Genomic DNA, 72,089 nt, shown 5'->3' on the forward strand with positions numbered 1-72,089 from the left:
TTGCCCAAGTGTAGTACTTTACATTTCTCCTTGTTAAAATTCATCTTGTTTGCTTTGGCCCAGTTGTCTAATCTGTTAAGGTCATTCTGAAGTGTGATCCTGTCCTCTGGGGTGTTAGCCACCCCTCCCAATTTGGTGTCATCTGCAAACTTGCTCAGGATTCCCTCAAGCCCATCATCCAAGTCATTGATAAAGATGTTGAACAAGACTGGGCCCAAGACAGAACCCTGTGGCACCCCACTAGTCACTACTCTCCAGGATGAGGAGGAGCCATTGATGAGCACCCTTTGGGTTCGGTCAGTAAGCCAGCTACAAATCCACTGAATGGTAGCATTGTCTAGCCCACATTTTACCAGCTTCTTTACAAGAATATCATGGGGCACCTTGTCAAAGGCCTTGCTGAAATCAAGATAGGCTACATCCACAGCATTCCCTTCATCTACCAGGCTTGTAATTCTGTCAAAAAATGAGATCAGATTAGTCTGACATGACTTATTTTTCAGGAACCCATGCTGACTTTTAGTGATCACAGAGTTTCTTTCTAGGTGCTCACAGACTGTTTGCTTAATGATCTGCTCTAGAATCTTTCCTGGTATTGATGTCAGGCTGACTGGGCAGTAATTGTTTGGGTCCTCTCTTTTCCCCTTTTTGAAAATAGGGACAACATTTGCCCTCCTCCAGTCTGCTGGAACTTCGCCTGTTCTCCAGGAATTTTCAAAGATTATTGCCAGTGGTTCTGAAATCACCTCTGCCAGTTCTTTTAATACTCTTGGATGTAGTTCATCTGGCCCTGGAGACTTGAATACATCTAAACTAGCCAAGTATTCTTGTACTACCTCCTTACTTATCCTGGGCTGTGTTTCCCCTGCTGAATCATCTGCTCCATATTCTTCAGGTCGGGCTTTTTTTTCTTTCTTGGAGAAGACTGAGGCAAAGAAGGCATTGAGGAGTTCTGCCCTTTCTCTGTCCCCTGTTTGCATTTCACCATCTTCTCCTCTGAGTGACCCCACTGTTTCCTTGTTTTTCCTTTTGCTACGGACATACTTGACAGCCATCTGCCAGGAATGCTTTGATGGTGTTTCCTGCTTGGCAGGGGGTTGGACTGGACGGCCCTTGTGGTCTCTTCCAACTCTATGATTCTATGATTTCAGTCTGGAAAAGTCTAGCAACCTCTTTAAAATGCAATGTGCAATGGGAGGCCCACTCTGCCCTTATCCTACTTTTCCTGATTCATTTCCTTAAGAAACATGGTGTCCTAAAGAAGGCTAGTGTTACATTCCTATGAAAATCTCATGCAACATTTCTCAGTGTCAAGCTTCAACAAATTTCAGGTCAAGCTCCACTATTTAACATCTCCCAATTAAAATGTGCTAGTTGTGTGCACCATGTATTTAAAGAACAACAAAATCTCCCAGCATTTTCTGAGGAAGAATACAGGCACTGTCATGTAGCCAATGGGATGAGTTCACAGAGATTTCCCTGACTTTTTAGAAGCTGTACGTTATTGTGACAGGCAGGCATGCCAGAGCTAATCTGTTAGACAAATGCAAAACAGTCCTCTGTAAGAAAGATAGGGTAGGGCCCATTGTATTAAAAAAGTGGGTCTGTTTCATAGTCCACTTCTTTTTCATCCTTAACTCTTAAGACACTATTTCACAACTTTTTGAAGGGCAAACATGTAGGCTCTGATTCCCTAGCAGATTGCCACATGTGGTGCTTGGCACTATCTTGGGACCCAATTAGCAATAGTTTGAAATTCAAAAGCTGGTGACAGCAGTGGCCGTGAGGATGCTAGAGATAGCAGTGTTGCTTGGTAGGGATCAGCTGTTTCATAGAAAAAGAGAACAGAACTCAATACTGATGGCCTTCACTATAGCTTTGGGGCATCATGCGGTGTAGAAGTGCACAAAACAAGGCCAAGTAATAGAAGTCATTCGGTGATCCACATCACAGTATGACAGATCAGGTCAAAAATGATTTGACTGCCTCATGTTCTGTCCCTAATATAAGTAAATTGTTCTCTGTTTCTTTCCTTTGTACTTTTAAAGAAAAAGGACCATTTCTGCTTTTGTTTCCTTTGGCTTAATTCTCCAAAGACGCCAATATTATGCTGATCTAATTTCTAAGTAAAAACATTGTTTCCCTCTGTTATTTGTGCAGATTCGGACAACCGCTACAATTTCAGTAATTAATATACAGTCTAGTTAACCAGGTCATTCAGTCTAAGGCAGGCATCCCCAAACTTCGGCCCTCCAGATGTTTTGGACTACAATTCCCATCTTCCCCAACCACTAGTCCTGTTAGCTAGGGATCCTGGGAGTTGTAAGCCAAAACACCTGCAGGGCCGCAGTTTGGGGATGCCTGGTCTAAGGTTTTGATTTGCATCTTGCAGCCCAGTGGCTTCAGAGGGGAAAGCACAACCAGTGTCAAGAGCCACAAGATCTGTACTGGAGAAGCTGGTTTCAACAGCAAATCCTTGAACTTGGCTTGGTACTTAATGCAAGATCATGCAGAAACAAATAACATAAGCAAATTAAATTAAATAAGTATAATATGAGAAACAGCGCCTTTGTAGTAGTCTATTAAAAAGCTCATGGAAGTAAAGAAAGCTTGACAATACAAGTAACATTTTTTATTACCAAAGTATTACTTCCTTGTGGTTTTGGTCTCACACCACTTTGGATGCAATTTTGCCTTACTCCAAATTATTTGCCTCGCTGTTGCGAAATTATGTAATGTATGTAATTACTTTATTGACCCCATTCATTTCAGTGCAAAGGGGGAAATGCAATGAATTCCAGATCATTTGTGGACTGAAAGGGGGGGGGCACAGCAAATACCAATCCTATCTGCAGGGTTGATTTCTGTTCTGGAATAAATGGACATTGGTAATTTTTGCTCCTGTTTCGATTTTCATCAAAATCCTCCAACATCCATAGACACTACTCCAGGGACGGTTTTAGAGAGAAGCCAAATGTGGTCAGGCAAATAACAGTGTTTTCTAACACCCAAGGAGGTTCAACACTGATATCAGAAGGGTCTAGGAAAATCAGCTGACCAATATCAGGGCCGGCCCACCTGTGAGGCAGCAGTCTTCGGCACCCTCCCTGCCCCACCACTGCCAGAGAAGCAGTGCCAGTAAGATCACACCAAAATCTTGCTGAAATCTCACGAGATTCTGCAGAGCACCTGAGATCTTGCGGAATTTCCGCGAGGTCTTGCCAGAAGCCAGTTCCCCCGCATAACCCAGGAAGGGGGGAGCAGATGGAGATGCAGAAGGGCAGCAATGGTACTGAGCAGCATGGCGACACATTCCCATTTTGCCTCAGGAAGTGAAACAGGATGTGCTTCCCCCAACCGCTTGGTTTCTTATTAGACACTCTGCTACAATTGCATAAAAGTGAAGCATAGAGAAATGACTCTTACGTGGCTCTAGTAATATATGGCTCATTCCTTCGGGTAAATTAATGCAATAATTTATGGGAGGAACAAGTCTGTATGAAATTGCTTCATATTCTTCCACAGTGGAATTTTCTTGTAGAAAGGATCAAGCCTATTACATTATCAAAAAGTATTTGAAGTTAACCATTTTTCTCCCCAGGGCATGGCTGAATATACTTTTTATTCCAGCTTGCACTCTTCAGATAACATTGTATTCACCCAGGTAAGTTATGCTTTGAACTGTACCGTGTCCGATAGCTCTACTACAGGTACCTTCCGCATGTTAAACTAAATGAGCCAATCAAACATATGCAAGTATTTGGAGTATAGAAAGGGTATTAGCTTTTAGAGATAATGTTCTCTGATGCCTGTATTTCACACACACACACACACACACACACACACACACACACACACACACACACTATATTGTTTGCCTCTGCTATGAAGTCTTTTGTTTTTGTGTAATAGTTAATATTCTTCCAAACAAACATTGTGACCGATTGTTAGTTTCAAATTACTTTTCAATATTCTCATTGTCCATTGCCTCAGAATTGCTTCAATTGATTGCACAGAGTTACTCCTTAAACATCTTCAGTGCATTAAATAAATACTAATAGGTATACTGTCCATGGCATCCACACTGCTTGAGAAGATCCCACTGAGTTATTCAGTAAACATTTCCAATGTTTTAGGTAAATGCTACTCAATTCCACCATATAGTGACTATTAATACATTTCAGAAAGTTGCAGTGAATATTCAGTATTTGAACGAACCTGCATCCCATTCATTTTATAAATTAAATCCTTGACCAACAAGTAATGTTGCTAAATAAGGATACTTTTTGCTGCCTGCTGAAGATATTCTTGTTTAGACAAGTCTACCCAGATATTTAGAAAGTTTTAACCTCCTGCATGTTTAAAATTATGGTTGTATTTTTTTATTGGTAATTTTGCTATTTTGTTATTTTTGAGGGTTTTCTTTCTACAATCAAGCAGTATATTTTTTTATGAAAGAAAGAAAGAAAGAAAGAATACGTGCAGTTATGACTGGTAACATTTTGACTTGATATGGATGCAATTGTTAATTTCACTGTCTTCATCACAATGAGTTGGAATGACAAGTGCCAGATTGCATGGAAACACTGTTTACCTTCCTGCCACAGCGGTACCTATTTATCTACTTGCACTGGAATGCTTTTGAACTGCTAGGTTGGCAGAAGTTGGGACTGAGTAACGGGAGTTCACCTCATCATGTGGAGGCTCAGTGGTTTAGACCACAGCACCACCCGTGTCCCACAGGTCTCATAACAACAGGTAGAGTAAAAGCTTTCCTACCATGGCTGATTTTCTGGCTCCCCCTATATGTCACAGGTTTTTCCTGCTAAGAGACACATGGGATAGCTATATTGTATTGGCTGAGGTGTGCAGAGAGCTGACTAGCCAGAGAACACGGGATTGACACAAATGTTTCTGTAAATTCAAGGAAGTATAAAATGTGTGTTGGATAGGGAAGAATATGTGGCTTTGAGATTTTGAAGAAGAATATTTTTTTTAAAAAATGCTTGACATTTTCCGTAGGAGGGCTGTGCCCCAGTGGACCAGCCTCCATTGAATACATGTCAGAATATAAAGGACTGGGCTTGCTTTTTCACATTTAATTATAATGTTAAGATTCTCAAAGGCTTCAGATGTTGAGCTAAGGAAACAGGAACCAACTCTTTGCTCAGTAAGTATGTATATCAAAAGCTTTGGTTACTGCTGAGTCGTTACTAAATTTGGTAGAGCAAAATAAATTTAAAATCTGGAAATGGTAAACAGGCTACTTAATATTCATTTTCCAGTCACTCCTATCAGCTGTCATACTATACCAGATCTATTGTTTTTGTGTTTCTCAGACTTCTTACTGGCTGTTCACCAGGTCTGTTAGGCTTTTAGGTTTAGTGATTTTCTGGTAACACTTTTATCATATAAACATATAAGAGCAATAAAGTTGTGTAGGCATAGGGAAACATATTTCATGGCTGTCGATGTTTCTCTAGCTGTTTTAAGTATTAAACCTCTGTATTATATACTTTGGTTCAGAATGTTTGCCATAAGTAAGAAATTACCTATTGGATAAGCATTAAAGAGCAAATGTAAAGGCGACTACGTTTAAAAGGTTTTTTCTGTTTAAAAGTTTGCTTGGGCTTTTTAGTGGCTTTTAACTGTAACTATAGGATTTCTGGGGCAGAATATAGAAGTACAAATAAAAAGGTGGTGAGTATACATTTTGTAGTTGAAAGCAGGTGCAAAGAGTAAGTGAGAGAACATTCTGCGGTTAAGAAGAAAACACCACAGCTTTGGGGACTGTAATAATAGAAAACAGGATGTAGTTCTAAAGCTCTTGAGGATCATTTGTCAGCTGAGGGATTAGATAGAATGGAGATGTTATTAGCAAATTAATTTGCTAGGTTTAGCATAGAAATTAATAATTATAAGATAAGAAATTAATAGTTGTAGGAGGCAAGATGAGTAAGTATAAAAGCAGAAGTCAATTTTTATTTGGCACCATTTCCTGAACAGTGGTGGCAAACCTGTGTTGCTGTAATTTGGACATGGCATGGTCCTTCATAGATGAAGATCTCTGCTTTTCTACTTTGCTTTTGAGTTTGTAAGGCTGTACACCTTTGCTATGGAAGGGTGTGAGTGGTAACCTGTTTATTTTCTGCAGTTAAGTGAAAGATTTTTGTTGGATCATCTGTGTCCGTGTGTGTCAGCGCTTATCCGATTGAGACATTTGCCAAAGTCCAAAAGCCTACATATTGAGAGAGGTTGCTGGCAACAGAGGAACTGTGGCCCTCTCAAAGATTTCCAGTAAACTTGTTACAATACTAGCTCCCAGGGCAGGTTAGTATATATAACAAGATTGTAAGGATGTCATCACACTGTGGGTGCACAGGATGGAAAAATTCAACACGGGGTGGGCTTTAAAAGCCATCTCATGCTCCCCCTGTTGCCACTGCTACTGGGGGGGGGAACCAAAGGGAGAAAGTCTCCCTTTCAATCCACCCCCTCTGCTCCCACCGCTGTGGCTGCTGTGGGAAAGAGAGAAAGAGAAATGTGTTTTAGTGACACACCACGAATGTGAAGCTCCATGGATCCAATACAGGTTAGGGTTCATTTCAAAGGATGAATATAAAAGGCAAACTTCATACTATTGTGCAGTATAAAGTTGCAGACAAAAGGGCAGAATTATAGACTGTACCACTTTAGATTGTGGATAGGGTAGAATCATATTTTTGAATGCTCCTCCATATTAAACCCCCACTCCTTTAGTAAAGTAGCACATTGGATAAAACATTTAGCAATCTGAAAGTCTTTACTACTTTTACTCGGAAATAATATTGAAACATATAGCATTTACTCCCTTTGGTGTAAAGTGGTAGAATCCAAAGTTCCATCACTCCATTTGGCAGAATATTTAGAAAGGCTGTAAGAAATGGCCTTTGAACACCTTCATGTCCTTCAGAGCACTTAAATGTCACATATCACCACATCACCAAATTTGCATGTTCTTTTTGAATCAGCCAAGGTGAAAATCAGTTTTCTACTACACACTGGAAATAAATTATTCAACTTTCCAGTTTCTACAGAAACCTTTATTTTTATTTATTGCCACTTAGTGGGTTTTGTACCTCAAGATTTCACGAAAAGCTTTCCAAAAAGCTAGTGTTCTTGCAGCACAATGCTAAGCATGCTTTCTCTGAAGGGCATCCTATCGAATTCAGTGAGATTTACTTGCAGGCAGTGGAGGTTGGTGCATTAGGTCTGCTAGGGCACAACCATGCCCAGGAGAACTGCAAGCAAAAAAATATTTATTTTTCCAAAATTGAAAAGTCATGCTCTCTCCTATCCCCAGATACTCAAATATCATTTCATCTGAAGTTGAATACTCCTGAAGACATTTCTGTCAATCTCTTATTCTCTGGCCAATGAGCTCTCAGAACCACTCGGCCCATCCTAATCCAAAAGTAAAGGTATCTCCATGCACAAAATATCGGTGGGTGGCTAAGTTCAAATATTATCAATACGTGGACCAGCTCATTCCATATGAAAATTAATAACAATTAAATGTTGTAAGCATCTCTGTCCAAAATGAGATAAATTTGTTTTCCGCCCAATAAAAGCACATTCAGCAGCAAACAAAATTCCCCCCAGAAAACTTCTCAGATGTTTATTAATTAATTTCTTTGGCATAAATGGTGGTAGAAAATGAACAATTAACCATCTGTCCTGAGGCACTTATACATTCCTTTAATGAAAATTCCAAAAGGCATACGCTAGCTTAGCGTCTTGAAATTGTAAGCAGACAAAGACTTTTTTGTTCTCTAATAGCAGGATTGGTTTGCCCTATAATGAGCATAAGGGGTTGCGCCCAAGCCTTCTGGGCCTCATAAAAAGAAGTATAAGTGAATCTGCATTTGGTATTTTCATTCAGAAGATTTGGATTTTGTGAGGATTATATGCTAATCTTCATACCAAAAAAATCACTTACACTTAAAGGGGGCATTCTAAAGCATTTACTGAAAGTATTTTTTATGAATGGTTTAAATTTGTATAAACTCAAAGTATGTGGCAGAAGTTCCTATCATTAAAGCAGTTTCGTTTTATGAAAAATAAATGTGACAGCCAGGACATTAGTCTAATTGCATTGTCATTTTGACAAAAACTGCACTGAGATTTTCTTTTGTTCTAAAAGATTATTCAGTCCACAGACAAAAATCTGTTTTTCTACAAGATAATCAAAACCAGCGTATTCTGAACCTTAAACAGTGACCCACAAATAAAGGTAGTCAGTAATCAAAGTGTATTTATTCATGCATTCCTTTCTATCCCTCCATTTTAAATATAATCATAACTTTATTGCCATCACAAGAATAAAAGCATGTGCTGAAGTTCATTAGGGAGCAATGAATCTTAAGAAAGCTGTTAGTGACATACATGAGCAATGAGACATTTCAGAGAAGAGTAATATTTTATTGTTTTGTTTAATGCATTTATATCCTCCCCTTCTTCCAAGACATTCAGAGTTGCATACACAATTTGTCTTCCTTCTTCCAACCCATTTTTAAACCACAACTCCGAGATGTAACTATGAGATGGTGATTGGCCCAAGCTCACCCAGTGACCTTCAAAGGAACGTGAGGTTTTGGAGCCTGAATCTCACTGATCCTAGTGCGAAGCTGTGTGCACATTACTTCCATCAAAAAATAGTGATGGACACATTTGTCCATTTCAGTTCCCTGCATTTCTCATTTTTCCCAATCTTAAATTCAGCTCCCCACATTTTGTCAGTAATTTACAAATTCTTTTTTTAAATCCTGAAATCAGCATGTTAATGCTGATTTTTCAAATGCAGTTTTGACTAATACGCACATTTCTGCAAGCAATTTCCTCAGTATAATGTTGTTTGGTGTGTTATATTTACACACATATATGTACATTATTTACGCTAGTAACCTAGTATATACAAATATACAATTTTTTTTTTAAAAAAAAGATTTTTATTAATTTTCAAACAAGAAATACACAAACAAAACATATAATATAACACTGTCCCTTCATTTTCCCTCCACACACCGGTCCACTTCTGCCACCAGTAGGACCCGTGTGCTTTAGGAAACAAAGGGGTCCATTTGTGAATTGAGTTCTGCTTCCCCCCTCCCTCCTCCCTCCATATCCCCCCCCCTGCCACTGAGAGAACAGGGAGGAAGGGGTTATGGGGATCTGCATCCCCCAACTCTTTCATAATCATATTAATTAACCTAAAAAAAAAAGAAAAAGAAAAAAAGAAGGAAAAGAGAGAAAAAACAAAAGGAAAATTGGGAAGAGTTCAAACTTCCCAGTTCTTATTATTTTAACATCTTAATTGCGACTCCCTCGATAGTCTTCCTCATGGTTTTCCTGACAAATTCTGATTACTTGTGGCGAATTTTCCAACTCAGTTTCAAATCTTAATCTTAAAATATTAACTCAATCCTCCTCCTTTTTCATGCTGCCCTCCCACAGGTCCCCTCCTGCCACAAGAGGTGCCTGCAGGGCACAGCACTTCCAAGGTTCCATTTCCTCCTCACCCCTCTGGGCACCCCCTGCCACTGAGTGCCTCAGAGTAAGGAGAGGGGGGCAGGCAGCTTTCTGCCTAAACACCTCACTTAACCTGCAATAATTTACAGTAACTTAAAAATTCTTTCCCAACCATTCTTATACTCCCTTAAGGAAACATAACTTTTTTTTTCCCTTTCTTTCTTACATTCCATCTCCTCTCCCTAAGTCTTTTTCCCCCAATTGGTTCAGCATTTCCATTGTCATGCCAAGATTTCGAAGACCGTCTTTCAGAAACCAAAACAATACCTTTTAACTAAAGTTTTTACCCCACACCCATTCTTTCCCAAATCCATCTCCAGGCCTTTGCCCCCCCCTGCCCCTGTCCTTCCCATCCCTCAAAAACCCCACTCCACATTTTAACCCCTCCAGGATCTTCAAATCCATTAGACTTTAAGTCCCTTTGTCTCTCATCTTCTTGTTCTGGTTGTTTTTCTTCCTTTTGGAGGTCATATTTTGCTTCATCCCAAACAGATTTGTCATAGTCCAAGTCCTCTTCCAGTTGTTTCTCCTCACACACAGTCTCAGAATCAGCAGTCTCCAAATTTAAATTATCCTCTAAGTCCTGGACTTGGACTTCAGTCTCAACTGGTGGTAAGTTGGGATGTTGCCGTTCCTTGTAAAAATCTTCCCATGACAGCAAGTAGTTCAGCACAGTCTCCTGGAAGGCTCGAGACAGCTTTGTTTTCATACCTCTCATAACCGCAGATAAACGGGGTAGGGAACAATGGGTACTGGAAAATTCCTTTCTCAGACGATCGACTCCATTTTGGCTGTTCTTTTTCTTAATTCTTAACTCAGTCCCAAATCCATTCTTACTTCCAATTTAAATAGTTCTTTCACATTTTCAAACAATTTTTCCTGTTCACAGCAGTGCAATCAATCCACCCGGTCTTTTGACAGTTTGACAGCTTTTGACAGCTGTCAAAACACTCTTCCCCTTAATGCCGCTGTACCTCAAGGGGTGCCGGACTCAGGGGCTGAGATGGTTCCAAAAAGTCTTTTTTCCCTCTCGGGTCCACAATTTCAAATTCTTTCGTTAAACGGCTTAGGATTTTTTTTCCAAACGCCTCCCAGTTTCCCATTAGGAAGAGACCGGCTTCCGTTTCTTTAAGTCTCTCCTATTTTCCAATCAGCAAATTTAGGATCCAGATCAAAGTTCCACTTACTTCTTTAGGAATCTTTAGTTTCAAATCGGAAGAATCCGCCGCTTGCCGGGTCAGACTCGGAGCTTCGCTTCCCGGAGGTAAGATGTGGCCCAAAATGGCTCCCGCGGTTCAACCCCACCGGCTCACGATCGCTCTATTGAGCTCTCGGGCGGCGGGGGATCCGCCAAACGGAGCAGCCGCTGGACGCCTCTCGATCCGATGCTTTTACGGGGAGTCCGCTCGCTCTGCGGACTTCCCCCCCTCCGAGAAGCCAGGGACTTCGGCATGCAAAGTCCCTGCGTCCTTCTCACCGCCGCGACGAACCGGAAGTGACAAATATACAATTTTCTGCATGTTTCTTGGCTGGCGAACTGAATTGCAAAATTCAGGTAATGCAAATATTGAAGGATGGTTGTATTTAGTTTCATATCTAGTGTGAATTGAGCAATCACACCTTTAAATGCTAACTGAATCAAATTTCTCCTCCATCCCTACCAAAGAATCCTGGAAACTGTAGTTTATCCCTCATAGAGCTACAATTCCCTGCACACTTATCAAACCACAGTTCTCTGATTCTTTGAGGGAAGTCATACACCTTAAACATGCTTTTAAAAGTATGGTGTGTATGTAGCCTTATTCTAACTAACATTCCCTGACTCAGAGTGAAATCCAAGGTTCAGTTTCTTTGCTAGACATCATTTTCTTTCCAAACTAATTCATAATCCATTTGTTGTCAAAATTAAGTAATGGGAAATGCTTTTAATTTGTCCAATTTACAAAGACTTTTTATAGATGGATGGGGAAGGTAACTGAAGAAGAAATTATATTGTGGGCACTATATATTTGGGGGGGGCCGTGTTGCCATCCATCCACCTCAAGAGACAATGGAGTGCGCCTCCAGGGGTGAAGTCAAACCACTGTGTTTGCAGCACTGAAGTGACCTCTTTGGAGAGCAAGACTGGACAGTATGTATGGAGGTCTTGGGCTGCTCAGATGAGAAAACTCCCCTCTTTGCTAGAGGAAAGCAGAGCAATATGGTTTGGCACCAGCTTGACTGCAGGAGTTGCCAGAAGCAGGCATTCAAGGCACCACCCAACCATTTTAGGGACTCAACTTCAGATATGTGTATGGTTTATTCCTTAGGCTTTTATTATCCCAAAGAAATCCCACAAGGCAGCAGAAGTTTAGGATCCTTCTCCCAGATGGGCTACCTTTCCAGGTTGATGAGCTCCATCTACCCGTCATTTCCCTCTACAATACATGTAGAAAACCGCCTTCTTGACTGTGGACCCACTATCACTCTCGTTTGCTCAATCTGCCAGAGACTGTCTTCGTATGCAGTGAAAGTTCTAACTTCCAGAGGATTTGGAAGTCAGCTACAGTCAGCTACATCAGCTACAGTCACCTGGTTTAGCTGGCCAATCAAAGTTGTTTCCTGTTGAAAGCTTCTAGGAGCCACAGGTGAGAGCTGAGTGAAGGGGAGGAACAAAGACAGAGCATGATGTGTCCCCCACCAGAGGTACTACCCAGGTGGCGCTGTGGTCTAAACCACAGAGCCTAGGGCTTGCCGATCAGAAGGTCAGCGGTTCGAATCCCTGCAATGGGGCGAGCTCCCGTTGCTCGGTCCCAGCTCCTGCCAACCTAGCAGTTTGAAAGCACATCAAGTGCAAGTAGATAAATAGGTACCGCTCCGGTGGGAAGGTAAACAGCATTTCCATATGCTGCTCTGGTTCGCCAGAAGCGACTTAGTCATGCTGGCCACATAACCCGGAAGCTGTACGCCGGCTCCCTTGGCCATTAAAGCGAGATGAGCGCCACAACCCCAGAGTTGTTCGTGACTGGACCTAATGGTCAGGGGTTCCTTTACCTTTTATAAACACATAAGAGAGGGTAAAGCAATGCAGAAGTATGTGTTAGTTAAGTTATTCCTCTCATAATCTTATACGTTTCCCATGATGTTTCAGCAAAGGAAGGAAAAAGGCAAATCCCTCCCCTACAAGGCGCTGACATAGCCAAACTGCATTCAACCCATAAAATAAGAAGCCAGTCACTCTGGATTTAAACACACTGAACAGGAGGAGTCCTTGTAGGATGATGGAAACTGCCGCCGGACCCAGAAATTCTCTTTAGTTAAAATAACAAGCTGTGTAGCATCTGCTGAACCTCAGGCACCACCAAGAGGAGAAGCCTCAAAATCAATGTGTTGCTCAGCTGTCAGCAGCTGAGAGGAATTGGGGGGGGGGGAGAGTTAAGTGAAGGCTTGATCTGATTTAATGCCTTCATTGCCGCGCTTCACACTAACTGGAACCTATGAAGCAGTACATTAGTAGAGAATAGAGAAAGGAGCCAGTATTAGAAGTGACAATTCAGCTTGGTGATTGTTTGGAAAATGAGGGTGGGAATCCTGTTTGAGATACCGTCCATGGCACTCCAGCAGCAAAAAAAAATAAGCAGCCTATATGTAGTCCTGGACAGAAGGCACAAAGTTGCTTTCCACCTGGTCAAAAAATCCACAGAGAGGGAAGCAGGGCCCAGCGCACTGTCAGACATGCATTCCTTGGGCAGAAGGTCTGGCTCGAGAACCAGTGTGTGTCTGAATGTGCAAACACTTTCCTATGTGCCTGGGAAACCTGATTGCACAGGTGGGAAAGCTTAGCATGCATTCGGTTGAATGCCCATAGGTTCTCCTTTCAGATCTTCTGCCCAAGGGACAAAGGTTTGAGGGTGGAACTAGTGAGGCTAGGGATCCTGAGGATGAGCCACAATGTGCAACCCCCACCCACACGTTTTTGGACTATGTAGAGCAGGAGTCGTCATTGGCAACCCTGAGCAGGGGCACCAGACTCTGGCTTTTCATTTTTTTCAAAAAGTAAGGTCACATCCATAGCATAACATTTAAAGCACATGGCTTCCCTCCAAAAGAAAACCTGGGGAACTGTACTTTACCCCTCACAGGGTTACAATCCCCAGCATGGACAAATTGCAGTTCCTGGAATTCTTTGGGAGAAGTTGTGTGCTTTAAATGTGAATTGAATGTGCTTGGTGTGGATGTGACCTGAATCTCTAGCCCTCCGAGAAAGTTATAAAGCAAAATGTGCAGGTTCCTTTCTAAACAATTTCTATGAAATAAGGCAGTCTGGCTGCTCTTGCCTATCAGTGGTTGCAGCCAATGAGTGAAATCAGCACTATGGTTTATAAGTGAGTTGTTTGGATACCTAACAAAAGGAATCCCTGGAGTCCTAAAGAGCTGCTATTTTCCCTTCCCCTTTAGTGCACTTTTCCTGCTTCTGATTTACTTTCTAATGTCCTTGGAAGCTCCATATAGTTTACTCCTCATTTTCCCCTAGCAAACAAATACAGGTTTCCTTTTGTGGGTTCACCTGAGATCAGGTAGCCTCTAGAATTTATTCTCTGGAAATGCTACTACTCAATAGTGTGGGTGAAGCTTAATGAACTCCCTCTCCCCCAAAAGGCAAACATGAAAACTTTGCAGAGAGGTTAAGCATGTTCCCTCCCGCAGTTTCTAGCAACTGGTACAAGTGATACCTCGGGTTACAGATGCTTCATGTTACAGACCCTGCTAACCTGGAAGTAGTACCTCAGGTTTAAGAACTTTACCTCAGGATGAGAACAGAAATCGTGCGGCGGCGGTGGCGCGGCAGCGGGAGACCCCATTAGCTAAAGTGGTACCTCAGGTTAGGAACGGACCTCTGGAACGAATTAAGTTCTTAACCCGAGGTACTACTGTATTCAGAAGCATACTATCTTCAACAGCAGAGGCAGAACATGCAGTTTCAGTTAGTAGCCATCCTCTTTTAAAGCCATCCAAGTTGGTGGCCATCACTGGCTCCTGCGAATTAAATGAGCAGGTGGAGAATCATGGACACCACCCTGTGCTTGGATATAAATGCAAAAAAAAAAAATGAAATGAAATGAAATAATCATGTGCCATTATATTATTATATGGGCACTCCATTCCCAGTTGCTTTTCACTTGAAGCTGAAGCTATGCAACACTTTTTAAAATACATACCGGTACATCTCCAACATATATTTTAACATTCAACATATATACACACATTCAAGCAAGAGCCTTAGTGTTAGCTTTTAAAAATTATAATAATGAAGTATACAGTTGCACAGGGATTGAAAACTGGAACTAAATGTTAGTGTATTGCGATGTAAAAAATTATATTTGGAAAAGAAAGTGACATTTTCATTCCTTAACACAGTCACCGTTTGTCTTGCTGTTTTAAACTCATTTACATCTAAAAAGCAGCATTAATCATTTGGGCTTAGTATGTTTCATCTCTGAATCTGAAAGTGCCTTATAACGTTTCCCAATTACTACTTTGTACTTCAAGGAGAGTTGTTGCTGGAAATGAAGAGACAGAAAGACACAGGGAGCAGTGCATTAAAGGCCTGTTTTCAGAACTGGTGGCTTCTTTGAAACAAAGACAGAAAAACAATCGGGGGGGGGGGGGCAGACAGCCAACAAGTGCAGAAGGTGAAATTAGATTAACTGATTGCACTTATTAAAACCAGAGCTTTAAACAACTCTTGAGATAAAGGATATTCGTTTTAGACAAAGCCTTCAAGCTATCGTAATAGAGCCAGCTTTTAAAAACAAATCAAGTCCTTTTACATCTGAAAAATGTGTAGCAGCCTTAGAGACACCCAAACCCATCTTGATGCATGAAAAAATCAGCTTTGACACCGATGGTGTTGTGGTATTATTCTACCCTTCACCTTTGCCAAAATGGTGGCCTCCAGATGTTTTGAACTATAAATCATTGACTTGCTAGGGATGATGAGAGTTGTAGCCCAAAACATCTAGTGAGAACCAGGTTGGCAAAGGTTGGTTTAACCCTTGGTCATTTTGTCTCATGTATCAGATGTACAACTCCATTTGTGCCCCTTCCACATTTTTCAAGCAGCCCTTGGACAACAGTTTATAATCTGCAGTGGGCTCTAAAATTCATAGGCTTGCTGGTGGCCTGATCTTTTGCTTATACATCCCACTTAGCCATGTGGTTTTTTTGTTTTTGGCCAGTTTCAGACTTTCCATCAGGCATAATCCATGAAGAAGCCACTCAGGAGTCCAGCAATGGTGCCCCAGTCCACACAAAGATGCAGACAACACTGTCCTGGATGCCTTGACAATAGAGCCTTAGAACTAGCTAAGGAAGAGAACAAGATAGTACATAGATATACAGTCATACCTCGGATTAAGTACGCTTCAGGTTGAGTACTTTCAGGTTAAGTACTCCATGGACCCAGAAGTGTTTCTGCCATGCACGCATGCGCAGAAACGATCTGCGTGCTTCACGCATGCGAAGAAGTGCTCTATCGGCACATCGTGCACGCACGCTATCACCGCTCGGGTTAAGTACTTTTCGGGGTGCAAATGGCACCCCGGAACCAATTAAGTACTTAACCCAAAGTACCACTGTAAATGTTAAAAAAAAATCATCTATAATACTGTCTTATTTATTTTATAGTACAGTACATTGATCATTGCCTTCATTTTATGGGTCAATGGTCTCGTTAGACAGTAAAATTCGTGTTAAATTGCTGTTTTAGGGGGTGTTTTTCATTGTCTGGAACAGATTAATCCACTTTCCATTACTTTTAATGGGAAAGTTTGCTTCAGGTTAAGTACGCCTCAGGTTAAGTACAGACTTCTGGAACCAATTAAGTACTTAACCTGAGGTACCACTGTATCTCTGTTGCCAGGCTTCCTCTCCTGCTATGTACTTTGGATCTGCTGGAGGAGAGATCAATGGCCTGCAAAGGAGGATCAACTGCAGAGCTCTTTGTTGACAAAGAGCTGGAGACAGAAGAAAGTTCAGTGTGGAGGAAGACACTGTGTGCTTTAACCATCACATTTTCTGCCATATGAGGCCCACACTCAAGTGGCAAGGGCTCAAGGCAGGTGTGAAACCCCATCATCACCACAAAACCAAATCCAGGAATAACTGCAGCTGTGGAGCTCTGACAATGCAGATTTGTTTCTTTTAAAACTGCAGCCGTGCAGTAACATTTGAATTTGCTCTTGCTCCCATAGTCAGGCATAGTCATGGCAGGGAAAACCTTTTGGGCCCAGAGTATGTCCTGGAGGTATATGATGTAATTCTGGAAGTGCATCTGGTGTACAAGCTAGTTGAATAGGAGACCACTTACATATGTAAGATGTCCAGAGTTGTCAAATGAAGAGTTGAATATAACTAATAACATGAGAATCCATCAAAACAAATAATCATCCCAGTTAGCTTCCACGACGCCATTCAATTGTTGAAGGGGGAAGTGGTTGGATTTCACTCTGCTTCCCACAGAAGTAAATGAATACTGTGCATTTTGAAAACACCAAGTACAGTTGTAAGTACAGTAGTCTCCATCCACTGACCAGAATGACACTCACAACCCTGGGACCTGGATATCAGAATTCATCTTTAGGAACCAGATGAATTATATCTTTGTTTATGCGTTCATCAGATGGTTTGTGAGATCCTTCCCGGACCCAGAAGCTTTCAAGGCAAAGTCTGGCTTTCTTGAAACACCTTTAGCAAAGAATCTTTTGCAGCTGCCTGAACCACTTTTAGCCTATGGAAAAAGTGAGTCATAAGTAAACTTCAGTTGGAACTATTCCCAAACTCTGGTATGGTTGGCCTAACATAAAACATGATATGGACCTCTATAGGCTACACCCCTTTCCTTTCTGCTTTAAGCCCTAGGAAGAAAATGACCTCCACTTTTTCCCAGTGATATTGTATCATAATCAGCAGATTAAAAAAAAGAGCAAAGGTCTTTCCTAGACAATCTATTTTGGAATTACAGAGAGCAGTCACTGTGCAAAACGCATACAGTCCAAATCATGAAGTATGCACTTGCTTCTTCAAATGATTCTCACCTACGATTAAATGTAGCCAGCAATTTCTGAAACAATTGCAATCTATTGTCTAACAGTTTTAAATTCCTTAGCCAATTGTGAAAAGCATCACCTATTTCTATTGTGTCATCTCTGTCTATGGCACTTTACAGAGAACAAGTTTGATTAGTACCTTATCCAAAAGGCTTACAGTCTGAAAAACAGAGGAAGGGAAAATGAGGAAGAGGTAAACTAGGAAAGACTATGCTGCTCTTTCAAAAGCCTATACCGTACTCCAGCTAACTTAGGGTGTTGGGTCTAGGGGAATGCTGCAAGGCTTTCCATAAAAGGTGGATTTTGAAGAGGGATCTGAAGGAAGAAATGGATGTATTTGGGGAGACTCAGTCTAAGGGAGTAACAAGCAGGGAAATGCAAAGTGATTTCAGAGAACAAAAAAAGATCGGGTAGGTATAGGTGGCGGAGCCAGATGAATGAGCAGTCCAATAAGGGGAAAACAGCTATTCAGGATTTGAAAGTGTTGCACTGGATGCAGAATCAACATATACAAGAATTTAATGTGATTCAAAAACTGTATTCCTTCCCTGGGGATGGATGAATATATCAGTTTTGGTTTCTCATTTTTCCAAACTTCAATTCACTCCTTTTCCACATCAATTTGAACATTTTTCTTTTTGAAAAGTCTGCACAAAAATTCATGTGTGTTTTCATACGAATTTCCCCTGTGTTGTGCCATTTTGCGCTCAGTTTTGTCAAATGCATGCTCTTTTGAAAGCAATCTCACCTAACGCAATGTAGTTTTGTATATCGTTTTCATTTGCATATGCATTTTTGTATGCAAAACATAGGAGAACTTTATCACAACCTTCAGAGAAGTGTGAATTTCAAAGGATCGCTGTGTTTCTCTTCACTTGGGAAATGCGAATTCGGTAGGTTTGCATTAAAATGTGAACCAAACTTAACTTCTCTCCCTTTCTTACACCCATCCCTACATATATTAGAATAGGCAACAGCCTTTAATTAATACCCATGATCTTGAGAATAAAAAGCTACTAATGGGTTCAGATACCTGGGAGCTGGGGGAGTGGCTTTTCTTTCCTGATTTGTGAGTTCAGGTTCAGGTAGCATGTAATTGCTGGTCATTGTTGGGTGGTGGCTTGGGCCCAACATTGGGGGGGGCTCGGTGTCATGTCGGACCTGTTGACGTCACATGTACAATGTGCGATGTCAGGGAGAAGCCCAGCACACCAAGCCTGGTGGAGGACTGGGTGAGCCTGCTGCTGTCCAGGCTTTGACATGGCTGAAGCTGGTGCAGTCGGGGTGGGAACCGCCACAGCAGCCGCGTTCGGTGGCAGTGGCAGCGGAAACAGTGGTGGCAAAGGAGCACCGCAGCCGGGCTCCGCAGCCATGGGAGGGTTGGCTGCTTGGGGACCTGCCTGAGCTGCGATTGCCGCAGCTGCTACTGCCGAGAGCCCTGTGGCAGTGGAAGGAGGAGGACGAGGCAGGGGTAGCAGGGGCAGGGGTGGTCCTGGTTCAGCCCGCGTCATAGGGAAGAAGGCGCAGCTCTGCTCCACACCCTCCGCACATCGGTTGGAGAAACTGGGCCTAGCCTTGACCTCCTCTGCCATCTCAATGGGGGGGCTGAGCCCCCGGCTAAACAACATCGAAGGGGCTGAAGACACCTCAGCCCTAGGAGGCTGGCACCGATTTGCTCATCTTTCATGCAGAAACCTGTTTATATCTTATAGCCGTGTTTATCTTCCTTGAAATAAGAGAAAAGAGCTCATTCTGCAACGGAATCGTCCTAGCGTGAACGTGATAGAGCTCAAGATATCCTTTCCTGGCTTTATTTCCTGACCCAGCAAAAGTCATTTTTAATGGTAATAGGGCATCCAAAACTAGACAGCATTGTGCAAGAACAAAAGGCAACCTTGTCACTTTTGTGCTGTTAACATTTTCTTTGGGGGGCAATTCTGTTCTCTGTGATATCAGTTTAGATCAATCTCTTCATGCGCTGCACACATCCATGGAAAATATGTAGTCACTGGACTTAGCGTCAGGATGACGTGAGAGCAGAGAAGGCACATTTATTCCCATTAGTAATACTTTCTGATTTAAAACATCATTTTGCAGTTTCTGTGCACCATTTTCTCTAACTAGCACAGAATAGTGCAGGTAGATGAGTTCACTGAGGGAGTACTATTGGGGAGGAGAGTTTCCTCATATCCAAGTCCAAAGCTGCAATACAGGCAACTACACCTTTCTCCACTTCCTCCCCTGTTCTCCATCACCTGCACTCAGCCCACCTGCCTTTTGTTGTTGACTACTGATGTTTCATGCAGCGCTGCAGACGTGCGATTTTATGGACTTAATGGTTGCATGAGTTCTCCCTTCTGTAGAGGCTAGTGATTTGTTACACGCCACCTCAGTTTCCAAGTGGTGAGACTTTCCCTGGGTCCCTAGAACATTTCTCACCATTTGGTTTCCTTAGAATGAAGGTTAACGGAAACTGTGGTGTCTTTAAGCACGTGAATATATTTACACATATACACAACTTGAGTGTATAGTAGAATGGCTCACAACATTTGCACCTCAAAAGAACTTGCTTCTCCATTAAGTCACAGCTTAGGATCAAGAACATACCAAGACATGTCTCTGTCTCCAGATTGCAGCTCTCACACAACAACTCTGATATTGTTCTCTCAGACAAGCTCTCACACAACAACTTTGATATGTAGCAGCTAGGTAAGGTGAGTGGGGAAGAGGCCTACCCATTTGTTCTATACCACAGAGAAACTTCTTTGGTTATGCTAAATTATGGTACTTACTGTAACTAGCCAGCCAAATCCTTAACAAGGGAACTGCTTTGGCAATCTTGCTGTTATACCTTCTACCTCCATAGATACTAGATTCAAGAACTGGAAAGGACCTAGCGTACCATCCAGACTAATACCCTCCCTCCAAATAACCCATATTTCTTCTCTTACTTCAAAAGGTGGAAAGACAACCTTGATGCATTTGAGAACCCTCCTGCTCAATTATGTTGAGTGAGGTTCTGGGCTTCCACCCCAAAGTCCTGCCTTACAGCACAACTTTTAATCTATTTGCATCTTTGTATCTCTGTTTCTTATATACAGTGGTACTTCTGGATGTGGACGGGATCAGTTTTGGAGCTCCGGTCGGATCCCGAGGTTTCCGCAACCGGAGAGACCGCTTCTGTGGCATGCATGCGGTGCGGTAGAGTGCTTCTGCTCATGCTTGCGGGGCGAAACATTTCTGGGTTTGCCGCTTTCGCAACCCGAGGTTAACGTAAGCTGAGGTGCTACTGTATAGAGTTCCCCTTCAGTGCAAGGCTTCCAAGATTAAAATTATTAAATTCATAACCATGTTCCCACTAAACATCATAAAAATCCAGAGGCAATAAAACTATAAGAAGCTGGCTTTGTAAAACTGTGAGCTCAAACCAATTATTGAAAGCATGCTGATATGTCTGGGATTTTTTTTAAAAAAATGAAATCTTTTAATGGAATGCTATTCTGAAATAAAGAGGAAAATACAGGCAGCAACAAAGAAAAATCCTGATTAAAATGCAACAGGATCACTCATTCACACCAAACACTTAGAACACTCTTATACTGATTTCACAGGCATGGATTTCCTCCTAAAAATCCTGGGGACAGTAGTCTGTTAAGGGTGCTGAGAGTTGATAGGAGACCCCACAGGGAACTGCAATTCCCAACAAATTAACAAACTGCATCTCATAGTCTTGCTCTGCCCATCTCTCTATCTTACACACTAAGGAGTCTTTAAGAGAAGGGTCAACATTGAGGTAATGAACGATCAAGCCAGCTGCACCTGTAATCAAACTCTGGTGAGGGAGAAGCCAGCACATTTATGTGCAACTTTCTCTTAGTTAAATACTGTCAGTTTTTAATTCAGCCCCAAGTTTCCAAATAACTTAACACGACAGTCAAAAACTTCTTTCCATCCTTAGATATGAGTATTAAATTTTCTGGTTTACTTGATTGAATCCAAGCAGTTGAGCCATTCAACCATGTATGTTCCTCAGGTCTCTTTACTCTGGGGAAACACAGCCTGTGAAATTCTTATGGCAGAGATCCAAGGCATGATGAACTGAAGCAATTTCACTTTTGTTGACCATTGCTCCGGGTCATTGTAATTTAATGAGTAGTAATCTTATTTAAAATACGTTGCAGGCAACCAGGTGTCTGCTGGGAGAAAACCGGTACACATGGACAGATCAATATGCATTGTGTGCAATCGACCATTCAATAATCAATTCACCCTTCTTATGAGAATATAAATGCTAAAAGTCCTAAAAGTTAATTTCTATGGAAAGCTTTTTTACAGGGCTTTGAAATTATTAAAAGTTTTCATGGCTTCTGCTTTTATTTCCTTTTTTGAAAATGTGATGGGTGTGCAACTTCCTTGGGTGAAAAATTGTAGCTCCTGAATTAGATTCCAGACCCTGGGAAGAAAAATAAGGACAAACTGCCTTTTGAAATGGAGTTGTTGTTGGGAGTAGGCAGGCTAGTCTGTTTCAAGTCTGTGTCAGTCTTCCATGTGTTCATATTCACAAGCCTGTTCTGTTCCAGTTTTGGATCAATCTGTGACTTTTTTACTTACACACACACACACACACACCTTTTTGTAACCTAATATACACATTTTCTTGTATAACCCTAAAATATGTATTTAGAGTTTAACCCTAAATATATATATATATTTTAGTAGATGTTTGAGGCAAAAACTGTATTTTAACATTCAGATAAATGCAAAAATCGAAAGGTACAGTAGCTGTGGTCTGATCTGCATCTTAGTCTGGGAAGTGTGTATCGAGTTGGTTTGTTTAAAAATGCAGATGGAACAAAATCCTCAGTAATCTCTACTTGATATAGATCAGGCACCCCCAAACTGCGGCCCTCCAGATGTTTTGGCCTACAACTCCCATGATCCCTAGCTAACAGGACCAGTGGTCGAGGAAGATGGGAATTGTAGTCCAAAACATCTGGGGGGCCAAGGTTTAGGGATGCCTGATATATAGATAGTTGCTACCCATTTTTTTGGAGAGCCAAGCAATATCTTAAAGGGTTGGATCCAGACACACCAGTCCTGTATCCCCCCTGCACACTTTTCCCCTCAAAAGCTGCTATTTTTATTATTTTTATTTATTCAATTTGTATACCACCCTTTATCTGAAGATCACAGCATGGTGCACAACATAAAAATACAAAATGAAAACACAGAATACATAATAAAACAAAAACCCTGCTGCAACAAACATATTTAAAAGGCCATAGAATATTAATCAGCCAAAGGCAGGGTTTAAAAGGAATGTTTTCGCCTGGTGCCTAAAGAGGTATGGTGAAGATGCCAGATGAACCACCCTCAGGTGAGCATTCCACAAATGGGGAGCAGCTGCCGAAAAGGTGCAATCACGTGTTTTCACCCTCTAGATCTCTTGTGGAGCAGGAAGAGTCTCAGATGATGCTTGCAGAGCCCGGGTTGGTCTATATGGGAATAGGTGGTCCTTGAGTTATAGGAGTCCTGAGCCCCCAGTTCCATCTCCCACACTGCTCCAGAGGGTCACCCAACCTTCCAGATTTTCACAAGGCACAGATAGAGTTCCTTCCTACAGCAGAAATGTTCCATGACTGAAGTTCCATTCATGGGAACTCTTGATCCAACCCACAGATTGGACAGATGCAGTATGCAGTAACACCTCCTAGACTCCCACTGTTAATGACCTAAGAGAATCTGCTCAGGAAAGTTCAAGATCAAAGGGTGACAGTCAACTTAGTTTTACTCAGAGTAAACTGAGTAAATTAATGGGCCTGAGTCATGTTTATTAATCTCAATGGGTGTGTTCTGAGTACAACATTGTTGAATACAACCCAAAGAATTTCATAGATCCATCATTCAAGATTGAATTCCAGAAATACCTCTCTGAAAAGTGGGATAACACAACTACAGTACGAACAAGGAGGGGCAGCTTAGCCTTCTCAGTCTGAATTGGTTTTGATGCTCACAAGCTACCCACTGGTGTCACAAAGATTGCTCTAAAGAAGAGCATATTCTTGACCCAGATATATTCTTAGACTAAGGGGGGCAATCCAACTCTTATTTGGCGGTATATTACAATTCTGAACCCTAGAGCAGAATATCTTAAGAAATTCAATATACCATGTTCCAATAACCATGTATACATTTGCTGCAGTCACATAAAAGCTTTCCATACAACACAGACTCTTGCGTCAAAATTACAACTATGAAGTTGGCATTGCAGTGCACTCTTGCCTAGCTTCTCCACTGCTGGTGCTAATAGTGTTTTTATTGCTGTATTATAAAGACATATTTCATTTGCTGAGCCATAAACACTACTCGAACAGGCTTTCACAAGGGTATCTCATCTGTGCTTCCTGCAATCTGAAAATGAAGCTCTTCCTGTCTCTCATTGCTGGTCAGAGATTTGCTGCTCTCCATTCATCATGCGGCTGCAATCTGTTCTGGGAAGCAAAATTAAACCACTGAAGTGCAAGCAGCAGAGTGGCTAGAACACAAGAAATATGCCAGCCCTTTGATTTAAATGTTTTGGAGGGGGGGGGGAATCCACACCTGATTCTCGGAAACATAACAGCATCCTGAGGCTGTGTTCAAAAATATCCACACCCTAACTAGCATTCTTGTAACCGCACAATAGTAGTGAGTGATATTGTCATGTCCTACATGCTAATGAATGTTGAAACATTTGATGACTAATTGTCTCCTTGATCATTTATTTTAAAGCTGTGTTTGCAGTATTTTAATTTGCAGTGTTGGCCAACCCATTGCAGACCCTCCAAATGTCCCTATTTTCCAGGGACAGTCCCAGATTTACAGAGTCCATCCCAGTTTCTGATTTGATTCCAGAATGTCCCACTTTTCCTTAGGACGTCCCTGTTTTCATCGGAGAAATATTGGAGGTCATGGTAGGACATCCCTATTTTAACCAGAGAAATGTTGGAGGGTATAGAGTTATGCAACCCCTGAGCCAAGGAGATAAGCAACTATACAACCTTTAGAAGACATCTGAAGGCAGCCCTGTATAGGGAATTTTTAATTGTTTAATATATGTTTTTATATATCTTGGAAGCCACCTAGAGTGGTTGGGGCAACCCAGTCAGATGGGTGGGGTAATAATGATAATAATAATAATAATAATAATAATAATAATAATAATAATATAGCTTTATTATGGAATAGGATATACGTACCTATTTTCATTGGAGAAATATTGGAGGGTGTGCCATTGTGGAAATGATTCACTTCCTTTGAAGTACAAGGCACCTTCACTACACACTCACACATTTGTGTACACACACATATACACATGCTAGTTCTCTCTCTCTCTCTCTCTCTCACACACACACACACACACACACCAGACATGCCCATTTCCCTGGAAAATGAGCTCCTCTTTTTAATACTGTTATCTATGGAATTCTCTTAAGATCTCCAAGATCAGTTGCTTGAAGGGAAACACTCCCCCCATGGTAGAGTGAGACTGAGTTTAATAACAGGGAATAAAGGAAGTGGAAAGATATCAGGACGGCGATCACAGTTGTGGTGATCACAACTCTAGTCGTATCCAGATCAGTTTATAAAGTTTTGCAGAAACGAAGACTGATACTGCACAGTTTCTCCAGCCAACCATCTGAAAAAAAAGTGGGTTGCATCTTCACACCCTGTACAGAAGGAGTTTCATTCACAGAAAGAGGTGCATTAATGGAATAGATCCTCCCACAAATGGAAAGACCTTCTATTCATGGAGCAGAAAAGTTGTAGCCCACTGGTCATATCCAAATTTATTTTCAAACCTTCCGAGTAAATCAAATCAAATTCATTGCAGCTTTACGCTCATTAAAATACACACTTGCTTCTGTATCTGCACTGATTCTAAGTTAATTTTAAACATGGGTGTGCAACAAAATTGAACAGCCCTTTTTCTTATGCTTCATCATCTGAACAAAAGTGACTTCACTGAAGTCTAAAAGAATTACTACCCCAGAATTCTGGATCGGTCAGATTTGATATACATTCAAAGTCAGGTTTCCTTCTGTAGTAGCCCCTAAAAAGGAGACACAAGCAGTCAAAAAAGCTATTTGTCATAATTATCCATGTTGGTTCCGTAATCATAGCTGCCAAGTTTTCCCTTTTCTCGCGAGGAAGCCTATTCAGCATAATGGAAAATCCCTTTTAAAAAAAGGGATAACTTGGCAGCTATGTCCGTAATCTTACAAGAAAATCACATAAAACATAAATAATGATAGACCGGGGAGGGGTGGGGACCTTATCTAGGTTTCTCAAATGTTCCAAAAAGTGTTCATAAAAATATTAGTTTAATATAAAACATATTTAAAAGCATGAATATGAGCTTTGGGTCTTGAGTTTGTGCCACTTGTCAACCTTCTATAAATGACTTGTGGTTGTGTGGAGCTGACTGTTCTTTACTTTTATGTAATATCTTGTGGGTTTCAAAAATAAAAGTCAACACAGCATAATTCATCAGAATTCATGGTTCATGGTAGGCCATTTCTTGTAATAAAATATGTATTCATGACTATAACTCTACTGTCCAATGTAAAATCAATAGAGCTCTGCTTCAACATTAATTTTATAACCTATTTGCTTTGCTCCTCCATTTTTAAAATTCTAATTAAATTCTAATTAAAAGGTTACATGATTGTAGAGAGTATAAAAGCACAAACATTATCTTGGAACTTATCATACATTATATGTGCTAACTAATGTATTTTGAAACACATTTGGTTGTAAAGAAGAATAATTCTTCAAAAATTTAAATTATAGATGATAATTCCAATTCTTTTCAGATGGTATTACGATGGCACATCAGGTTCCTTCCCGTAATAAGAAAAACGTTTTCCCATGATTTGAGTAATTTGTTTATGAATTCAGTATAGCAATGTTGCAAAAGTTCTTGTTTCATAGCTCAGAAATGCAGTGATGGCTGTCAACTTGGATGGCTTTAAAAGAGGATTAGACAAATTCATGGAAGATGAGGCTACCAAAGTTCCATCACCATTGTCAGAGGCAGTATTCACAGGTGCTGGGAATCACAAGAGCTGTTGAAGTCAGGTTCTGCTTGCAAGCTTTCCATATATTTCTGGTTTGCCACTGTGAGAAGCTGGACAAGAGAGGACTTTGTTCTGATTGAGCAGGACTTTTCTAACATTCATATGTTCAGGAGTAAAGGTAAATGGACCCCTGACCATTAGGTCCAGTTGCGGATGACTCTGGGGTTGCGGCGCTCACCTCGCTTTACTGGCCGAGGGAGCCGGCGTACAGCTTCCGGGTCATGTGGCCAGCATGACTAAGCCACTTCTGGCGAACCAGAGCAGTGCATGGAAACACCGTTTACCTTCCCACTGTATCGGTACCTATTTATCTACTTGCACTTTGTGCTTTCAAACTGCTAGGTTGGCAGGAGCTGGGACCGAGCAACAGGAGCTCACCCCGTCACGGGGATTTGACCCGCCGACCTTCTGATCGGCAGGCCCTAGGCTCTGTAGTTTAACCCACAGCCCTACACGCGTCCCATATGTTCAGGAGTAGTTGAAGACTATTCTGAAGGCAGCCCAAGGTGGTCTAATAGTAACATAACCAAGTTGCATGCCATTGTGGCTAGGTCCACCTTCCAGGAACATCACTCACAGCCATAGGCACTATCTGAAAATCCTAGCTCAAGGCAGGAAGACTACCAAGCTGGATCTTATATTTCAAGGAGAGTGCTACTGAATCAGGAACAGACTGAACCCCACCACCACCACCTCTTCTCTGTCAGACTTAAGTTTCAGTTTGGTAGCCTTCAGATGTGTGATGTTCTGACTCAGCTATGTTTTCTCAAGTTCTTTTATTGACTTGCAGTGTTGTTTTAAAAGTTTTACATTTTGCATATTCCAGGAGTGGAGAACCTTTGGCCCTCCAGATGTTGCTGGATGCCAACTCCCATCGTCCCTGATCACTGGTCATGCTGGCTGGGGATAATGGGAGTTGGGATAAAACAGCATCTGGAGGTGACAGATTCCTGACCCCTGCCATATTTAGTGCATATTTACACTGAACACTTCCTTTTTTATAAGCCCGCTTCAAAGCTGTTAAACACACACACACATTTTTACAGCTTTTATATAATTAACAAAGATGCTAGTGTTTTTATGGGTTTTAGTACAATAGGGTCTATCCACGAAATTCAGTGCCACAGGTTGCAACTAGGGGTGATCACATACCACAGCCATTTGAGATTTATGAATAACAATGGTCTCTGCAGTTAACGTTAAACAAACTAGAATAAAATTACAAGCACCATCAATCTACATGCTTCAGGGTATCAGATAATCACCAGCTGGTGTGAGGAAGAAATTTACCTCCTCTGGTATGAGTCTCAAACCACAGGAAGCATTACAGAAGTTATATCCTGTTCTCTCAAAATCCACGTCAGTGTCTTGTGGTGAAAGGTTATTAGATTAGATGGACTCTCACTCTCCTTTGCTGAGAGAAAAGTATGTTTCCATCAAATATAATACATCCCTAGGAGGCTATTTTTATTTCAGAAAATGCCAAACCTATGTGATTACAGATCTTCAAAAGAGCTGTCCGATAAGATGGCTTCACCATTTCAGTGTATAGCTGGCCAAAAAAATTTCTCTCTATGATTTTGTTGTTGCTGCTGCTGCTGCTGCTGCTGTTGCACGTGCTTTCACTCACATTTGCTTTCCAAGAGAACGTCTCTTGATTCAACTCGCAGTGAAGAATACTGTACATCCACCCAAAGAAAAAAGAAAAAAATATGAAATTGCCATTCTCTTCTTGTCCTCCTACTGAGACTTAAGTTCACAATAGTATGGGCATTGAAATATGGAAATATTTAGATTTAAGATAAATCTCTGGCCAAGTCCTTGAGATTGTTGTTGTTTAGTCTTCGTGACACCATGGACCAGAGCACGCCAGGCACTCCTGTCTTCCACTGCCTCCTGCAGTTTGGTCAGACTAATGTTGGTGGCTTCGAGAACACTCAGGGCTGATTTCCTTAAGAATGGATAGGTTTCATCTTCTTGCAGTCCATGGGACTCTCAAGAGTCTCCTCCAGCACCATAATTCAAAGGCATCAATTCTTTGGTGATCAGCCTTCTTGATGGTCCAGCTCTCACTTCCATACATCACTACTGGGAAAACCATAGCTTTAACTATACAGACCTTTGTTGGCAAGGTGATGTCTCTGCTTTTTAAGATGCTGCCATTGCTTTTTTCCCAAGAAGCAAGAGTCTTTTAATTCCATGAAGCTGTCACCATGTGCAGTGATCATGGAACCCAAGAAAGTAAAATCTCTCACTGTCTCCATTTCTTCCCCTTCTATTTGCCATGAGGTGATGGGACCAGTGGCCATGATCTTAGTTTTTTTTTTGATGTTGGCCTTCAGACCATATTTTGCACTCTCCTCTTTCACCTTCATTAAAAGGTTCTTTAATTCCTCCTCACTTTCTGCCATATCAAGGTTGTGTCATCAGCATATCTGAGGTTGTTGATATTTCTTCCGGCAATCTTAATTCCAGCTTGGGATTCATCCAGCCCAGCCTTTTGCATGATCAATTCTGCATATAAGTTAAATAAGCAGGGAGACAATATACAGCCTTGTCGTACTCCTTTCCCAAAGGATTTATCTTAAACAGGACCAGTGGTCAGGGATCATGGGAATTGTAGTCCCAAAATATCTGGAGGGCCAAGTTTGCCTATGCTGCTCTTACCTTTTATATGGTAGGCGACATTCCTGCCAGAGAGACCTTGGAAGGACACTTACCCACAACTTCATTACTGAGTGTAAACTGAACTTACGGGAGCACAACCCACTACATTGGTGTATGTCTCAAACTATGATATTTATTGCACTGGACAATTACAGGGGGTAGAATTCAATGTAGTACCGGTATGAAGACAGACGTTCCATCTGTACAAGTGTTTTGGGTGGTGCAGGGGTGGGGTAGGAGGTGGAAACTCCAGTCGCACAAGTGGAAGTCTTGCGCAGATTTTCCACTGACAGGATTCATTCAGTGAATCCTGCCACTTACTGTATATCCAGGGTGCTTACCTGGACCCTGCAGAGCACATGGTAAACTTGTGGAAATTCAATCTTTTTTTGGTCCAACTATTCTGTATAGATAACAGCTGAATAGCATAGATATTTTATGACATCAGGAAGAAAGTATGTGTGTGTGGCATTCACTGGAGTATTTGGCTGTTCCATTATGGAAGCCAGGGGCACTTATTTATATGGTAGTTTTCAAGCACCACTGAAGCAGCAAAGCTTGCTTATCTAGATGTAGATATACATAAAGCATACCAGCACACCAGGGAGGAAAGGCTATACCTAGACAAGAGATTCAAACTCCTAATGAAGAAGTCCTGTTTGCCTGCCAGAAACAACAGACAAATGACAAAGCAATTTCCACACTTCTTAATGAGATCCCAAGATAGTTAAGCTGAATTCCAAACTGTCGAATAGATGAATTTAAACTCGGGGAGCTTTGCCCCAACCTTAGAACTGGCTTTTGTTTTTCTCTCACACACATGAACGGCACACAGGAAGCTGGGCAGCAGTGGAATAATGCATGTTTCACACACCTTGGAGCATCGAGATTAGTTAACAAGAGTTCAAGCATTGATTAACAATATCACAATGAATAACAAAGGAGCAAAGAGTGAATTGTCACTTCAGAAATGCAGCTACAATTGCTTTAGAGAGTGTACATTATTAAAACCATTATTTTTCAATAGGAAATACTGTGTAGCGGGTTCAACTTATTTTCATCGGAGTGGAACCCGTACACACATTTATTTATTTTTATTTTGTCACCTGGAAGAATGTGAAATGCCTGGTGATAATAAGACAGTAAGACTCTGGCTGAAGGCAAATCAAAGGAAGGGGCAGGTGTTCAGATAAATCTGACTTCTCCACTTTCTATTTCTGAAGTAAACTCCCAATGTGACTGCTCCTCATAAGAATTTAAGAAGAGCCTGCAGGGTCAGGCCAAAGTTCCATCTAATCCAACATCCTGGATGGGGGAGAAATTCGATTCCATATGCATTTGCCCAGGCAGGTGCATTATGTGACTCATGAGAGCAGCAAAATAACCAGATTGTACAATGGTGATGGGATAAAATCAGGCCAGATCTTTATTGACAGCAGCAGGTGGGGTAGGGTTGGCACGGGCCAGATCCTAATTCCACAAGCCCCATGTTGATGGAGTGAATCCACTGGGTTTGGCCTGCCCCAAACCAGTTCCGCGGCAGTTGACCAGTATTGAATCTTGCTGTGGTGCAAGCCAAGCAAGCAAGGTCTCACTGGGCATCCAGAGTACAGATTCCAACCAGGCAGGTATCTCATCAGCGACCCATCAGAGCCTCATCAGTGAAGGCTCTAACTTGAGGGTGGGGTATCTGCAGGTAGATGGCTGGGCAGGAGCAGAGACGTGGTGGCTTGGGGCACAATAGGCTCTGCGCTGCCCAAAGGTACCCCAGGCACCCGAGCTGCTTCCTCTGCCGCTGTGGCTGGGAAGCTCTCAAGACAAGCTGGCCCTGAGCGCCAGGGAAAGCGGCCATATATATGCATTCCTTCTCCCCTTCACAGTTTTTCCCCATGAGCCTATCACACAGAAAAGATACTGGACAAAACCTTGTTCAGTATTTTGCTGCAATCTACGGCCCACGGCTCATCTCACACTTACTGTGCATGGGATGAGGCTTAAAGCCAAATGTATCAAACACACACTTTCTGAAACAATGTGTGAAACACAGCTATCCTTGGAAATTCTGAATTTTGTGAGGATCCAGCAAACAATGTTTGTTAAAATGCATATATTTGGGGCAAGTGTGCATAGGAATGAGGGTTCTTGTGAAACCGACATATATTAGGGAAATTGTTGTGTTTTAACGAGAAAGGTGAACTAAAATGGTGATGAATTTTCATGAAGATTTTTTTTATTAAAAAAATCAAATTGCTGCAAAATGTGGAGAACTGATTGGAAAATGAGAAACAGAAAACTGAAATTGACAGAAGATTCCATGCCTACCTGCAAAAGCTTTCTTTTTTTAAAAAAAAAAATCATAGCTACTGCTTTCTAAGTATTTAATGTCTTACTGCTCTACGCACATCTGCAAAGGTTGGGTCTACTTCACCCTCTTTCTCAAACTACCTTACCTTCACATATGTAGGGTTCAGCTGAAAATGAAGAGGCGTGAGGTGAACAAATTGGAATTATGTGCTTCAATGAAAATAGTTCCTTTGTGAGCCATTATAAACTGAACCAAATTGGAACGGCTGGCCAGGTGACCAAATCTGCCTAGGAGCGTGTTTGAGTCTTCATAAATTGGTCTCTCATTTAAGAACAGAACAGTCTTGTGAGTTCTTCATGTGAGCATTAAGCATATCATTGATGCGCCTGGGGAACTAGCTCACAAGAATCTGACTTAAAGATGTTGTTTAAGCATGTAGCTGCATGTTCTGTAAATAGTGTTTATAACACTCACATCGACTTTTCCATTGTTGGCCTCTTTGTGACAGAAAACAGTTGACAATGCGAGAAGTGCATACCCTCCAACATTTGCCTGATGAAAATAGGGACATCCTATTCCATAAGCATCATCTTGATTTTATTATTTATGCCCCGTCCATCTGCCTGGATTGCCCCAGCCACTCTGGCCGGCTTCTAACATATATAAAAATATAACAAAACTTTAAACATTTTTTTAAAAAATCCCTATACAGGGCTGTCTTCAGATGTTTTCTAAAGGTTGTATAGTTACTTATCTCCTTGGCTTGGGGGGTCGCATAACTCCATACCCGCCAACATTTCTCTGATGAAAATAGGGGTGGACTCTGTAAAACCGGGATGGACTTTTAATTTTCCCCTGGAAAATAGAGACACTTGGTGGGTCTGGAATGAGACACTGTCATGTGAACCACCAAGTAGATAAAGAAAGGTTTTAGCTAGCAACACTTTCCTTAAACCAGCCCAGTCATATCAAAATTCCCTCATGCCATGGCTCTTCCTGTGACATTTTATTGCTATTTTTTATGAGTACTTTTATACTGCTATATCTTAAAATATGCAACATTACAACATAAAACAAATACAGATAACCATTATAGTGTCTGGCTGATAAAAACAATTAGACAGCTGCAAAGGCCTGTTGGCATAAAAAGAAGTTTTCAAGAGATGAAGCTTCAACATACAAGCTTTCAATGTATGGAGGCAGCAGCCATCAATGGGAGAACACTTGGTTCCTGCTAGCTGACTGCTTCAAAGCCTAAGCACTATTACCTGAAGAAAGTCTATTTATTTCCATGGACCATCATGCTTCCAAGTGAGCAGTTCTGAGTCCTTCATGTTACTAAATTGGTTCATTGGTTTTATGTGAAGAATTTCAAGAAAAGAAATAAATTCAAGCATTCAAGAAAAGAAATAAATATTGTGCTTTGGGCAAGGGTAATAGCTCGGTGACAGAGCATCTGTCTTGCATGCGAAAGGTCCCAGGATCAATCCCCGATGTCTTCATGAATATTTGGAAAAGATGCCTTTTCTGAAACCTTCGATAGCCTTTATCAAATCTGTGTAGACACAACTATATTATTATTATTAATTATTATTATTAACATTTGTATACCACCCTATACCCACATGTCTCAGGGCGGTCACAACATGCAATCACAATATAAAAACACTATATATATATATAGATGTCATATAGAAGAGGGTGAAAGGTTGTTTTCTGCTGCTCCAGAGAAGTGGACATGGAGCAATGGATTCAAGCTACAAGAAAGAAGATTCCACCTAAACATTAGGAAGAACTTCCTGACAGTAAGAGCTGTTCGGCAGTGTAATTTGCTGCCAAGGAGTGTGGTGGAGTCTCCTCCTTTGGAGGTCTTTAAGGTCTTGGGAGGGGGTTGGACTGGATGGCCCTTGTGGTCTCTTCCAACTCTATGATTCTATGAAAATACATAATAAAAATAAAAACAGAAGCAAACCAATAAACCCCACAACTGAATTAGTTGGTCTGATGGTCTGAATCAGTATAAGGCAGCATCGTATATTCCGATAAACAAAGTTAAAAGAATATAAATCCATTAAATCCATCTACAAGACAGCGTACATCATTTTACTCAAAGAATTCTGGCCACCGTGGTTTGCTAAGAGTACCTGGGAATTATAGCTCTCTGAGAGGCAAACTGCAATGCCCAGAATTTGCTAAGGGAAAGAATAAGCTGTCTTATGGACAAGTGCTCCAATTTATGATTTATAATCACATTCTAAATATTAAAACAGGAATAAATTAATTTAGGAAGGATTGCCTTGTTGGGAAGCAAGCAGGGTGGGGTAGCGAATAAGACACACACACACACACACACACACAGAGAGAGAGAGAGAGAGAGAGAGAGAGAGAGAGAGAGAGAGAGAGAGAGATCCTATAATTTTTGTCCATTTCTTGTTTGCTGTGAAACAGCCTGTTCTTTTCATAACTCTGTTGCATACCCTTGGCGGATTATGCTAGACCTCACAGAAGGAATTTGTTAAAAGGGGTCTGTGAATGATGAATGGGATGTTGCCTGGTGGAGAAGACGTGGGAGACTGTTCCAGAGGCCAGCCGGTGGGTTTTAAAAATATTTAGATACTGTCATTCAAGATTCCCACAAGTGCAAACGTATGAAAGTCCAATTTGCTTGTGATTTGTAGGGGGAGGTTGAGAAAGCTCGGGAGCATTCCAAGGAGTTCCATTTGCTCTGTATTATATTGTTCAAACACAATACTGTTACTATGTAAGCCATGTGTGATGTGATGTGATGTGTGGAATACTTCATGAATAAAAGGAATGTTTTGACATCAGGCCCCTCTTAGGCCCTTTGGCTTCAAATGAGATATAATCATCACTCTGAAAATTGCAAGCAGATCTCTCCTCTGAAGAGCAACAATCGCTCTTTTTCCCTCTCAACAAATTACACAATTAATGATATGGTGCAGGACAAGTGACAAAAGAGATGTAAAGATTCAAAAATGTAAACTCTTAAAATTCATGTTGTGTTTTCAAGAAGGAGGGGGACATCCTTCCATTAATTACCTAGCATGCTTTTAATAAACAAAATAAACAAGCTCCCATCACATATTATACAGACCTCCTCTTGCAATTTATTTTTGTATCATCTAAATGTACATGGCAGTGCTCAGAGCTATTCAGTTTGTGAAGAACAAGCTGTGATGGCGTGAAAAATTCCCCATAAACTCTCTTGTCTGGAGGTCTTCAGATCTGTGCCATAAATAGCCTGGCACATTCTCGTTGAAGCTGCCAAAACAAAATGGGGTGTATCCAAAACAAATACTTGTGTTTTACTAACAGGGATTCAATCATACGAGACGGGGTGGGTGCGCGGGTTACTCCTGGACATTTTTAATTTTGCAAACTGATGCACTTCAGGAGATAGCGAAAAAGAAAAGAAAGAAAGAAAGCGGAGACCTTGTGAATGGCTTTTAAAGATTGATTTTGAAGGTGGGAAATGTAAAGCCGTCGTCCTGATTTACAAGTGGAGATTTTACAAAACATTCAATGGCATAAAAATGAAAGTGCTCTCTAGTCTGCGCAGCACATTAAGGGGAGCTGGTGCTGCAGTATTCAAGATAATGGCATATCTGATAACACATTACAGGAGAGTGCAAAAACCTGACACACACACACAACCTCTCTCCTGTAGAGGTCTTCGAATCTAAGCCATGAATAGGTTTGCACATTCCAATTTCTGCCCAGTACTCAAGTTCTTCAGGAGACAAAGAGTGGAACAGAGGCATGAATCTGTGATCACTGCTAATAATGCTTAATGTGCTCACAGAACACACTGTTACCAGGGTGGTTTTTATAAGGCAAAACAGGGAAGGGTGGGGAACAAGGAGCAGTTGCGCATTTAAGAAAATAGGAGAGTCACGTGGCAATATCATACATGCCATTGTATAACTGCATCTATTCAAAAAGTGCATGAGACAATTGACACTAAATTTCCTCATCAAGGTGCCATTCCTACAGACTTCTAGGCTATTATTTACATGTTCAAAATATTTGCTGCATGTACAAACATGCTGCAACATGCTAATTATAGAGATTCAACAATATACTTTGGAAAAACACAACCTTACATGTATGCATTGACTCTTAAGAGATGCGCAGCTCAGTTCCCATCATAGCTGCCAAGTTCTCCCTTTTTTAAGGGAAATTCCCTTGTGCTGAATAGGCTTCCTCACGAGAAAAGGGAAAACTTGGCAGCTATGGTTCCCATTTGTTTTTACAGGTGTAAGTCCTAGGGATTTCTCAGTAGGCAAGCACACAGCTGCAGCAGTAGACCTTTTGAATTGGCCCACTCACATGCTAAGTTCTAGTTATCTGTTGCCTAAGTTCTTCTGTGCTGCTTCTCATATTTTTATAGTTTAGGGTTATATTTAAATATTTTCAGTGTAAGTGACCCAGAGAACTCTGGTTATGAGGCAGTTTAGAGCTGTAAAAATAAATAAATAATCAAATAGATAAGTAACATTATTTGATAGAAATAGGCTAGTTTTACATTTCCCCACTTCCTGAAGTTTTATTCAATTTACCTTCTCCTCTTAGACTCCTCCTACTGACCTCTGGCTCTTTCCAGCATTTCTCCATATGTCTCCAACCTTCCTCTCCTAAGTCCTCAATTGTTTCCAGTTGCGCTAATCACCCCCATTCCCCTGCTCTTGGAAATGGCTTGCTTTAAAAAAGAAAAAAGAAGGAAGTCCAGAATTGCTAGGGGTGCGCCAAAGGTGCTGAAGTTCCTCTTAAGGTCCTGCCACTGCCACACCTGGCTGTTTGTTGCCTCCTCCCCCCCCATTGCATTCTGCCTTTGCACTTTATTAGTACTGAGCAGATGAAATAATATCTCCAGTTACCCATAACAGGGATGGATCTAGCTTTGTTTCTGGGGCATTGCTGTGCTCAAGGTGACATGGACTTGTAGAAGCATGTGTCCAAATACTGAAGAGAATAACACTCTCTAATGGCAGAAAACCAGTTGAAATTGGTGGACCATTCAGAATAGTGAGGTGGACATGATTGGCAGTAATGTCATAAGCTTTGGAATCCACTATGTAATACATACCCTCTAACAATCCTCATATGAAAACCGAGACATTTTGATCTGAGGAATGCAAGGTGTTTCTGACTGGTGAAAAAGTGGGTGGGGTGGAGTGGAGTATTCTATACATGCTCAGAAGCACTACTGCCACCTCTTCATTACTTTGCACACTACCAGGTAGGATCCTAGCTTTGGGCACCATTCCTCCTTCCTTTCCTCTCACCTTCTCCTCCATCCTGCTAGCCACTCAAGTCTCACACACCACCTTTGCCAGCTCCAAACTGCACCACGGCCCTTTTAAACCCACACCTCTTCTCTCTCTTCTCTCTCTCTCTCTGCTTCTGGTTCCCAGTAATGTCCTGGCAAATGGCATCCTCAAGCTGTGCCACCAAGCCTGGAGGCAGCTGCCATTTTGTTAGGGGCAGAGAGGCAGGATCCACCACCATGGTGGCACTGTGAAGGGAGACAAAGCCTCAAAATCAGGACACCTCCATTTCAAGTCAGAAACTGTGGTGGCGTTACCAATTCCAGGTCCTCTGGTACTTGAGGAGTATTGTAATAGGTGCCAAACTGTACACAATAGTTGCACTATTGGAAGGAAATCCTCCTCCTCACCAACTGAAGTTAGTTTTCTGAATACTCAATAACAGTGATTGACCAAAGGTAGAAGTGTTTGATGGGGTGATTATATCTGGGCAACTTGGTGATGGCTGAAGGGTCTGCTGGCATAAAGGAATGAAAGCCAAAAGGATCATGAGAGGTTGAAGAGGGAATACAAAATTGAAAAAAACTGTCTAGAACAGGCATCCCCAAACTTCAGCCCTCCAGATGTTTTGGACTACAATTCTCATCTTCCCCGACCACTGGTCCTGTTAGCTAGGGATCATGGGAGTTGTAGGCCAAAACATCTGGAGGGCCGCAGTTTGGGGATGCCTGGTCTAGAACTATATTTGGTTTCCTGCATACTCGTAAAGTGTACCAGTAAAAGTTAGGGCCTTTAAACAATACTTTATTCTGACCTCTGAAGGAGAATAGCGTTGCTGCATGAGCAGGCCTCCTGAGTCCCATTTTCTGACTAATGCATTCACAAATCTATTCAATTTATAACAAAGAGGGAAGAATAAACAATTAGGCCTTACATTTAGCAATACTGTTACACACCTGGCAACAATTAAATGCTTTAATTAAAAGTCATAGAACAGAGTATGCCTGTATAACCTTTTCAGAAGTCACTCCATCGTGTGCATGGCAAAACTTTTTCTATTAAACTGTTGAACATCAGCATTTACAGCATTTCTTCATAGACAACAGAACTAATGGACTGGGGATGAAAAGGATAATGCAAACTTGTTTAACAGTCAAGCTTTAATTTTCTCAAAGAAAAGCCAATTAATTACATCATTATAGATTGAGGAGCCAAAGTCTGCTGGGTCTATACAAGACCTCATATGGATTCGCACAACCATTTATTTTTGTAGTGAAGGAAAACTTCAACAGTCATCACCTGCTGACATTCATGGGACGGAACTGTCTGCAAGGTTTTGTCATAAATCATTATATATATATATATATATAATTTGCTTATAATTTAATCATTCCCACAAAGTATTTAAAGCATTAAACAAGGATGACTAACCTATGACCCTTCAGATGTTGGATTGCTGACACTATCTCCATTCAGCATGGCTATTGAGCAGGGCTGATGGGAGTTGTAGTCTAGCAACATCTGGAGGGTCATAAGGTTCCCGCCCCCTGCATTTGAGCCTTGGAGATCTTTTCAATATTTTTGTGCATGCGTACTTTTTAACAAAATGCTATCCATCACGATTGTGTGCTGGATTGGCTCTAGGTATGTGGGTTCAAATCTCCATTTTATAATACCTTATGACCTGCATTTCTGCAGTTTTATTTACTTTTTATGATTTCATATTGATTTTTTGAAAAGAATTTTGTACTCCTTACTTTTTGTGCATTACCTAGAGACTGTAGGAGGCTATGAATAAATTCAATTCATCATGTTTTCATGCCTGCTTCACTGGTTTGTTGTTGCTGTTGTTGTTGTTTAGGGTTTTTTTTTTTTTTTACTGATTGTTGCTTTCTCCTCAAAGAGCTAAAATTCCCAGTGTTCACTGAGAAGAGAGGTCAGCTGATAAACCACATTGGGAATTGTAGCTCTGTGAGGGGAATAAGGATTTCCTAACAACTCTTTGCACCCTTAACAAGCTACAGTTCCCAGGCTTCTTTGGGGGAAACCATGACTGTTTAAAATGCTATTATACTGCTTTAAATGTACATACAATGCAGATGGGGTCTAAGTCTCATTGAATACAGCAAGAGTAGCTTCTCAGTAAACATAGAAAGGACTGGGCTTCACATTACAATGGTGCCTCAACTAACGAATTTAATCCATTCTGAAGGCACCTTTGTAAGTCAAAAAATTCGTAAGTCGAAAAACGCCATTGGAAAAGCAATTTCCCATAGGAATGCATTGGAAATGGAAAAATTCGTAAATCGAAGCAACTCTATCTGAAAATTTGTAAGTTGAAAAATTCCTATCTAAAACCGCCGCGGTTTTTTTTTCAGATGTCAAGACATTCGTAAGCGTGCGGCCATTACCCCCATTCATAAGTCGAAAAATTTGGTTATCGAGTCGTTCGTAAGTCGAGGTACCACTGTACTTACCTCACCTAATACCTCAAGTAGATTCTTAAGCCCAAATGGACTGCTGTAGGGTGTATCAAGTTTTCTTACTACACCAGAGTACTGATTTTCTCATACTCAGTCTATGCATATCACTGCACCCTGCCTTTCTATATTGCTCTATCATATGAACTTTCCATTGGACTTTCCCTTCTCTTGCAGACTGGTCTCAAGTTCTTATTTGAGTACATACATATTCTACTTCAATTTAACTTCTGTCCCTTCTGCCATGGGAGAACAGAGAGAGAGAGAGAGAGAAGCTGGTGTAAATAACACGGGCAGATGACAGGATTCATCTGCTAACTGGACAGGACACCTGTACAGTTCCACTCATTCTTCAATGGAAATGTTTATTTACAAAGGGAAGAAAGAAATGGCTCTGTTCTCCCTTTGTCAGTATGGTATGGTGTTTACCTCAGACTAGGAAATGACTGCAGCAAGCACTATTTTCAATAGCCCTAATTGTCCCAATTGATACGACATCACCTCTAGCAAACCCATACTGAAAGTTAAGTAAAATTTTAAAAAAATCCTTCCGGCAGCACCTTAGAGACCAACTAAGTTTGTTATTGGCATGAGCTTTCGTGCACATGCACACTTCTTCAGATACACTGAAACAGAAGTCTCCAGACGCCAATATATAATGAGAGGGTGGAGAGGGGTATTACTCAGAAGGGTGGTGGGAAAGGGTGATTGATTGATTGACAGACTGACTGACTGATAGCTGTTGACGACTGTTAATGACTGAATTGGTCTTGCAGGAAAAAGCAAGGGGTGAGATGGCCAAAAATAGCTTTGTGGTGTATAATGAGATAAAAATCCAATGTCTTTATTCAGACCTGGTCTCTCCATGGTTTTAAGCTTGGTAATAAGTTGCAGTTCAGCATCTTCTCTTTCCAGTCGATTTCTGAAATTCTTTTGTAATAAGACAGCTACTTTGAGACCTTGTACAGAATGTCCTTGGAGATTGAAGTGTGATTCCTGATGTCAGATTTATGTCCATTTATCCTTTGGCGTAGGGTTTGGCCTGTTTGTCCAATATAGAGAGCTGAAGGGCACTGTTGGCATTTGGTGGCATACACAATGTTAGAAGATGAGCAATTTAATAGTCCTGAGATGGTATGTTGGATGTTGTTGGGGCCAGTAAAGGTGTTGTCTGGGTATATGTGGCAGCAAAGTTGGCATCTGCGTTTATTGCAGGCTCTGGTACTAGTGTCCATGTTAAGTCTGGTGGTTGTATTATTGTAGGTGAGGAGTTGTTTAAGATTGGGTGGCTGTCTGTAGGCAATGAAAGGTCTTCCTCCCAGAGCTTGAGAAAGAGAGCTGTCATTGTCTAGGACAGTTGAAAGTTAAGTATATTGGTGCCACTTCTGGCCACTTTCTCACTGAATAGGTCAGCTGGAGGCCAGCTTCTCAGACTTCCCCATTCCTGCCTTCACATTGCTCCATTTGCAACTTGCATGGTCCTTTGCACAGCGGAAGAGAAATGGGGATAAAAACAAAAATAGAAAGAGTCGGAATTTGACTTTCCCCCCCTGAAAAATATAATGTATTTATCCGTCTATAAGACGCCCCATGTATAAGACTCCCCCTATTTTGGGGACAACAACCAATCGCCAGTCTACCCTTGGCACTACCCGTGTATAAGGCGCCCACTGATTTTTGATATTATGGGGGGACCTAGTCTTATACACGGAACAATACAGTACCTTATACCAGTTCATCCAGCATCCCCAAGCAGGAGCACTAGGGCTGCCATACGTCCAGAATTTCCCAGACATAGCTGGGAATTGGTCGTCGGAAATGGTGTCTTGGCAGAAATCGCTGAAATGTCCGGGGAAATCCAGGAGTATGGCAACAGATGTCGGAAGTGTAGATTTTGGCATATTTCATTTTAAAAAAGCTCAACAACTTTTGTGTCCGGATTTTCAGGTCTTGAAATATGGCAACCCTAAAGCTGGTCAAAGTTAGGCATTTTCAAGTTTTCTACAGAATCAGACTGGTACTTAGCTCTCTCTTAATGGTACCTAAAAGCACTTAGCTCTGTGCCTCATGCTCCATTTTAAATAAAATGATCCCGAACAATAAGCTATAATGGTGCTGCATTTTCTAACATTATGACCTCCAGAAAAACAGAATGTTCCCATCAGAGGACACTTTTTATTTCAAAAATTAGTAATGCTAACACATTATTTTTCTTATATGGCTTTCCATAAAATTACTTAACAGCTAGAAGTTTAACTTTAGTCACTGTGTGGGCATGTAAAGTCCTGAGTCATTCTGTCAGCTTTTCTTTAATCCATTACTGTTGATTTAGCAAGTTGCTGCTTTATTTGTATTTAAATCCTAATTTCTATCCTGAATTATTCACTGGTCAAGTCCGCATTGTCTGAGATGCAGACTGTAAAGTAAATGAACTAGCCACAGCAAGGGTTTTTAATTGCCTTCTGTCCTTGTAAAATCCTACAGTGCCAAAATAAATTATTCCTTCACTTGCCTTGGACTCATCACATTATCCTTAAAAAGGGGGGAGGGGGGCTCTTCATCAGTATGAAGTTTGAAAATAGTCATCAAAATGTCTTTATCTGCCCCATTTGCTGCATTGTGAGTCATTTATCCTAAATAAACTCTTGGAATCGCTATTTATGAATCAGCTCCCAGGAGTTAGAGAGTTACCTTGCTGTATATAAAGTCATAGCCCTTGAAGAGCTTACAATCTGATCTCTGAAATGGCATGATGAAACCGATGAAAGAGTGAAGAGGAAAAACCTATTAACAGCATAGTGGAGTGAATATTGCATTTTATCTTACTCAGACTGGACTGCTAATTAGGGTTCCCTGGAATATCCTTGCCACACTCAGTTAAGTTTCTGAAGGGGCATGCCAATGGCATGAAGCTTGGGGTTAAAGTGGATCAGATGTGTTGCATGACCTTGCAAGCCACATGCATCTGAGGTGAACTGATACAGGAGCCTGGCCAGTCTGAAGGTGAGGGTGACATCTGGGCCAACAAGGCTACCTGATTGCACAACCAGAGATACAATAACCAGTAATGTTTATTCCATTAATACATGGTTTAACAGTTAGGATTTTTTTTAAAAAAAAATGCTGAACTTCTATGCTTTCAAATAAAAAGTACGAATGTGCGAATGAAAGGAAAGTTGTGAGCATTTTTTTTTTCCAAATTCCGACCATGAAAAGTTAAAGTGCGGCTTGTATTTGTGACCTTACAAAAATTACCCCGTGTGTAGTCCCCCGTCCTCTCCCCCAAGGCCAGGAAGGGGGAAAGCGAGGAAGGGAGCGGCTTATATTTGGGTACTGTATTGTCTTTTTTTTCCCCTCCCCTTGACTTTTAAATGTGCGGCTTATATTCGGGCCAATACGGTATTGCTGGGGTGGGGGGAGTCTTGCTGGCTAGCATTTTCTCCTTGGCTCCCAAAAAATCGTGTTTATTGTTCCCTCCCTGCAATATTTTGTTGCATGTCATTTACATTAGCATGTTGATCATATTGTTCCCTTCCCTGTCTTTACGCCCTGCACCTCATAAACTCATCAAGTAGGCATCAAACCCTACATATATTAAGTAAAATAGAAACATCACCACCCGATCCCACCCCCTATTCACCTCGTTCCCCCTGTTTCTTCCCAGTGTCTCAACAAATGAAACTGATTTGCAAAAATGATCCATATAAAAATATGAGAGAGAGACACTGCACATACCTTTGTAAATCAAGAAATCTTTAATAAAAAGATTTATTATTAAATAATAAATCATCTATAGACGAGAGTTGTTACACTGTGAGTGCCAATCATAAGAGGTGTCTGTGAGGGTATACTTGTTACTTTTCCTTGTGTTGCATATCAGAAAATTAGATCCTTTATGAAAAATATGTTGTTCTAGAATCCAGTTTTGTAGTTTTTCCACCCTTCTGACTTACCAAAAAACATTTGACCCATTCCTTACATGGTTCCTCAGTTCTTCTTTACAAACATAAAAACAGAGCTCACAAAAAGTGCAACGTGGCTGATGTTTTCGTTTTTCTACCTATCGCTTTCTGTCCCACTTCTTTTCAACTCTGATGTTGATTCTTGCATGCCGGACAAACACATCTGCAAAGTTGCTGAATCAAATGTTGCCAAAAAGATGGGTCCTGCTTTGGTCATGAAAGACAACAAATGAGCAATGCCAAATGCTGGTGAATTTTCTTTGTAGAGAAACTTCTCAAGCTGTGCAACAGGTTTTCCAATATAAGATATTGATGTCAGGTTGTTTCAGATATTTAGGGTGCAATCCTACACACTGACCTAGAAATAAACCCCATAGAAATGAATAGGTGCATTCGCACTACACAGTAAGCCATAATTAATGGTTTATTGTGACGGCCTGAAATTTGATAATAAAGAGCGGTATATAAAAAATGTTAGCACAGATCGCTCCCGCTACTTTTTCTTGCCATCAACATGGGTATTAAATGTATTGACTGAATGAAGAATGGTGTTGAATTTGCTCTCATAACTGCTTAGATAATTGCTTAGATGAATGGGACTTTGGAAGCAGGTGCTGTGCTGTGTGAGAGAAAGTTTTAAAGTTTACTCATCAGTGAGCAATCATCTTAAGAAGTCAAAACAGAAGTATATATTCGAGAAATGTGTATAGAAACCAAAAAATTGTTGTCAGAATGCTTTCTTGCAAATAAAAACTCAATCACTGGATTCTGCCCACAGAAGGAATATAAAATGAATGTGACCACAATGGCAGATGGATCTTCCAAAAAGAATTCAGAGTGAACAGTTTGTACTATTTGCTTAGCTGTAAGGTCTGGTTCACTTGGAACACTACTTCCCTTTGTTATCTTTTGTTCTGTATGCTTAGGCATGCACAAACCATCAGGAACTCTCTAATATGGATTTTAAAATAGCCTCCAAGCTGACTCTTTATGTCAAACAGAATCTCAAACTGTCTTCCCATCTCTGGCTTAATTGGATGACTGCAACAAAGAACTTCCTATGGCATCTGCAACAGCATGGCCCTCAAATAACTTGTCATACCTCATTGGAAGACCCACCGTGAGATACTACTGTCAGCTTTTATTTAAGATTTGCACGACTAAGGCATTTTACTGTGTACATATTCCACAACACAGCAGGCATATTAAACCAGAGAAGTTAATAAGCAACTGTCACCTATCTTTTGGACCGCTGTATTTGATGACCTGATGCTAAAAAATATCAGCAGGAGCTGCATATTATTCCAAGCACTGTGGAGAGAGAGAGAGAGAGAGAGAGAGAGAGAGAGAGAGAGAGAGAGAGAGAGAGAGAGAGAGAGAGAGAGAGAGAATTTAACCATTGTGTTACCTGGAATGCAATACTACTTTCATAAGAGATCTGCCACCTTTTGACCTTGGACTTACCTAGAAATAAGTTTATTCTGACAGTAAAATTATACAATACCCAAAACTTGGCATATCTAGAACCCTCTTTGGGCATTCAAAAAAATATGTGGGTGCTCAAACAAAGAAGGGGCATGGGACCTGCCTCCAACATCTCTCTGCATGCCATTCCTACCCCCTCCTCTGCTAACCTTCGTACATTGAGCATTAAAGTCTGCAAGGGGACTCGAACCGTGGTCAGTAGAAACTGGATGTGGCTTCAGGTTCCTATAGGCTTTCATGGTTAACACACAAAGGTTGGGAGAAGAGGGGATGGGATGGCAGTTTGGGCTATTTTGCTGGTGTAACTGGAGAGGATAGAGAACTTGACACTGAGATCCAGTTTTCAGCAGCCTCTTGCACTGAGTAATGCCTAGTTCTGTCTTGAGTAGTTAGAATGCAACCAAAGAAGGGCTCTGGTGTATTTGACCAGCAGAAGGGCATAAATGGATTAGCTCGCCCTGGCCACACCACCATGCCACTTAGTGGTATACTCTCTCTGGAAATGGAAGGGCTATATTGCCCTCATAGATATAAACCATTGGTAGATGTATCCTCAATGAATGTTGAAGCCAAGTTCTAGGCACCTGTCAGTGGTGACCAGGAGTTGGGGAACAAGGTCATGGAGCCACAGCCAAGAACAAAGAGACACAGGGCCGTCTTAAGCGCCCCTGGCGCTGTGGTGTGCCAGATCTCTCCGGCGCCCTCCCGCCCCGTTTCCCAGCGCGGTGGGTGGGTGGGCGGGTGGGCGCAGCGCACAGCGCAGCTGCCACCGGCGCAGCTGCACGGCGGACCAGCGGACCGGCCAGCCATCGGGCGGGCGCAGCTCGCGGCGCCCTCCTTGCGGGCCAGCGCCGTGGTGCCCTGCGCCACCCAGCCTGGCCGTAGGGCCGGCCCTGAAGAGACACACGCCATAACCTAGAAAAATAAATTGTTCATCCCAAGTGCAAAGGTTATAACAACCTTGGCTTCCTGTCGAGAGAGACCCAGTGCCCAACCTGTGAATTTGGAGCCAATCTAGGGCCTAAGAAAATGCCTAAGAAACTTCCACATTGCACACCAGGCTGACTTCGAAGCCAGACCAGAATAGTTGGTACAAAATACAGCAGCTGGATTACTGACTGGGCCCAGGGGTGTGGAATGTTTCTAACCAGAATGAAAGCAACTACACTGTGTCAGGAGTGCGTGCAGGAGCCAGGCCCTATGATTGGTAAGGCCTCGCAGGACTGGGGCCTTCCTGAGTTTGGCCTGGAAGGGCAAGCTGTGACTGCACAGGGGAGCATAGCTCCCTTTTTTAAGGGAAATTCCCTTATGCTCAATAGGCTTCCTCGTGAGAAAAGGGAAAACTTGGCAGCTATGCAGGTGAGGCTTGACAGAAGAATCATAGCACCTGGTGGCAAGGGCCGGGAGGGCTATATAAGACCAGCATTTCCCTCTGGCTCTTTCACAGCAACACGCTACCCACCTAGCTGTGCTTCGGCTTCCTGACTCCTGGTATCCTGACTCTTAGACCCTTGGCTTCCCGATTTCCTGATTCATGGACTCTTGGCTTCCTGTTCCCTGGACTGCTGACCCTGGACTGCTGATTCCTGCTTCCCGACCTCTACCGCAGTCCTGACATACCAAGCTGGGACTCCGACAGCCTGTAACTTGGACCATGACACACTGGCTCCTGGTCCATTTCCAAGTACTATTGAAAGTTCTAGCCTTAAGCTTTAAACCTCTAGGCCAGTGTACACAGTGTACCTGCTCCCTCACGAACCTCCTCAGATGTTCAGACCTTCATCCAAGGTCCTTCCTAAGGTCTACCTGCCTTCAGAGGTGACATAATAGGGATTCACCTCTGATAAAGCATTTTCGGTGCTGATCCCCACCACTGGAATACCTTCCCTCAGGCACCGACTTCCATAATGTCTTTTGTTCCAGAGGAAGATCGTCATTTGACCAGGGCTGGATCTAGACACATCAAAAAAAGCATTTGAGGAAACGTGTGGTATACCTTATAATGGGAAATCACATTGGTGAAACACAGGACTCCAGAGCGCCATCTGGCACCACAGTGTTATAACGCATATCGCTTTTTCTTTACTAATGTAGCTGAGTCCACAGTCTTTTTTTCTTGGTCTTTTAATCAATATATGGTACTGGGTTTTAACATTTATTTTATTGTTTTAATGAATTCTTAATGAGTTTGCAGATTGGTTTTATTATGATGTTATTTTGAATTCTGTGGTCCACTCTGAAACTACTTTTAGGGCTGAAGAGCAATATAAAAATGTTCTAAATAAAAATCCCTGCACAGATCTCTATGAAGAAGGCACTTCACATACTATTATCTGTCTTGAATCCATAGAATTGCATTGTTAAACATTTATTTAACTTGATCATTTTCAATCTTTCCCAATACCTACTAAAACCAGTGTATTTCTGTTTTCATTTCAAGGGTCACCTGCCCAAATTGTCAAGTTGCCATAGGTTAAATTAAACATCAAAGCAAAAAAATAAATGTTATTGAATTAACCCAATCAAATGTTGTTCACATAATCTTGGATATATGCAATAAATGTTTGATTTTGCCTGTGGTTTTTAAGCAGTGTCTGTTGTTATAAACAATGGCAATTATCTTCAACCACATACAATTTATAAAGCCCTAGGACAATGCTGTAATTGCATTTTAAGACTAATTTAACTATATCTGGAGAGATTTCAAATATGCAACATTAGAATGAGAGAGAGTCCAACTAAGCAAGGATTAGGCATAGAATAATCCACAGTTTTTATTCTGAAACTTGCCTCAAGTGCCTTCACATAAGATCTCTAAGAATTTACAATGCCATTATCCACATTGTTAATATCTTGGAATTTATCAAAATCACGCTAGAGACCAAACTAAATGCCATGTAAATATCTGTCTGACCTATAAATAAGTGTCATCTCCACAGAGATGAAATGTTGAGATTTAAAAGCCTGGATCAATAACATTAATATATAATAAGGATAACAAGCCAAGAACTGATCCTTGAAGGACTCGGGGATCAGGCGAAAGGTATTCATCCAACACATTGCTTTTATAAAGCAATAAGAGATGTAAACATAAAATATTTAAATCTATTGTTCCTTTGGAGTTTTCAGTCCTCAAACATTGTTTTTTATCTAAAGTTCCAGTCTGTGTTAAACAAGGGTTAACCTAAGTCATTCCCTTGTTTATCGGATCTAAATGCCGGCACACAATTCATACTCTCCCCTTCCTTGTTTTTATAAGTTATGCTTCATCCACCGCTCTGGAAAAATCTCAAGAAGGGTCTTGCATTCTTCCAATAAACTTGAAGGGGATCCTACTGGTTTGACAAATGGTTTGCACTGAAGGGGAGAATAGAAGACAACATGGCATAATCAGCCAATGCCAACAGATGTGTCCTCTAATCCAGTGCTACTCAGAGAGGAAGTCTGTGGGCCAGTGCTGTACTGTGGCTGCTGTCCATGCCAACTACACCACAGCCCAGGTTGCATATGATGCTGAAGGGACCAAATGGGATCGTCCTCAGAAGGCCGTCCTTTTGTGACTGGGCCCCTGGACACACCCCTGACTAAGTAGGTTTCGTTTCTAGGTCTAAGTTTCATTTCTCTAAATAGGCATCACGGGTCACAGCCAATCGGGAAAGAGGTGGGGGTGGTTATGGAATTATATAAGCATCAGTGCAAGAGTGCCCTGGGCACTTGTTTGGAGCTGATGAATACACACCCTTCCACCCTTAGCATAGGTTTTCAGCCTTGCTTTGGACTATGTGTGAGTTGCCTGTCTCAGGGGCCGGGTAGAAATTTTTATCCATTTGGCAAATTGGCACTGGCCACTTGGTTTTTTGCCTGCCCCCTTCGCAATCGTCAAAACTTTCCAGGTTTGGTGGTTAGGCTTAATTTTGTGTGTGGATGGGAGGTGTGGCCATCACCTGCCCCTCAATGACCAAAAGGGATTCTGTTAAAGGAATCTGGGGGTCCCGGATCTCGTCCAAAGTCCACTTGATGGGCTAGGGCCATGCCGGGATCACAGGAACCTCGCGGTAAGCTTCTGTCAGGCAAAACCCCAATGTTGCTGCCCCGATGGGTTTACCTACATATACTCTGCCAGCTGGAGCAGTACAGTGTAGTCCATTACAGTGGTACCTCTACTTACGAATAACTCTACTTACGAATGGAGCTCCGTCCGCCATCTTGGATGCGGTTTAGATAGGATTTTTTTCTACTTACGAATTTTTAGATAGGGTTGCTTCTACTTACGAATATTTTCTCCTAATGCATTCCTATGGGATTTGACTTACAATTTTTTTCGACTTACAAATGTGTGTTTGGAACACATTAAATTCGTAAGTAGAGGTACCACTGTATAGTCTTCAGCCAATGCCTATGCCAATACCACTCACCTTTAATTTGCAATCAACAAAGTTGTGGTCTTAATGTTACCCATCAACCTGAGTTCTGTGTCCGTGTGTAGTTATTTCATGGGGGGCTGGCTTGGGGCCTCAAGACACAAACATGGTATCAGTCCCTGGCACAATAGGGTGGGGGGAATTGACAGCCCAACACATCACATAGTTTGAGAAGTACTGCTCTAACCATCATGCCAGCTGTTTTGAATGTAGTAACGGCCACCAAGCTGGACAGCTTTAAAGAAGGAATGGATATATTCATGGAAGGTAAGCCACTTTGATATTTTATAGCAATCAAGTGTTATATAAATGTTGGGGGGGGATAAGTAAGGCTATGAATGGCTACTAGGCATGATGGCTACATTGCCTCAGGTATCAAAGGCAGGGTGCTTCTGAATAGCATTTGCTGCGAATCACAAGCAAGAGAGTCTTATATTGCCTGTGTCCTGCTTGCAGGCTTCTGACTGGCCTCAGATTGGCCACTGTTGAGGCCTTTGGCTAATCCAGCTGGTCTCTTCCTTGGGTTCTTTTGGCTGTAGCATTGTTATAAACAAAGGTGTTAATTGCTCGTGCAGAAGCTGGAATGCGAGAAGCTTATAACACAATAAATACCCTTTGAACCAATCTTTGTGTGTCTCGCGTTTCGGAGAAGTATGGCTCTCATCCTGGTTCCATCCAAGGTGTTTCCTTTTATATTTCAGCCATTCCATGTCCCTGGTCTGTTTCAACTTCCCACATCTAGACCGAAATGCTACCCCCCACTTATAAAATAACAGAATTATAATGGTAGTCCAGTAGCACCTGGCCACAGGAACATTATACCCTAGTTCAAGTAATGCCGCATTTAGGAAAATGTCATTCGATGAGGTGTTTTGCTGAATGGGCTCAAACTCACTGAAATCAGCACAAGGCTGTTAGCAGAGCAGACTTCATAATGTTTCTGCACTTTTACCCCAGGTCAACGACTTCTCCATATGGTCTCTATGACAGCTGTAACAACTAGCACTATTCAAGTGAATCTGAGTGTTTGTTTCCTTTGGCCAATCACCTGATCTAAATTCACACCACATTAATCCATGAAATTATTCAAATCTGAAATCCAGCTTTATTTTTAATTCATTTATCTTTTCTTATTTTTTTCCCAGTGTGTACTCAAAAGCACTTTTCAGTTTTGACCAAATGCTCCCCCTTCTAATCCAGGGCAGTAAGTCACCGTTCCCTTGTCATCTAGGGGATGGCTGAAGCTGAGATGTTTCAAGTTTGTGAAGTGAATTCCTTTTTGGGTTCCATTTTGGGGTTAATATCAACATGGAAAGTATTCCTCAAATTCATACTATCTGGCTTTTAAAATACAACTGACTTCCCCAGTTTTCTAAAAACAAGACAAATAACTGGAGGTGTGCTTTTTTAAACAGCCTGTATAATTTGATGTAACATCATGAAAGACACTTAAGAGGTGTGCTTTTGTAATTTTCCAGTTTTATTTCAATCACCACCTACATTCATCCTCAGGAAGTTGAGAATTAACATTTTTAAAAAACTGCTTCAGCATTCTATTTTGGGAGGGGGGGAGAGATTCAAATGTTGGTTTTCCATCAAAAGTGATGCTTCACACATGCATTTTTAAATGTTCTGGAGATGCTCTATGAAACTTCATGATGGAGCAGATGGTTTCATCAGATATATTGCAACATATCAGTTACTTATTTGAGAAATTAGAGCTAAGCAATTAAACCCAAGTAGACCCCCTGACTCACAAGTCAAAAATAGACCTGCACCCAATGTTCTTTCAGTTGAAAACTGGGAGCTCTGGGGGCAAACTTTTTCACAAACCACTAAGAACTATGATCACCATTGTTGCCTTGCCTACTTTATGGTCCTGTCAACAGTAGCATTTCCACTAGAGGCTTCTTCTTCTTCTGGGCACCATTTTCCCCCCTCACGGTTAAGCATCATTGCATGACATCACTGTGAAACCAAATCTCCCTGCCCTCCTGCTGAATTTTTGCAGGTTGGGGAAAAAGTGTGCCAGGTAATAGCTAGGAGCATGATACCTACCAGTGAGTTTTCCCTAAACATCATCTCTGTTAGTGTGCATGCACACACACAGATATCCAAAATGGCTTCTGTGAATGCAACCTGTGACTAGAGTGGTGAAGATATTTCTGCTCAGAATTATGTAACGAAGCTAAAGCTTCTTCTTCTTCTTTTAATCCGGTAGATCTAATTGCAGCCATTGTTGTTTTACAATGTAGCTGTCCCACCACATGTCTGTAACCAGGCTCATGTGTGGCTAATCTAACATTAAAAATACAGACCGTTGGAAATTTTCTTCATGTGTTTTAAAGACCCAAAGAAGGCAGCAGAAATGGAACTAGCCCTTAGAACCTTGGGATATTGCATTTGAAGTTTAAAGATAATAAAACAGAAGCCCTTTCGCTCTGCTTTCCAGTTTCCCTAAAATGCTTTAAACCTGCCCATTGTGGAAAGAAAGAGGCTTTCCCCCTACATGATCAACAGCACATGGATTACATTAAAAAGGAGCCCTTTTCTGGAAATGGGCTCTTAACCATTCACATGAGTAATCCTTTAAATGTGTAGAGTGTTAAAATCAGGTACATCTGTATCAGGGCAATGAAACATTATTTCACATGCACAAATATAAACCAGCAAATACTGTATCCTTGTGACTGGTTTGTTTCAAATCCAGTGTATTGTTTAACTTAGGAACTATTTTCTGGTTTGCCTTGCTCCCAAACAGAACTATCTTTATTTGCCCAGAATGCTGGTGAATTGCTGTTTTTCCTTTCATGGAATGTATATCCCACTTTGTAATTGTAATAATAATAATAATAATAATAATAATAATAATAATAATAATAATAATAATACCGTAATAATAATAATTAATAAGGGCAGCAACAGCAGAGTGGCTGGCCATGTAGCCTACTTTACACATGACAGAGTCCTCTGTTTTGAGGGCCTGCCCAGTTGAACTCCAATATAAAGATAGAGAACCACACAAAGACCGACCAGGGATTTTGAAGCTGCTCATCTGCATGAAACATCTTGCCAGCAGACTGCACAGGAACGTGGCACATCTTGTCACAGTCTTTCCCAATATGGTGATATGGATTGTGGTTTCCATTTAAGGTAAAGGGTAAAGGGACCCCTGACCATTAGGTCCAGTTGTGACCGACTCTGGGGTTGCGCGCTCATCTCACATTATTGGCAGAGGGAGCCGGCGTATAGCTTCCAGGTCATGTGGCCAGCATGACAAAGCCGTTTCTGGCAAACCAGAGCAGCACATGGAAACGCCGTTTACCTTCCCGCTATAGCAGTTCCTATTTATCTACTTGCATTTTGACATGCTTTCGAACTGCTAGGTTGGCAGGAGCTGGGACCAAGCAACGGGAGCTCACCCCGTCACAGGGATTCGAACCGCCGACCTTCTGATCAGCAAGCCCTAGGCACAGTCTTTCCCAATATGGTGATATGGATTGTGGTTTCCATTTAAGGTAAAGGGTAAAGGGACCCCTGACCATTAGGTCCAGTTGTGACCGACTCTGGGGTTGCGCGCTCATCTCACATTATTGGCAGAGGGAGCCGGCGTATAGCTTCCAGGTCATGTGGCCAGCATGACAAAGCCGTTTCTGGCAAACCAGAGCAGCACATGGAAACGCCGTTTACCTTCCCGCTATAGCAGTTCCTATTTATCTACTTGCATTTTGACATGCTTTCGAACTGCTAGGTTGGCAGGAGCTGGGACCAAGCAACGGGAGCTCACCCCGTCACAGGGATTCGAACCGCCGACCTTCTGATCAGCAAGCCCTAGGCTCAGTGGTTTAACCACAGCACCACCTGGATTTCCATTTAAATGATAGCAAATGTCTGATTTCCCCACACATCCCCCCTGCTGCCCCTCAGACACTGCCCTTCCCCAAAAAACCCCACTCTGGAGGCAACCAATTTGCAGGAAGCAGATATGGGGAGAGGAAAAGGAAGTTCTGCTGCACAAATGGAATCTGTTACATCATGAATGGACATAATAGGATGTCACCAATTATTCCTAAATTTGCATCCATATACCGGTACAGTGGTACCTCGGTTTACAGACACAATTGGTTCCAGAAGTCCGTACTTAACCTGAAGTGTACTTAACCTGAAGCGAACTTTCCCATTGAAAGTAATGGAAAGTGGATTAATCTGTTTCAGACAGGTCTGCGGAGTACTTAAACTTAAAATACTCAAATTGAGGCGTACTTAAACCGAGGTATGACTGTATATATGCCAATTTTCTGTAACTAACCAGTTGCACTTTGGAAGACAAACTTAAAATCCTGGAATGGCAAATATCAGGAGATAGGCTCCTTTAAGTATTCAGGACCCAAATCATTCAGGGCTTCATCAAAACCTTGAACTGGGCCCAGTAACAAATGAGCAGCTCATGAAGTTCTTGTAGGATCCTAAGTACAGTATATACACAGCTCACTACTTTGCCAGATGTCCTGCATTAGCAGCAGCTTCCAGACCTGTATTCATGGCTAGCCCTATGTAGGGCACATTACAGTAATCTAAGCTTTCTATGTGAGCAATATGCTAAATAACCTAATCAGTTAAATATGGAATTGCCAATGCTTATAAGCCCATAAGAGCATTACATAAGAATCCGAGAAGAGCCTGCTGGATCAGGTGAAAGGTCCATCTGTTCTCACAGTGGCCATCCAGATCCCTATAGGAAGCTTGTAAGCAAGCCCTGAGCACGACGCCACTCTGCTCAGACCAGGAGAAATCCCTTTACTTCTGCAAGATCAAATGGTTTTCCTCAATTTTTGCAATTAAAAATCACTCCGTGGAAACATTTGTTACGTTGAAAAGAAAGGCTGTGTTCTGGCTGTTTCCTTTATTATAGCTGCTTCCAGTCTGTGCAAGATAAGACGCAACATGCAGATTGGAATCAGTACAAATACAACATTGTTATGAAATATTTGTTTTTCACTTAACAACTCAGTCGATCAGAAATAATATGAGACTCCAGTTTGGCCCCAAACAAAGATTTCTGCTGGATATGATATGATTTGTTTTTTTGTTTTTTTACCTTCCTGAATAATATTTTATTCTTAAACTGGTTTTGTACTCACATCTACACACTTGAGAACTGTGAGTCATAGAACGTCACCTATAATTTGGGTGTCAGCTCTTCTGAAAAGCTTTATACCTTTTCAAGAACAGTTTTTTAAACTTTTCCTCTTCAACTGCAATTATTAGGCACAGATTAAAATATACCTTTTCAGTCCTTGTTTCTCTCACATGGGTGAAGGAATACAGTGTTAAGTCATCTCGGGTTGTAACTTTAATCACTCTGAGATTTAAATGATACTCCTTGGTATTTAAGGGCAAAATTATTCTCTTAGAACTTGAAAATGGTGATTACAGTTTTCCCTCCGATAGCTTAAATGATTCAGTTGTGTAGGCTTTCAAATGGTATTCAAATCCCTCTTCTCATCAGAAAGTGGTTTTCTGAGAGTCATTCTCTCTGGCTCCAGCAGGACCATATCTCAGTCTGATGTTCTTATTCTAAAAAAACTGCATTCACTCATTAGATAAAGACAGAGGAATTCCATGTTAGCAGCAGACACGGCATCTGGTGAAGTGTTTTCATGCCATTCAGTTTTCTCCACATTGCTCCCCTAAACCCTCTAAACTCCCTCATTGTCAGCTCCAATAGTCCCTGTGATTGGGGCCTCTAGTATCTTCGACCTTGATAATTCTGCAAGATCTGCAAGATTAGAATGAACTATTTGATTAATATGGGGAGGAATTCCACCACGGCTTCTGGTGGGGATAAAAGCTTTCCAGAGCAAGCCCAGAATCCACTGCTTTCTAGTGGGTTCCAGGCCCACTCCAGCAGTAAAGGGGGGCCTCTGGTGGCGGAGTGAGGGGTGTTTTGCGTACTTGCAGACCTTGAAATCTGTCAGCTGGGGTTCTAACAGCAACGAACCCACCTGGCTGCACTAGATCCTGATTTGCAATCTCCAGTCCTGAAAAGGGGCAGCGGTTGCACCTGTCCCTCGCTGGATTAGAAACCTTCCATCATGAGTGTGGAATCTGCTTCACATTACATGACCAAAGCTTTCTGATGGTGCTCCTGCCTTGGAGGGCCATTAAGATGTGAATGGGGTCTGGCACAGCCCACTCACACACCCCAAAGCCCCCCTGTTGCATTGTAGAGTTTCTGCACAGGACACTTCCTGTGGTCCAAGAGGTTTTTTGTTCCTCCCATCGCTTTCCCTGGAAAAACCCGCTGTTTACCACCAGAGGCACCATCTTCCGAAGAACATTGAGGGGGGCCTGTTGCAACATCCTGACATCGCTCTGTGCCTGGCTTTGTGCCTGGCCTCAAAATAGAAAAAAGATTGAGGGGGGCCCAAAGGTCTTGGTCCCCTGGAGTCAGTGCCTATGTTTACCACTGAATCAGAACAAATGCCAAACCACAGAAAACCTAATTGATGTTTGTTCTGATTCAGTGGCGGGTTTTCCTGGGGATGGGGGAGCCACAGAACAAGCAGAAGAGTGGGAGAGCATTCCTTCATGAAAAATCAGTGATTCAGTAAAACACCACCCCCTCACTGGAAGAGAGAGCTTCAAGTCTAAAGGGGCCTGGCCACCTGAGGCCTTCTGGCACATCTACACCTCTGTCATCCATTCTGGAGTCCACAATGGGTGGCAGGGGTGGTCTATTAGATAGATAAAGTGAAGGTAAGTCTTTTCAGAAATGCTTTGAAGGTCAGCCAGGACTTTTGTTTGCGCCTTGATGAAGATGGCACAGGCAACTGGGATCCTGCCTATCCATTCTGTCACAGGAAGCCAGATTTCTAACTGTCAGGGCATTTTTCCCACACTGAAGATTCTCGCCGCACCAGTATTTGAGGGTTCACATTCATACATTCTGCATGCACAGCACACACACACTGCACTGGACCAACATGTGGTGGATCAAGCTGTCAACATGATGCATTTAAATCTATTCCAGTTCCACTGTATTGTGCAGATGGCTGTTTGTTGTTAGATTGCATAGCCGTTATAAATCTTGTTGTCATGATGAATCAGAACTGGCTAAACCAGTCATATACATTCATTGTATGCACTACTCTCCCTCTTTATGATTAATTCCACTAGTGGTACCAAATTTGCATGAATGAATGTCAGTGTGTTTTCTGCCCCGAACATTTCCTCCTGGCTTTGACTCAGCCCGGCTGACATTTATTACGAATAATAGCTAAATATTCTTGATTTAATGGCTGCAGTGGCTCCACATCTGAAGGTGATGTTTGTAATAAAAGAAGACAAGACTAGCTTATTAAAAAAAATACTAATCAGATTGTATTTGTGCTCATAATGGATAGAGTGCACAGTTACACCAGTATAATGGCATGGCCCTTTTTAAAATGCAGCTGTTAGGAGTCCAAGTTCAAGAACATATTGACTGCTTTATTTCCTCTCCTCCCCTTTCCCTCATTTCGTGTGTGTGTGTGTGTTGGGTAATAGGAAAGAGAGGGGGGAAGCTGAGAGGCAAGGGGGAGGCATGCTTGAATAGTGCCTCTGGAAGATCAGCAAATATCTATAGAGATATAAGCATTGTAATAAAATAAAAAACATAAGAGCGTCATCAAGTAGCCCCTAATGGAGGATCTGTAGTGCTGCATCACAATCCTGGATTTGTATGAAGTCAGGGTGGGATTGGGGCATAAAGGTTGCACAACAGCAGTGACTGTGGCGTGGGAGTGAGAAGGGGGGGCACTGAGAGAGGAAGGGTGGTGGTTTAAAACAACAGGAGAGATCCTTCACACAGTGTATTTCGCTTCCCATACCATGTGTTGTCTTCAGCATGAAGTACCAGGTTCAATGTAGTAATTTAGAGCAGGTATTTTATTAACAAAGAGTTTTATAGGTACAACATCCATAACTTTTTTTTTCTAATTGAACAAGCAAACCGACAGCCTTGCTCCTAAGATTCTCATCATCTTGAAGATACAGCAGCGTATATAATTACAGGCCGTGGGTGCAAAGGGGGCTGCAGAAGGGGAGAGAAGGGGGAGCATGGAAATGAAGGTGGTCTGTGTGCAAGGGGGAGTTGAGAAAATGGAGGAGGAAGAAAAGGGGGGTAACAGTGAAAAGAGAGATGCCAAAAGGAGGAAGTAGGAGGCATGAGAATGGAAGTGAAAACAGAAATATGAAAAGGGCTGCAGAATAGAGGGGGGTGGCTTCATAACTGGGTGGAAAGTGAAAAAGGTGCTAAGTAGTTAGGGTTGCCATAGGCTTCTTGTTGTTTTAGTTTTGCCCAAAGATTTTTAGTTTTGCAAAATGACAAAAGAGAGAGAGTTTTGAGCTATTTTTAATGAAGTTTGCCAAAATCTACACTTCCAACATGGGTTGCCATACATATGGATTTTCCAGGACATTTCACCAATTTCTGTCTGGCGGCCGGTTCCTGGACATAGGGCAACCCTATTGGTAGTTGCAACGTATGGGAGGAGGAAGATGCAGAAGGTTTGTGTGGAATGAGGAATTTCAGAGAAGGAGCAGGAGGAGGAAACATGGACATGGAAGTGAAAGAGAAAACAGAGTTGCAAAGTGGGGCTGCAGAATAGAAAACAGTGTGTTTAGAAATATGGTTCTGAAGAGGATTGGGGAGTGGAATGAGCAGGTGTGTGTGTGTGTGTGTGTGTGTGTGTGTGTGTGTGTGTGTCATACATGATAATTTGCACTTAAACACAGACTGAACTAAATTTCTCTCCCATCCCTAACCACAGGAAGGAAAGTTATAATTCAAAACCAACATTTACCATATTAGAGGTGTCTCAAGGACAAGAAGTGTAGACAATGAAGTAAAATGTCAGGGTGAGGACCCCCAAACCATGGGACAATACTATTTTTTTGAGAACTGTTCTTCTTCAACATTCTAAAGAAAGAGATATGTGTTGCATAAAGTCCATTGTAACTTGAAAGTGCTCCAAAATCATGTCTCAATGATGCTTGAGCATTTGCTACTGTCTCTATCTCCTGGTCTGTCAAGTTCCATCTCTGAGCCATCACCCCCAGATGCTATCTGCCAACTCACTAGTTACAATCCCTTCACTCCACCAGTCAACGGCAGGAAAATACAAGCTTTCATTCAATCCAGTATAAAGAATATTCCAGCCCAATCTGTAGTGTGTTGGCCTCCCAATACCGGGTGCAATGGTGAAACTGTTCCTGAACTGGACTACTTCAGACTGCAAGTGAAGGATTATGATGAGATTCTGTTGCATTTTTTAATATATATAATGAGTCTTTGCTTTTGACCAGAAAATCACTATCACACTTAACAATATTCTTCAGAGCTCATTTACAACTTGATGTAGAGAGTTCTCAAGCACCCAGGCTCAACCTGTAAATAATACCGGTAAGCCCTCTCTGGGGCAGACATGCTTTATCTATATTTATTGCATGTGTCTGGCTACTTATTTATATTTTTTTTTCCTAACAGGCACCAACCAAGAATTGTTCACATCAGAGGTTTTAATTACTTGAAATACTTTTTTATTGATCACAGACAGCAAAGTCATTTTTGTGTTAACCTTTCAAAATGTCAATTTAATTTATGAATACAATAATTTTTTAGCTCTTTCCCTATGGATGATGTATGCTGCGCTCGACCACTGTTATAAAAGGATGCTTTGATTATATAGCAGAAATATGTTTAAGACTGAAGATTGAAATAGACCTTGAGACATAAAAGCCCAGTGGCCTATCTTTAGCAGAGCTGGCAAGAACTATTGTGGTAGATTTTTTACAGGGGAAGCTTAATGGTTGCCCATGTCTTGTTATAGCCAAACCAGGGTAGTAAGAAGGTTCAATATCCCAGACTGACACTGGCTAAATTTCAGCAAGTTTTTCATATCTTAGAGATGGGTGAGAAATTCAGTTTGGTAAGGCAAGCCTACTTAATTTCCACTCCTCCTAATTTTGAAGTACAGTTCTACAACTCAAAAAAAAAAACAACTCGTTTACTTCATGTGTATATTAAGGGAAAGTATCTATTAACATGCATATATTACTGAAGATAACATACAAAATGCATTATATCGATGAAATGTGTATGCAAAAATGTGTATGTTAGAGGAAATGTGCGCTAAAATACCTGAACATTTTCCTGCAGGATTTTTTTTTCTTAATTGCAACCTGATCTGGAAATGTGGTGAACTGAATTTAAGATGATGAACAACTGAAACTGGCAGATTCCCTAGCCTTGTTTACATAGCAATAAAATGGAAATGATTTTCCCCTGCTCAGTGGCCCTGTGTATTCTGCACTGTTCTATTACTCTGAAACAGTAAATAAGACTATGTAGAAACACAGGAAGTGACCTTATCTATTGGTCCGTCTAGCCCAAGATATTCTCCACTGACTGGTAGGTCCTCTCCAGGGAAGAGGAGGGAGGGGGGGTCGTCTCTTTTGCATTGCCTGCAACCTGATCCCTTTAACCAGAGAAGCCAGTGACTGAAAATGGGAAGCATATAACGACAAGATTTGGATGATATCAAGAGGATTAATGGATATAAGATTCCAAGGCATCAAATAAAAATACTTAAGAATCATTTGGAAGGATGTATGGAGGCTGTAGATGTGGAAATGGTCACTAATCTGATAGCACAAAAGTGATGATTGGGGGACAATAAATCACCCTCCTTTGTCAGAATGGTTCTTTAGAATATGAGGTCTAGCAATAATGTCTGATCTAACATAGGGTTTGTAAGAGGCTTCCATTCCCCTCATGGAGCTACAGTTCTCAAAGTTCCCTGTGAAGAGTGTTTGTTTGTTAAATGACGCTGAGAATTGCAGCTCTGTGAGGGAAATAGTTATGAAATCAGTGTAGATCCCAAAGTTGGTTTAGGGAGGAAATCTGTGTGTCAAGACTCCTGGATGATTTCTCTAAAAGGACTTGTGCCTTTGGCCATTTCCCTCTTTATCATTACCCTCATCTCAAAAGCACAAACAGGGCATGGTAATGTCCACAGTGACCAGTGTTAGAAACTCAGATATATAAACTAGGCATTAAAATGGCTCCTTAAACCAAGATTGCAGTCACCAAAACGGAGTGTCTAGTTGCCATTTTGGGGGCAAGACGGCTCTAAAGTCTTATTTTTCTAATGATGGACTGACTGTGATTGATTCTCATATACAGTGGTACCTCAGTTTAAGTACACAATTGGTTCCGGAAGTCTGTACTTAACCTGAAGCGTACTTAACCTGAAGCAAACTTTCCCATTGAAAGTAATGGAAAGTGGATTAATCCGTTCCAGATGGTCCACGGAGTACTCAACCTGAAGCTTACTTAACCCGAAGTATGAGTGTAATTGGTTGGTTCTTGAACCAATTGGTTCTGGAAGTCCGTAGTTAACCTGAAGCGTACTTAACCTGAAGCGAACTTTCCCATTGAAAGTAACGGAAAGTGGATTAATCCGTTCCAGATGGGTCCACGGAGTACTTAAACTGAAAGTACTCAAACCGAGGCGTACTTAAACCGAGGTATGATATGACCGTACACATTTAGCTAGTTCAAATGACAACCTTGAGGTAGATTAAGAGCTTTGAGAACTTAAAAAAGAAAAGTCACTTGATGCAGGGACAGTCCACATATATATTGGGCTATCTCGACCTCTTTTTCTTTATGGTGACTTCTCCTGCTCAGGCTACACAGAAAAAGCAACTTGGTTCAAGAAATTCATTCTGGTTGTGCAGATAAATTATAACAGAATTCTACAAGATGGGGTATTAGTGTGTGAAAACAGTCCAGATCCAGTTATCCCCAGATGGTGGAGATGTCAGGCATCTTCACTTGGTCACAAGTGGTTGAAAGCCAGGTCAAAAGGTGCCTGAATCCTGGCTAATTTTGAACACCTTTTAGTGACCTGCCAACAATTTGCCCCTACCAGGATCGTGACATTCATTATTAATCCATTACATACCCAGGAATAGGGAACCTGTGGCACTCCAATTGTTGCTTGACTTCAGTTCCCATCATGCTGGACCACTAACTGAGCAGTAAGCTCAACAACATCTGGAGGGGCCAGCTGTTCCCCATCCCCGATGTACTGTCTCAAGACCTTCATTCTTTGATTGCTGTCATTTGGCCCTAAACAAAAATGCCATGTTCTTTAAGAACCCAAATCTTGGAAGGAGAATGAAGTGGTCCCAAAATAGGCACAGTGTATGTTTCTGGGTTTATATAGCAGCACATGGCGCACTGAAATGAGAAGTTCTTATACTTCAGGTACTTTTACATTGAAAGAGGCTTCCAGGATGAAAGCCTTTGGGTGGGGTCAACTAAGTTGCCGTGTGTGCAGAACGCGGTTTGCTTGGGCAACAGGACTTTTCACTCCTATCTTCTTCTTTTTTGACACAGTGATAATCATAAACAAATAAGAATAAAAATGTGCACCCCACCACCGAGACCATTCCATTGCAACTACCCAGCCTGCCAAAATTTCAACACTTCTTGCAATGGTTTGACCCCTTTCCGTTTTAACAGTACAAATTCTACAAACACCTTCATTTCTCCTGCATATATTCCCTGTCCTACCTTAATGGCACATGTTAATTTATTATTATTCACTCCTTTCTTCCCTCCATGTACCACTGCAGTCCCCTAAATCTTCTTTGGAGGTTTGGGAGGAGCCCCAGAACATGTCTAGGGATATACATGAGGAGGAGGAGAGGAGGAGGAGGAGGAGGAGGAGGAGGAGGAGGAGGAGGAGGAGGAGGAGGAGGAGAGGAAAGTCTCATTGCATGAATGGACCTCATTCTGCACCTGCAGCAATTTAGCTGAATCCTGCCCATAACCCCACCTATCACTACACCGAAATCCACCTCAAGTTTTAATTTCTCAGTGTCACAACTCTGAAAGGAGAAATATGCTTCTATATAGTTCTGCTAATGGTACGGGGGGTGGGTGGGGGGAGTGCTGTACAAAAATAAAGAGAAACCATGGGATCCTTGCATGAGACTAAAATATTTCCTTCAAAGCAAGTTATCAACACAGTATTTAAAATAAACACCTGTGTGCGCGCCTCATGTTTTAGATTGATGTATAGGACTGGGAACTGAGAAACTCCATATTCTTCCTCTAACATTGCCAAAGCAAATTGGTTCTCGCAATACATTGTGACATATTCTTAAGTAGCTTGCCTGCCATCGTGTCTATTGTTACATTTGGAAAAACATCATGCTGATGTGTTCATTAAGGCAGCATTCACAATGAGGGCACATATGTTTTCTCTCTCTCCAAACCTCTGCAAGCCAGGTGGGAAAAGTCAATCGCTCTGGTGTCGAGTATTTCTGCAACAGGGCAGGCTTCCAGGTCCATATTTTTGCATAGCCTGGCTATTGTATAGAAAACAACATTGGCACTGGAAGCTCTTGATGCGTAGGAAATAGGAAGGGTGAGAAACAGCTGTATAGCACATGAAATGGAGCCTGGTTAAAATGCATTCCTTTGGAAAAATCCATTCCGATAAAACAGCAGCAATGATAAAATAGCAATGCCTTTAAAGTGTGTGTATGTGTGTGCATGCACACATTTTGTAAAGGCCTGTGTGTGTGCATCTGGCTACTGAGTTGTAATGTGATTGGATATTAACAGCTTTTTCTTTTGCCTGGACTTCCATTGCCAAACCATTTATCCTGGGGTTTAGTAGCGAGGACTTGCCATGCAGGAAACTCTTTCTGAAGGGCAGTCTGTAGCACGGGCAAGAGTGACTAGGCTGGATCAGGAGATTGACCAAGAGCCAAGACTCAATAATAGAGGGGGGTATTTAACTCCTATCCCCTCCCTCCCCTCCCCTCCCCTCCCCTCCCCTGTATGCTCTGCAAATCTGCTTCTTAGTTCAGATGTAAACATATTTAAGGTTGGCATTAATGATGTTTCCCAGTGTAAGAGCGCCTTGGGTGAAAAAGAGCATGTGGGAAAAATCCCCATGTTTTTGTTTTCATTTCAGAACAGAAGAGAACGGTGCTCAAAAATGAAATGCTACAAAGTAAATGACATTCATAATGAATCCAAAATAGCACTGAATTCTCTTTGAACAATGTGCACTGGTGGAAGGGTAGGGGCTATACCTGATTGCAGCCAGGAATTTTGGGAGGGGAAAATTGGAATAGAGACTCTGTTCCTCACTTGACAGCTGCCTGTCCACAAATCTGAAGATGAAAAGCTAATTGGGCTAAGGACTATGAGGACATCAGCAAGTCATAGCAAAATATGGGCTCTCTTGACACTATTTCCACATACAAGAAGTATCTCAACTCCAGAAAACTGTTTGGGTACATAGAATGTGCAACTTTGGAACTCGTATTTACATTGTACGAGGAGGATGTAAAGCCATTGGGTCTTACATGTTTATATTTTACACTGCATAAAATATGCTGGAAATTCCAAAGGGTATAGTACAGAAGTACATTCATCATACTGAGAGGAGTATGTGTTTTCTCCTGAAAGGGGAGGGGGGAAATGAAGGGAATATATAGTAAATATATAAGTGCTGTAATGGAATGAATTCCATACTACTGGTCTACTACTGACCCCTACTGGGCTGATAAAGAAGCTTTCCACTGGTATAACTTGTAAACTTTCATGAGGAATTCACAAATGTGTTCACACGGTCATAATTTTAACTATGAAGCTGGCTAGATTGATTGAAACCCAGTGGTCTGAACACAGTTCCTGTGTGAAGACAGCAAACACAGATCTTCAAATGCATCATTTGCCACTTCTACCTGGTAATCTGATTCCAAGAAGTGAAAAAAACGAATGTGATATACTTTTTTTTTTAATTAACGATATAAGCTACTAATTCTCAAATGGTAAGTGCCACCAAGCTAGCAGCATGGATGCTGAAATGAGGCTTTCTGCCTTTTTATGTGAGATAATATGCCAACACTCTGGACAGATGACAATGGTCCTGATCCATTAGTTGCTCTTAAGTTCCTGGGAAATGAATGGGAGAAGCTAGAGGAGGACGATCTTCAAGAGAGGAGGGCAGACTCTTCTCCACATCTCAATCTTTCATAACAGCTTTTTTTTTGTCTTGAAACCACTTTCCTATGAGTCCTTGGGGTTCCTAGTCCCTTAACCCATAGCTTGCCTTGTTAATAAGAATGGGATTGAACCTCTCACTAGTTTTTCCCCCTCCTGACTGCAAGCACCACAGCTTTTGCACCTCATTTTTGTTATCTATTTAATGGCCAAAGTTGGCTGTGTGTTTGTGTAATTGTGTTTCCATATTTTTAACCTCCCTCCCCCCCCCCACACTGCAAAAATAGCCATTTATTCCTAAATATAATAGGAGGGGAGATCTGTTCGATGAAGGCTGTTCTGGACCTTGGTGTATTCCAGAATGCTCTGATGAATCTTGAGCAGATGACAGAACGTAACAAAATTGCAGCTCCTTGACCTGCTGACCACAGAACAGCTAGGGGGGCAGCTTGATCCCATTTGAGAATCTATGAAGTAGCAATGGTAGAGGCAGAAATGTGTTTCATCTCCCAAAAACATTGCATCAAACAAATTGTCCACCGAGAAGCAGTAAAGGTGGTGAATGGGCTGTGTCCCCTCATTTTGAATATTCGCTGTGGCAATATTGCTGTCTCAGTTCTTGATGTAAACGTCACTCTGATCCAGCCTAGTCGGGTGACACTTTTCTTCAACACTCACCTCCGAGGAGGCTTTCAGGGTGCTTATAGGGTGCTGCTTTGATTGGTCACTGAGTGATCTCTTCTGGGGATTTTGTTCTCAACAACATGCTGGGGCCATTCAGCTCAATGTTTCATTGACTAAGCAGTTGGAAGCTGCTATCTTGGTGTGAAGCCAATGTCTGGGGCAGTGCTGTGCCAAAATCTGCCCTCTGGTTTCTTGAAAGTTTCATTTCCCTGTAAAAGAAACATCCACTTTTAAAAGCATCTCGCATTTTCAGGGCACTTGAGAATTTCTTTATAATTTAAGCGTGTTTTGAGCTTATCACTCTGAGTTGGGTGGAGGTGATGTGGTCAAGTGAGTGAGACTGAATCCATACGCTGGCTACCATTTGGCAACCAAGGTAAGCCATTCGTAGCCTGAGACTTACCTGTACATGCCAATAGGGCTGTCCCTCCCAATATCCTTTCCCCTGCTGATTAAGATCTACCTTCCATCACCGTGTGAGAGAAGTGAAGATAACTTCAGTGAAGAACAGTCCATTTGGGGTGAGAGCCTGGGAATACGAAATGGTATCTTGGAAGCTCTTCCTTGAAGTACATTCCTGGTGTCATGCAGAAGTTGCAGCAAGGCATATTATATTCAGGACACCTGATGTCAAATCATGCGTCTACTTAGTGCCCTTGGGTTTGTGTGCTTTTAAAATCTATTTAGTTGTTTATACCGTAAGTTGAGTTGAAATTTTGGTTACTATTGCGAGAAATCTTGAGAGCAGAGGATACTGTTGTGGCAGTATAGTAGCCAATGAGGTTAATAAGAGGCACAGTTATTGCTACTTAAAAACCTTGTCTTGGTAATTTATGGACCTAATAGGTATCTAAAGCCATTTTATTTGTTTTTTATCTTATATTTTGGAAATGTACATCCAGTATATATAGTAATATAACATCCAATATATAGTAATATAAAGAAATGCATGGAATGACCTTTTCCTAGTTTTCCTATTTCAGTTTTGCATGTTTATGTCCATAAACCTATTCCATTACATTTCTGCCTTTCTATTTTTAAAAGTCTGAAAATGAGCATCCCAATGCATATGCCAATATGTAGTTGAACACATATTTTTAACAAACTGTGTATTTAGATATGTATTATATCTCAATGAGCATGCTTTTTTATCTGTATTGTGCCCCAAAGTTCACATTTTGTGCCTGTAACACAAAATTTGGAGAAGTGTAACACCTGAAGAAAAAATTGTGTTCTATGTAGTAGTCTGAAATGTGCAAATTAAGTCTGTTTACTTTTAAAAAAAAACACAACAGACCAAATGAAATTCTCCTTCACCCCTAGCATTATATGGTGTGTATATATAGTATTTTGTTGACCAGATACATGCTTTAAAACTAAGTAGCAGAGATAAAATGGAAGCTGATAACAGCTCAAAGGCTCAGGACACAGAGGGATCTAAGGATAAGACTTTTCTGTGATTTTCCTTCTCCATTGCAATGTTCCTGCCCTAAGTGATTACTTTTCCAGCACACGAAAGAATACACACACACACACACACACACACACACACACACACACACACACACAAAACAACAGCTCCGAATGGTCTTTGATCTATGTTGCCTTGTATGTGGTTTACAATGGAGGGGCTTCTTTCAGAAACTGTAAGTGTTCTAAAACATTTTAATAAATATCACAGAGGAAATGAAAGGAATTCATTAGTTCAGAAATTATGAGCTATATATGGGGCTTCTTGAAAATTGGTCCATTTGTAGTTTAACACTAATATTTAGTGTGTGCATAAACCCTGGGTGCCCCAGCCCTAACAACATTCCCCATGAAAGGGCTGGGCACCCACAATTTTTTGTATTGGGTCTGTGCACACTACAAGGGCGGGGGTGCCAGATGTCAGCACAACCACTGGTGCACATGTGCAACACCACCAAACAGCAGGGCACGCTGACATCAGACACACACACACCCATGGCATGCAAGGCCCCGGGCACCCATGGTACCAGGGTCAAGATGGCGGGCCTAAGTGTGTGCATGTATAGTCAAATCCGTTTTTGCAAGGAGAAGAACTAGCTTAGTGTCCATAGTCCAGGAATAAATACACAAAGGAGTATTAATAAAAGGCCACAGCTTTATTGTAACTTATAGGAATCAGCAATAAGCAATAAATCTCTGAAACAAGTTAAGCTTTTCCATCTCAAGGGTACAGCACAGCGGCACAATATAATCATACAGTAAACAGAATGTTGCAGCCCAGTATTTAACACCCCAATGTAGAAGAAACCATTGGCCTGATTGTGCCTTGCAAACTATCCTGAGTTTTCCAGGACTGTCCTGATTACTTGTTGATATCCTTGACTGCCATGTGAAATATAACAAATGTAAACCGTTCTGCTACATAAGCATTAGAATCTCTGTGAATTTAGGAAGTTGCATGTGGTCACTATATTGTTCCACATGTTGTTCCACCTTTTATTGAGAGGATTTCAAAGATGCAGGGGCCTAATGATCTGAGGCGTGGAGCTGTTGCTTTTTAATTGGCACCTATTTGACATATGCTTTTTCCATTACCTTTTTTAAAGAAAACTATTGTCCAGGACAATTTTCCATATTTGATGCTACCCATTATAATCAGTTCTGGCTGCATCTCTTAAGCTGATTAGGAGAGAGAAAATCTTTCTACAGTTTGATCTACTTTTCAAACTGATCAGTAAAAGTTTCCATTCTTATGTTAACAAGAAAATACGGTTATTGTGATTAGCTTATTTGCAGGTACAATTCAATAAATATTGATAGTTCTCAGCCTTTGCCAGCCTCATCCAATTACCATGACAGGAAGTGTTAATACCTTTTTATATTTCCACCAACCAAGCAGAAGATAAATACACTGTTATAGAGAAACAAAATTTCCAGTATCGACCATCAGTTCATGTCACAAGATATAGGATTAAAACATCAGGAGAAATCTCTGCGAGGTTTTGATACCAAACTGACAACCTCCCCCGCCATGACTTCAGCTTTTAAAATAATAAGTAGGTAGTTGGTAAGGTGCCAACCCCTGTCCGGATAAGTAGCCACCACCACCTCAATGTAAGTAGACAATGCAGTGAGCCAATTGTGGAAATTACGCTTGACACTCACTTTTTTGTCTTTCTTCCACCTCTCAGAGGATTTAGCTTTTAAGCTTGTCGAAGAGCTCACCGGAAGGGCTCCCGCTGCCCCCTGCCGCCCCCCCCCCCCAGCCATCAGGCCGTCAGGAGGGATGCCAGGCTGCCCAAGGCTGCCCAGCAAGTTTTGTTTTTCAAGAAAAGGGATCCTCTTCTAAAAGAGGATCCCGAAGCATTCCTTCCCCCCCCCCAGCCCAACAGGGCCATGTGGTCAGGAGGAGAGGCCAAAGGCCCCCTCCTACCTTACCCGCTGAGGAATTCCAGTGATGTCCTCTCCGTAGAAGCTCTGGAGCCGACTGCCGCTTCGCAGGTAAGATTCACCTTCTGTTGTTTGGGCAGGGCGTTCCCTCGCCTTACCTGGCCAATCCCCTGGCAATGCCTCCCCAGGCAGGATTGGGCGATTGGCTGGGGTAGGCGGAGACCTCCAGGTATCCATCCTAGGGAGGACGAAGCCAGCCCAAACTACCAGGAGCCGCACAGAGATCCAGAGGGCTGCACACAACCACACAAAAGGTACCCCCCCCCATTTGATGTGGGGAGTGGTCATTCTCTTGCAAAAACTGGGCGACAATCTGCTTTGTTCACAAAGCTCTAAATAATTCAGGTCCAAAGTACTTAAGGAACCACCTGGTTCCTTCTGCTCCACCTCTGTCACTAAACTTCTCTGATGGGGTGTTTCTGGTGGTTCCCCACGCCCCTTAGCTTTGGTCAGCCCACTAGGGAACACATTTCTAGTGTGGCAGGCCTGGCCCTATTGAACTTTCTACCAGTAGAAGTTCAGCAGGAACCATCCTTCCCTTCAGACATTTCTTGAAAACTCTGTTTAGACAGACTTTTAATACCGTACATGTTTTTTTCTCCTTTTAACTAACTTTTTTGTTGATGCTTTCAATTGTGCTTTTATGGATCTTTCAGTTATCTTTTCCTTATATATTGTTCTCCGACTTGCTTTTTTTTTAACGTATGGATTGTAAAATTGTAAATAAATAAAATAGTATGTCAATTTTTCTCTCAATATTTCCAACCTTCAGTCCTCCACATTTTCACATACCGTAATTTGCTTATTTAAAAAAATGTCCTCATGAAAACTCATTGGCATCTTGGTGTGAGTTCCTCCCGATATACAAGTTTGTATGCTTTCCCCCCCAACATACACATTTTTGCAAAACAATTTACCCTAATATATCACTAATATATGCATTTTGTAGACACTTTGTACATGTTACTTGGCTGCAGAATCCAGTGACTGGGGGGCCGTGTTTTAGTTTGCATATTGTTTCGGCCTTAGGTAGCTTTGCCTTTCATTGCAAGCTGAATCAAATTTTTCCCTCATCCCTTTGCTTATATTCTCCATAAAAACTTGTTATCTTCCCCAGCCTACTCAATTTCCTAGCAAATGTGATAGCCAAGTACAGAAACTGGAGGGCAGGGAGGGAGTTGGATATATGAGAAATGTCAGTATAGGCCAGGCATGTCAAACATGCGGCCCTCCAGATGTTTTGGACTACAATTCCCATCTTCCCCAACCACTGGTCCTGCTAGCTAGGGATCATGGGAGTTGTAGGCCAAAACATCTGGAGGGCCGCAGGTTTGACATGCCTGGTATAGGCTATATTTCAAGTACAAGACATTAAGAAAGATCATCTTCAGGAGAAATTCCAACTTTCACCGCTCACCTTTTTCTTTTGCTAAGGTTAAACATTACAACAGCGCTGATGCCTGGAGCTGCCTGAGATCAAGCTTTAATTTTTTGTAATTGTACCATATTGCTTCATTCTCAATGTTGGTTCTCCCATGGATATGTTGCATGGCTATGCTTATGGAGAGGTAAAGCCCCATAATGTAATATTGTCTTTGCATCCCTGCAATATGTGCTCCTAGCCGTTACCTTATGTATCCTATTAGATATTCAAGGTTACAATAATGAGAGCATGTTGACATTGTTAAACTCTGTTAAGAAGCGCAGGAGCCAATCCTCTTCTGCCGCAGAAGCGTTGGGAGTGAACTCTAATTCTAATAAGCAGTGGGAAGACACTAGTGGGAAGATTCTTCTGACATGCCCAGCAGAAGTGTTCTTTGAATTAATTTCATACTGAATGCTTTCCTTATACTAACAACAGCTGACAATTTTTACATGCTTTTTCAAGTATCATCATGTTTATTAAAGTATCTTAGCAGATTAGAAGTCACTTACATCACTTCAACTTGTATGCACTGGTTCTCTGAAATCTGTTTGTGTGTGTGTGTGTGTGTGTGTGTGTGTGTGTGTGAGAGAGAGAGAGAGAGAGAGAGAGAGAGAGAGAGAGAGAGAGAGAGAATGGGGGGGGGGGGTGACAGAGATACCAACCCAGCAAAGACTGTATAAAATATGACAATTTGACACTGCAAATGTATTCAGGAGAGCTGTTAATGGCTCATTGTAATTCTGTATATCTTTTTTCGCCCCTTCTATAATTCCCACAGATTCGCTTTGAGGGTATGGTGCCCTTGTAAAGTTCAAGACTTTTAAATTGGACACTTTTGTACATGAAAAAAATGGGGGGTGTGCCAAAGAGATAGAAATATGGATAATGACAAATTTAGAAATGCCCTGAGGGGACTAGATCATTGCTTGCAACAGGAAACAGAATGCTCGGAATGACAAGTCACGTTGGGGTGACAGCCTTCACACACTGAACAGAGGATATCCATTTTCATGATGGCAGTGAGAAATTCTCTGCATCTGTGCCTTACCCTAAAGCAACCCTTTCCTAGTACCATCAATAACCATGGGAACACACAAAAACAAAGCAGGAAAAAAAAAACAACCACCCTTCGCTTCAGCTAGCACAAGCCATTCTTAGAAACGGCAGAGCCAGCCAGAAGTTTGGGTGTTAGTTTTCACTACAAAGGATAATGTAAGTCTGTGTGTGGGTCCTATGGGGGCAAATGCACAGCTGAAATCAATACAGCTATCATATAAAGGTTGCTGATGTAAATCTGTAAACCGAGCAAGGCTACAATCCTAACCAAGTCTTCTCAGAAGTAAGCCACAATGAATCCCATGGGGCTTACTGCCAGGTAAGTGAGGCTTGGATTGCAGCTTGATTATTTAATAATTTGCATGCTCTGATTATTATTACTACTACTACTACTACTACTACTACTATTTTATTTATACAAAAATATGTTTGGGGACAGTCCATTTTCCAGGACCATGTCCCTGGTAAAACACTGATTCTATTTGGTCCCACTGGGGTGGGGGATCTCGGCGAAGACTTTTAGAAATCTTGTAAGTGTGCACATATGTGAATGAGAGTGTTTCGGATTTCAGACCTCCTCCCCAAAGTGTCTGCGTGGATCTCTGAATGGAAGACAGTCAGCTTTTTAAAATAATAATAATAATTTTTATTGATTTTCTTTTCTCATAACAAATATCCAATATCATTACTTAACATCCATTTTCCAATTTTCCCCCTCCCTGTGACTTCCCCCAACTTCCATTCCTGGTTTATTACATCAAATGTTACATTCTGCTGTTTGTACGTAATACTATGTTAACATCTGTTATATTTCTTGCTCTCTGTAAATAAAATTGTAAATGTTTATTTAAATCCTGCCAACAAGTCCATTTTTGTTTGTTTGTTTGTTTGTTTCTGGGACAGTCAGCTTTGACTTGACTCCAAATAAACTGAAATGAAAAATGTTGTCACCTATGGAATATACACCTCAGTTTCGGCAACTATTTGTGGGATTTGGTTCAGTTTGGGAAAGGGTCATAATTCAGTGACAAAACACATGCCTTTCA

Source organism: Zootoca vivipara, chromosome 11, assembly GCF_963506605.1.
Source record: "Zootoca vivipara chromosome 11, rZooViv1.1, whole genome shotgun sequence".
Taxonomy (NCBI): domain Eukaryota; kingdom Metazoa; phylum Chordata; class Lepidosauria; order Squamata; family Lacertidae; genus Zootoca; species Zootoca vivipara.